General features: G+C 42.3%; 6 protein-coding genes across 10 annotated transcripts; all 6 read right to left on the bottom strand.

Moving 5' to 3' along the window:
- Window positions 1-3,766: 3,766 nt before the first annotated feature.
- Window positions 3,767-15,142, bottom strand: LOC143336632 (uncharacterized). Its single transcript, XM_076756897.1, has 26 exons — window positions 14,098-15,142; window positions 13,589-13,723; window positions 12,861-13,058; window positions 12,719-12,781; window positions 12,545-12,583; window positions 12,402-12,443; window positions 12,218-12,286; window positions 11,800-11,835; window positions 11,502-11,549; window positions 11,174-11,227; window positions 11,015-11,062; window positions 10,639-10,923; window positions 9,974-10,018; window positions 9,854-9,892; window positions 9,675-9,707; window positions 9,523-9,549; window positions 9,394-9,444; window positions 9,238-9,285; window positions 9,077-9,124; window positions 8,929-8,976; window positions 8,718-8,822; window positions 8,563-8,598; window positions 7,834-7,878; window positions 7,716-7,742; window positions 5,019-5,063; window positions 3,767-4,388 (listed from the first exon to the last, which is right to left on the bottom strand). The coding sequence occupies exons 1-26, from the start codon at window positions 15,140-15,142 to the stop codon at window positions 4,237-4,239; spliced, it is 2,811 nt and encodes a 936-aa protein (XP_076613012.1). The 3' UTR covers window positions 3,767-4,236.
- A 1,460-nt stretch (window positions 15,143-16,602) lies between these two features.
- LOC143336631 (triadin-like) lies at window positions 16,603-24,581 on the bottom strand. The gene is made up of 6 exons (XM_076756896.1): window positions 24,326-24,581; window positions 20,089-20,304; window positions 18,827-18,877; window positions 17,522-17,647; window positions 17,012-17,025; window positions 16,603-16,623 (listed from the first exon to the last, which is right to left on the bottom strand). The coding sequence occupies exons 1-6, from the start codon at window positions 24,342-24,344 to the stop codon at window positions 16,603-16,605; spliced, it is 447 nt and encodes a 148-aa protein (XP_076613011.1). The 5' UTR covers window positions 24,345-24,581.
- Window positions 24,582-25,893: 1,312 nt separating this feature from the next.
- Window positions 25,894-28,934, bottom strand: LOC143336466 (uncharacterized). The gene is made up of 6 exons (XM_076756664.1): window positions 28,759-28,934; window positions 28,612-28,637; window positions 27,830-28,021; window positions 27,311-27,513; window positions 27,169-27,205; window positions 25,894-26,979 (listed from the first exon to the last, which is right to left on the bottom strand). The coding sequence occupies exons 1-6, from the start codon at window positions 28,785-28,787 to the stop codon at window positions 26,867-26,869; spliced, it is 600 nt and encodes a 199-aa protein (XP_076612779.1). The 5' UTR covers window positions 28,788-28,934; the 3' UTR covers window positions 25,894-26,866.
- A 600-nt stretch (window positions 28,935-29,534) lies between these two features.
- On the bottom strand, window positions 29,535-34,120 carry LOC143335861 (uncharacterized). The gene is made up of 7 exons (XM_076755510.1): window positions 33,939-34,120; window positions 33,792-33,817; window positions 33,010-33,201; window positions 32,491-32,693; window positions 32,353-32,389; window positions 32,039-32,163; window positions 29,535-30,273 (listed from the first exon to the last, which is right to left on the bottom strand). The coding sequence occupies exons 1-6, from the start codon at window positions 33,965-33,967 to the stop codon at window positions 32,054-32,056; spliced, it is 597 nt and encodes a 198-aa protein (XP_076611625.1). The 5' UTR covers window positions 33,968-34,120; the 3' UTR covers window positions 29,535-30,273; window positions 32,039-32,053.
- Window positions 34,121-34,728: 608 nt separating this feature from the next.
- Window positions 34,729-47,694, bottom strand: LOC143335860 (uncharacterized). Of its 2 annotated transcripts, XM_076755508.1 has the most exons (15): window positions 47,551-47,694; window positions 47,404-47,429; window positions 46,622-46,813; window positions 45,253-45,455; window positions 45,041-45,056; window positions 44,453-44,644; window positions 42,668-42,870; window positions 42,456-42,471; window positions 41,868-42,059; window positions 40,083-40,285; window positions 39,871-39,886; window positions 39,283-39,474; window positions 37,498-37,700; window positions 35,966-35,981; window positions 34,729-35,265 (listed from the first exon to the last, which is right to left on the bottom strand). In XM_076755508.1, exons 1-15 carry the CDS (start codon window positions 47,577-47,579, stop codon window positions 35,168-35,170), a joined length of 1,797 nt encoding a protein of 598 aa, XP_076611623.1. In that variant the 5' UTR covers window positions 47,580-47,694; the 3' UTR covers window positions 34,729-35,167. The 2 variants fall into 2 exon arrangements, with proteins under 2 accessions (XP_076611623.1, XP_076611624.1); XM_076755509.1 differs by lacking the exon at window positions 35,966-35,981.
- A 630-nt stretch (window positions 47,695-48,324) lies between these two features.
- Window positions 48,325-55,718, bottom strand: LOC143336214 (uncharacterized). Of its 4 annotated transcripts, XM_076756203.1 has the most exons (11): window positions 55,547-55,718; window positions 55,265-55,293; window positions 54,549-54,740; window positions 53,096-53,298; window positions 52,894-52,909; window positions 52,477-52,546; window positions 52,195-52,223; window positions 51,479-51,670; window positions 49,793-49,995; window positions 49,581-49,596; window positions 48,330-48,880 (listed from the first exon to the last, which is right to left on the bottom strand). In XM_076756203.1, the coding sequence occupies exons 1-11, from the start codon at window positions 55,582-55,584 to the stop codon at window positions 48,783-48,785; spliced, it is 1,086 nt and encodes a 361-aa protein (XP_076612318.1). In that variant the 5' UTR covers window positions 55,585-55,718; the 3' UTR covers window positions 48,330-48,782. The 4 variants fall into 4 exon arrangements, with proteins under 4 accessions (XP_076612321.1, XP_076612319.1, XP_076612318.1 ...); XM_076756206.1 differs by lacking the exon at window positions 49,581-49,596 and having other exon boundaries at window positions 48,325-48,880; XM_076756202.1 differs by lacking the exon at window positions 55,547-55,718 and having other exon boundaries at window positions 55,265-55,415.
- Window positions 55,719-57,965: the final 2,247 nt, after the last annotated feature.

The following is a 57,965-nucleotide window of genomic DNA, read 5'->3' as shown; positions in this document are numbered from 1 at the left end:
ATGATTGGGTATGAAAGGGGCATCCTGGAAAGACTCAGTCGATCACAGAGGATGGAGCGAGTTCACCACTTTGTGAACACATGAAGGATGAAGGAGATGAACACATGAACTCAGACACACTTCAGGAAGCTGCTGTCAGTGAACAGTTTGATTATTGATGACAGATTGTGTCACAGACTGTTTTGGAATCAGGGTTTAATGTCTGATGGAGTCAGGCTGCATCATGTCGTTAAATCTCACACCTCTGCTTTATGATACATGCAGCAGGTTGGTTACAGCTGAAATGTCTCTGTATGAAGCCTATTTACAACTACTGCCCACAGACAGTCTGATAACACTGAACCAAACAGAAAATCCTGTGATTGAAACATTTTTCTGCACGTTAATTTACTTTGATCTGTTTCAGTCTGAGACCCGATGACGTCATCGAGCTCCAGAGAACAAAACTTAAAATAAAGTGTATCTACAGTGTGTTCACAGCATCGGACAGACTGCTGCTTCATGGGTATTTTACACTGGAGAGCGACGCTCGTGTGGAACTGAAGTACAACTCAAAAACGTGTTTGTGTCCTTTAAATTACACCGTCATGCAATGACATAAGAAATCATGAAACAAAACAAGAAGAACCAAACACCCTCAAATCAATACAGATGATTCAAAAACAACATTAATAATGAATCTGCTCTCATCCATGAAATGACACCACCTTTCATTTCTCACTGACTTTCAGTCTCGGAACATCGTGGGACCGTTGTTTGGTACGTAAACGTCAGCGAACTTAAAGCATCGTCTCTGCACCCTTCATGAAGTCCTATCAAAGCTTTAACTCGTTAACTCTGAAGCTGCAGGTATGAAAGTTAAACACACACAAACCCCCTGAACTCTCCTGACAGGAGGGTCGAAAACCAGCAAATCACTGTGAGAACAATGTTTACTGCCGGCTTCTTTCCATACGTCTGTATGTTTCCATGTTTAAAAACTGCTTTGTTTACATCAGCTTGCATATTGCTGCATTTATTCGTTCTGACTGACTTTACTGCCCCCAGCTGTTGATAATTGGAAAATAAGTGAAATTACAGAATATAATAGAGCATTTTTCACCTTTGTCATTTAAAACATTGCCTGTTTTTGAATTAAATATCTTAATTTTTAACCAAAACATCAGGTGGTGTGACAGGAAAGGCAAACATTTCCAAGGTAAGATTGTCCAAAGGCATTAGCTTTGATACATCGACCTAAGATAAGATAAGATAAGATAAAACTTTGGTTAACAGCTATCGAAGGTGTGAAGCTGAAGTAGATTTGTGTTGTGTGTCCTCCTCGGGGACGAGCTCCTCTAAACGTGGTGAAAACCTCCACAGGAAGCCTTTAATGGCAGTCAGGTTGGTTTTGTGGAGAGCTCTCGAACCTGATCAAAGTACTGACTTTAACAGCATTACTGTGAATAAAATACACAAAACTATCAAAAAACTGACCAACAAATCTGGGAATCCCATAATGAAAATGTCTCTTTGAGAACGAGCGGCTCAACAGATATGACGCGGCCTCTGTGTCGCTTCATCTACTGAAAAACTGAAGAAACATCCTCATCAACACATTTTTAAGTGCACTTTTAAAACTGTCACACAAACTTATCTAACTATATTTTGAACATGTAATCGCTGATGGAGTCGAGGAGAAAACAAGTATCCGACTCTTCCTGATCACATGAATTTTTGTGAAGGCTGTGAAACGTTTGCATGCGCTGAGATTAGATTTGATGAGATTAGATTCATCTTAAAGGCAGTTCACAGCTCCAGCTGCACGGTGTAATCACTGTCTGTTCGTATCGTTCATGCCGGGCCTGCAGACAGCACCCAGCAGACACCTACTGCTGCTTCTCCCCACTTAAAGCATGATTCGCCTGGAAACAAAAGGTTTTACACCTGAAGTTAACACCCACGCCAGGTGTGTTTTTAAATGCCGCTAATTAGGCTGCTGCTGTAAATGGCTGTCAGGTCTCGTTTGGCCACGTTTGGCACGAGGACTCGTATGTTTCTGAGGCCTGTCGAAAGCCCGGGGCTAGCTTACCCTCATTTCACAGTCGGACTTATTAACCCGGAGTTTACATCGAGCCTCAGGTTAAACATTCACACTCGAAAATCAGCAGCCATAGTTAACGTGCTCAGCGTGCTAACAGCTAACAACCAGCTGAGACTGGACTGCTTCTAACCCAGATTCCCACCAGTGATTTTAAAGGCACACTCAGAGTGAACATGAAGCACCTCCCCTCATAATTAGTGGCCACAAACAGCCGATGACAAAGCCTACAGGGGGAGCTGCTGCTGTCAGCACACTCCCACTCTGCTTCTCTGTTATTTCGTCCCCAGTTTGTCTTATTTTCCTCGTGTCTCTGCAGCTGCAGGAAACGTTTTCAGGTGCGTCTTCGGCTCAGTTTGCACTACTTTGGCTTTCTGTGCGTTTGCATCACCTCTGAAAAGCTGTGTGTTCAGTCTGAACACACCTTAAGTCTCACAATGTCAGTCTCTATGTCAAAAATGTTGGACTCATTGATCCTTTAACTGACAGTGTGTGTATTGATAAATCCGTGGTGCTGAAGCAGCAGATCACACCTGCAGACCAAACCACCTCTGGAAGGCGGTGTAGTTATTGGGTTAGAGGGTTACAGGGTTGGACTTAGGACCCCACATTACTGCCACACCTCAAACGATAAGAGGTTGTGCCGTACGCTGCACTACCTGTACCTCACAGGTGAGAGTGAACTTTAAAAACAAAGAGGAATTAACATGAGGACACCTGGTGGATTATCACCTGTTCAGGAGCTTCAAATACTACAGCAGGTCCTGGACTAATGTGGGTCTTATCCCAGGATTAAGCCTCGTGTGAAAACCCCGTTTGGTTTGAGGTTTTCACTCGGTAAGACATCAGCAAACGGCCGATAATGCTCAGCAACGGTTCTGCTCCAACAACAAGGCCTCAGGCTTTGCTGCTCCGGAACAAAACCAGAGCGAGTGAGGTAACTGAAGTATGACAACGATGATAAACATGATAAAAATGACATTTATCCACTGCGGCAGACATCACAGCGTCTCATGAGTTGGTCACATCGGAGTTGTCCTACAGACTTCCTGCCTCTGAACACGCTCATTAGTTCTTTTTCACTGTAAATTGTGTCTCAAACAGCTCAACTTTAACCTCTGAGCTTTAAAGGTTTACATGGGAAACAGAAACTAAAGGCCAAATATACATAAAAAACTAACAGTATTCAAGTATTCAGTGGCTGTGAGTATTAGATGAAGGGACAAAATACTGTAAACTTTAACGTCAAGCTCTCATTTTGCTCCGTTTGAAGTTCAGGACACTTTTAAATGAGTCACTTCTGCTACAGACAGACATTAAACGTGTCAGCGTCTGGGAATGAAAAACATCCAACAAGTCCACTTAACATGTCGACGTCTTTGAAACAAAAACCAGCCGTGCTCAGGAAGAAGTGTCTCATGGTTATTCATCGCTCGGCAACATTTAGCATGTTGATGAGACAGTGATCAGAGGCAGGGAGGCTGCTCGGATGAACTGTGGGAGCTCCTGGGATTTGACCTCCCAGCGTTTACATGCTAATGTGTCGCAAACGCAGCAAAGCAGCAAAACACGACTGGTCTCATTACGAAGGACACGGCCGATTTCAATCTGGAAAATAAAAGAGGATGCACGTTTGTCATCTTTCATATTCTCAAGTTTACTTTTAATAGCTCCTAGTAAAAAAAAAAAAGGATGAAATATGCAACAAGTCAGTTCAAGTGATGTTTAATCACATTCAAATCCAAAAATCTCTGTTTGATGCAAAATGCTGACGATGCTGAAACTGAAAAACAACATGCAAAAGTACGTTTGTGTCGTCCGGAATCACAAATATAACCATTATGTACATGATGCTGAGTTAAGAGTATTCACATAAATTCGTGCTTGTTTGGATGTTTGTGATTTTATATTAAATCAGAGCAGACGAGCAGACGAGTGAAGCATCAGCTGAGAGGGAAACAGGAAGCGTCAGAAACCCCAGGAGCTCGACCACAGAGAGGAAACACAAAAAGAAATTCAAGACAAAGTAGTTGTGTCCGTTCTGATCTGTCTGTGGTTTTCCTCAGAGTTTAAGGATTGCACAGATCTAAAGCGTCGCCCCCTGCTGGACTGGGGGGTGCAACGCTGTCAGAAAAGAGGCGACAGTTCAGGTTGTCCTATTGTCCCGACGTCCTCGCCGCTCTCTGCTGCTCCAGCATAGACTTGAGTGCAGGGGACATCATGGTGGGGGACATGGCGGGGGTGAAAGGTCGCAAGGGATAGTTTGCATTTTTACCAGGGACATAAATGCACTGGAAGTATCTCTGGCCTGTGAAGGCAGCGAGAGGAGACGGATGGATTCAGATAGAATTAAAACAGGGAAGGACGGGGAGTCCAAACTGAGCTCAAACTCTTTAGATTAACATACAGACATGGAGGAAGTACTCAGATCCTTTGCTTAAGTAGAAGTACTAACATCACACTGTGAAAATACTCCACTGCAAGTACATGTTCTGCAATCAAAACCCTAAGAGCAAGAATGTAAGTATATGAGCTCATTGAGCTCCTTTATATCCTGTTGGCTGCGTTAATCTACAGCAATGCATCAGATTCTAGAAGATCATCATGTGTTTGCAGCACGGCCGTCCTGTGAGAACCACGTATCTCCAAAACGTTTGACGAGCTCAGAAAAACAGGCTGTTTTCAGCTTTGTGACGATGATTTTCAGCTGATCCGAGAGACTTTTTAAAGACTTTAATGAGCTGAAGAAGACATGAAGGAACTCTTCATCCTTCAGTTCAGCACAAACATTCAACACAGCAGGAGATACGTGGTTTTCACTGGACAGAAAAACTGTAATCTGAAAAGTAAGAAGTAATTGAAGAGAACAAAGAAAGAAGAACGTCATGGTGAAATGTGGATTTTACACAGCAAAGTGCAGAAAAGCAGCGACTCTTACCTGGTTTCTTCTGTTCTGTCGTGTTGTCTTCAGTCTGAGGCTCCTCTGCAAGAAACAGGATGTGAAGTATATGAAGTACATGTACACACTGTTGGTATGTGAGAGAGACAGAAGTCAGAGGATGAGTGTGGACATGCAGGTCAGGTGGAAACATGCTGTGATCTTCTTTCTGTGCTGCTAAAGTTCTTGTTTTCTACTAATTGTCACGAACAAACAGAAAACATTTGAGTGTGGTTTTCCTGCATCGACGGCGTCCCTGTTCTGACGCTCTCCTGTGGCCTGAGTTCACCGGCAGCGCTCAGAGAGATGTTGGAAAACATGCAGAGATTAGCATTCTGTGCTAACATAAGTTTAGCAACCCTGGCTAGCCTCCACCGAATGGGAAAAAACATGCATGTTGTCAAACTGATGATGTTTTCTGAATTTGTATTTTGCATGTATTCTGCAAACCGACTGCACCTTTATTTATGATTTATATTTCCTTACACAAGTAGTCCAGTTTACTTTGACTTTAACTGTGACTTATGAACAAAATCTAAGCCGGCCCGTCATACGTTTTAATATGCGTTGAACAATAACAAAAGAATCGTATAAAAGTATAAAATAAATCACTGTTTATGCAGGCTTTTATGTGCAGGAAGTCATTTAGGGAAGCTGGGATCCTCCAAACATTTAGATTTTTAACAATAAGACACAATACGTGTTTGCTTTTGGTCCTCTAAGGAAAAAGTTTGGGCACCAATGAAAACTACACAAGGTTGTTAAACATGAAGATATCGGCCGAGAGAATTTCATCAAGCTTAAAACAGACTTGGGGGTCCATAAAGTCGTGAAATCCCAAAAAATAAAACACACTTGAATGATGGAACATCTGAAACAACCCAAATCCAACAAAGGCAGCAGAGTAAACTTTGAGGGTCTGTGATGACCCTGAGAAACAGAAGCTGCTTCAGACGTTAATGTTTGGAAAGTGTGAAGTCACTCAGGGCAGTGGGGGGGTGCTGAGACTCCACTGGATGACTCAATGAGAACAGAACACCAAAATCCCAATTTCATGGGCTTCAGTTCACGGATTTAATCAATCCAGCTAAGTATTATTGTTGCCGTATTCATCAAAGGCCGTAATCTCTTCCAGTGACTCGAGGCGGCTCGAAAGGACAGAAATCTCGTCTCAATCAGTTCATCTCATTAAACTCTAATCACTTATGTTCCTGACGTCATTAAAAGTCTGTTCATATTGAGTGAACCAGTGGAAAGATGGTGGAAATGAGCTGAATACCTCAAGCTGTACTGGAAGCTCTTTTTCCATCGTCTATGAACAACAAGCAAAACGCATCAAATGTTACTGCAAGCACGTGCACGCACACACACACACACACACACACACACTCACACACACACACGCACACACGCACACACACTTCATGAATCTGATTCTCAGCCATCCAGGTGACGAAGGTTTGATTGATTGAGTCTGAAACGTGTTCATCACACGTTCTCGGGAGGCGTCGTCTTGAAGCTCCTTCGCCCTCACAGGTGTTGTCACTTACCTGTCTCCTCAGAGCTGAGTGGGCGTGTACAAACCATGTTTCTGCTGCACCCTGTCATCGTCCGTATTAGTACATGAAGCTTAGTGGCGTTGCACACTTTGCCTCACCTGTGTGAGTGTGCAGGTACTGTCACACCTGTCGTGTTTACTGATATCAGTGAACCTTCTGCAGAACCTCACTGCTGTTTTTCCAGCAACATCTGCTGTGTCATCCAGCAGGATTAATGCGTCTGCACCTGAAACACTCAGCTCCTCCCACTCTCCCCGTCACCTGATCTCTACCTGCCGACACACCTGGCCATCATTCCCCTGATCAGCTCCTGAGCTCATGTACAGAAGACTTCAGTCCAGTTTTCTGCTGGATCGTCTGTTGTTCTTGTGTCTAAAGTCCGACGTCGAGAGTAGTACTACTGTAGTGTATTAGAAATATGACTGAAGTATCGAAAAGTCACTACAAGTACACTGTTACTGTTTGTACTTAATTCAACAAATGTTTGGCACTTTTTTTTATTAAATGTACTTCTGTCATGTCATGAAGTTTAAAAAGTTAAACATGAATGTACTAACTCTGCAATACTTATAGTGGTATTTCAAAGTACTTAAAAAGTGTACTTCATTTTAAGTGAATTATAAATTACTAAGTATACTTATTTTGAAGTCCTTTGTTTTATTAACGTGCGTAAGTGAAATTAGACTTCAGGTAATTTCCTGTATATTTTCATCAAACTGGTGATAAACAAATGTACTGCGAAGGTGTTTTGAGTGTTCATGATGAGTGATGATGATGATTTTCACTGTTGTACTTCAGTACACTTAGTTTGGAAAAACTTGTGCCAATTTAGCATCTTTTTACTCTTCAGGTTTACTCAGTATTACTCAGGTGGTACTCGAACACAGCACAGAGCACTTCCTGTTGGCTGTGTTTGGCTCTGAGGTGTCTTTGCGTCGTGAACTCGGCTGAATGGAGTTTCTGTCATGAAATTCCATCTTGAATGAACCTTAAGCTGCACGTTTCTGTGTCGGAGCGAGTGCAGCAGGTTAGCATCTCTTTGTCTCTGAAGCTTGGCCGCCGTCTTGTCCTCAGCCTAAACATGTTTTCTGTAACTCATGATGTTTGAGATGAATGACTTGAACGCTCTCATACTCACTGGGCTGTGCTGGTTTTTTCTCTTTATCTAAAATGAGAGACGGAAAGCAGAGAGAAAGTGATCAGTGTGGACGTCCACAGCACACAGCAGACTGGACCTTCTCATTCTGGATCCATACCTTCAGCCTCTTTGGCAGATTTCTTCTCGTCCCTCTCAGCTTTGCCTGCGAGAGCAGAGACAGCCCTATTACAGCCTGCCAAATAACTCTCCATAATTGTGCTGTAAATTTAATATTCTTGCCATGTTATTGCCCTCTCAGTGTAATACAGCTTGACACGTCCCTCATTAGAATTTTATCATGCATAAAACAGCCCATTTAATCTCATAATCTGCGACTGTGTTTCCAACAAGTGTGATTAGTCCTGAGAGACGTCTGCGGGACTTAACGTGTCCACGTTTGTTTGGACAGAAGTCCACGCTCTGCCTGCTCCTCCACTGTCTGCTTTGTCTTTGTGGGACATTAAGTGTCTGTTTCTGTCCTCCACAGCCAAACAACGCTTTGTGAAAACTGCTTGTGAATATCAGTGAAATCAAAGTGTTGTTTGGGTGAATCCAGCGAGGAGAGAAATACTCAGTGCAGCAGACGTTTGTGCTCTCATTGTGTTTTCAGTGCAGGGAGTTGAGTGGACGACTTGTTGTATTTCAGTTTTTAAAAAAAAAAAAAAAAAAGCATCCCATATTTCCTGCCTGTCTCTGAACTGTACGCTGAAACTTAAAGACAAACATCAAACAATGGTTAACTTCTGTGGCCACTGACATTAAAAAAACTGATGTTTTTATGTGCAGATTATGGATTTAACCACAAACATAAGCCTACATACATATCATGTGATGAACGCACTCTTACTTTTCTTCTCAGCCAATAATTTTGATCTTGTTTTAGCTGAAAATGAAAAGACATAAAGATTACGAGCTGCAGGTTTCGGTGTGAGAGTCCTGCTCGGCTCCACGGTGAATCAGTGCTGAAGGTGGATGTCTTCAGTTAATGAGCTGGTGCGTCACCTGGTTCAGGTCTGGCCTTTGCCTGAGAGGTCACGTTGGCCCTGCTGCCAGCCTCTGGTCTCACTCTCAGTCTGATCGGCTGTGGACGTGGTTCTGGATCTGGATCTGACATATCACATTTACAAATATCTCACGTGAACCAAATTCTGGTTTTGCATCTGCACACTCAGAACGATAACGAGCGTGAGGACTCGTGCACGCTCGCCGTTACCTCTCTTGGCTGCGGACGCTTTGGCTTTGCTCCGGACAGGTGACGTCTCTGAGAGGAGCAAAAACAATTAGTTTCCAATCATCTCTGGTGACACAGACATGAACGATGATCGACTTGTTGCAAATGAAACGTCAGCGTGTGCTGTCACCTGTCTTTTCAGAGGCTGCCTTCCTCTTGTGGCGCACGGCTGCAGGCTCTGACATAATGAGGAACGAGACGTGATTAGCCGCCTGAATAATTTGTTTTCTTACTGAAGTGCTGGCAGCTCCTGCACCTGACGGAGGGAGCTCCAGCCAAATGATGGTTTACCTTTCTTGGCAGCTGCAGCAGTCCTGGTTTTGTCTTTTGCAGCTGGCTCTGTGGAAACAAACGCACCACATGAACACGCTGGTACCTCTCAGTGCGCTCACGCCTCATGTCTCTGAGGAGCTGCATGTTTCCTGTTTTAAGCAGGACATTCGTTACCTTTCTTAGCCACTGCAGGACTTTTACTTTTCTCTTTTCTTGCAGGTGGTTCTGAAACAGAAAATACTTTTAGCACAAAATGTGAAATCAAACTGAATATTCCTGAGGAAAACCTCAAAGTTTATTCACCTGTCTTTGCTTTGCGTTCAGCAGCTTCTGGAACAGGTTGAATTAAGTGATTCATATCTTACTGAAGTGTGTAAATTCGTGTGTTTACAGAAAAACTTGCTGTCTGTATCATTTGTAACAAACCACATCGCTGAGCTGTAAACAGAAATTACCTTTCTTTGTCTTCTCTTTGCCCGCTGCAGGCTCTGAGGGGATAATTGCAGTGAAAAGGCCGTGCAGTTAATTTTCCATAATGAATGCAATGGTGTCGTTGTGCATCACTGTTAGAGGCTGCAGCTGCAGGATGTTACAGGAATTCTCCAGTTTTATTGATAAGTGAAGCATTCAGTACCTTTTTCTGAATCTGCAGCCTTGGCTTTCTTCTTTGCAGCTGGAAAATATCAGATATTAGTTTTGTTCACGCAGAAATTAAGAGAGAAATAAAGATTTATGTGAGTTTAAAAGTTTGTACCTTTCTTGATGGACGCAGCCTTCACTTCTGCCTCAACAGCCGCTTCTTTAACAGAGCAGAGTTTCATGAAATCAGTAATTAATCATCCAGTATGTGTTTAGAATGTAAATCAGAGTTTCACATGTTCATCTCAACAGTTCAAGTCAAAGTGGTTTAAACTGTGCGTTAAAGATATCGAAAAGGAAATACATCAAAAATAAAATGCAAATGAAAACATTTTAAAATAAATCATAAGCTTAAAGTTAACAGATTTGAAATGAGTCTTCTACTTTGGAGACGTTTGTTGTCCCTCAGCGATGCACAGCGGCGTATGTTGCTGGTGTTTGACGTTACCTTTATGATTATTAATATTATGTTCAACACTTGAAAGACTTTCCATCATTTTTTGCAGCGTTAAGTCATCTGCAAGCCTGTTTTATGATCATCTGCTGCCTTGCCTGCTAAAAATCTGCTCAACATTTCTAACATTTTTAAATGTAAAATCATTTTCCAAATATAAAATCAAGGTTTTGTACATCTTTGAGTGACTCAGGATTCCTCACACACACAGTTCAAAGCTTTGAATCTGCACGTCCTGTGAGGCTGATTACTGTCTCTGTGTTACAAATGTTTGGTTAAAGAAAGATGAGGATAAGGTCACTTAGTCGTCTACTGGCTCTCCTCACTCTGGACTGGAGCTTCAGCTGGAGTCTGGACCTCAGGCTGAGCAGGAGACTCTTGTTCTGTGGCCTCTGGTTGGACCGGTTCAGCCGGTGGAACTGGTTGGACCGGTTCAGCCACTGGGACCGGTTCCGGTTGAGGCTGCATCACCGGCTGCACTGGCGGCTGATACGGCTGATAGTGGGCGTAGAGCGGCTGCATCGCTGGCGGCGGTTGTTGCTGGTAGAGAGGCTGCTGAGGAGGAGCTCCGGGGTGGACGGGGTGAGCGGTCAGGACAGGAGCAGAAGGAGCTGTTCATACGTTCCAGCAGAGGAGACAGAAAACATGTCAACAGAGCAGCCACGGGCTGATGTCAGGTGACTTACGGTTGAGAGGACGTACCTGACATGGTGGGAGGAGGGTACGGGTTGTCTGTGATGATGTGATGAACTGGAAGATGAAGCAGGTCGACAGTTAGACAGAAGACATGTTTGAAGCAGGACGTCATAAAATCTGATTCCTTCTCCCTCTTTGATAACTTGAGTTCTTTCTGTCACTCACCGTACCAGCCGGGTGGAGACGGGCAGTAGACGGGTGCAGGTCTGCAGGGTCCAACTGAAACACACCAAAGCAAATCGTTCAAAAAGACTGTTTGCATTGAGTGCAGTAGATTTACTCTGCAGTTACTACATGAAAACGAAGTATTTTGATGCTCATACTTTCCTGTTTGAATGCAGGACTTTTAGATGTAACATGTATTTCTACACTGTAGTTACTACTGTTACTGAGTTCAAATATCTGAGTACTTCTTATATCTCTGATGTCGTACATGTACCTTTGTACAGGTAGCTACTCTAAAAACCTTTTTAACAAACAGCAGCTGTTCTACCTTCTTGTCCAGACTCTGTGACCTCCTCTTGCTTTTTGGTCTCTTTCTCTGTGGAAGAAAAATGATGATGATGATGAAAAACAGTGTCTCTCTCAGCTGCTGTTGTGCCCCTCTCTCCCTCTCTCTCTCTCTCTCTCTCTCTCTCTCTCTCCCTCTCTCTCTCTCTCTCTCTCTCTCTCTCTCTCTCCCTCTCTCTCTCTCTCTGTCTCTCTCTCTCTCTCTCTCTCTCTCTCTCTCTCTCTCTCTCTCTCTCTCTCTCTCTCTCTCTCATCTCACACCTGATGACTGATTCACTTACTTGTTTTGGAAGTCTTGGTCTTTTCCACTTTCTTGGCTTTTTATTGGAATTTAGAAGAGAAAACGTCTCGTTAATCAAAGTTGTGACAACGTTGTGATAGAAATGATGAAATACTGTTTATGCGCTGACGACTGACTCAACAGATCCAGATTTGTCCGCTTGCTGGGTTTTACTCGTGATCTTTGTGAAGCTTTCTTTGTAAATTTCTCACAGTTGAGGCTCAATTTAGAAGAATATTTGTTGGACAGTCAGATGAGAAGATTGATATCATTCTCATGTCTGTGCGATAAATCACTTAGCTTAGCATAAAGACTGGAAACAGAGGGAAAGCCAGCTGTTTTCCTCTGTTCCTTGATGCTAAGCTAAGCTAACAGCTGACCGGCCTTCGTAGATAAAGGGCCGCAGTGACTCTGAGTACCTCTGAGAATTGTGGGAATTCTTCTGATCCTCCTGATTTTTGGCTCCAGACTTGCGATTCTGGGAAGAGCTGAATGAAAACACACACACGGTTAAACTGATCACAGCACAAAGAGGACGAGGATGAACGATTGCATTCAGTTTTCAGGACAGAGGTTGTGTGAATATGGCACATTCCTTGTTACCTTTCCTTTTAGGCTTTTCGTCCGTCTTCACAGCTTCACGCTCTGAAAATAAGAATAAACAGTCCTTTGAAACCAGAGGAGTGTGATGAGACGTTTCATGGCTCTAACATAATTAAATTGAATGAAAAATCTGTTATCGGTACCTTTTCTCCTCCTGACCGCTGAAACCTTCCTCGGAGCCTCTGAAAACACAAACATCAGATCACAGACTTAAAACTGGAGAACTTCTGCTCTACAGATCTGAATCTTGCATCACTTGCATCAGGAAAGCCAGTCTGAACACACGGTGAATGTGAATGCAGCAGGGTGACACAAACCTTTCCTGTCTCGTGTCTTGGCTGCAGCCTCTTTGGTCTTTGCAGAGACGACGCAGGGACACGCTGAAGTCACAAAGCATGAAGTTTAACCTCCAGTGTCGGTAGGAGTGAAGAAACAGCTGTGATCATCCTCATCTCTCACCTGTCGCTGCGTCTTCCTCAGGTTCAGGCACGGGTTTGATCACATCCACCGTCGCCTTGTCCTCCTCGTCGTCATCTTCATCGTAATCCTCCTCTTTTTTGTCTTCAGGTTCGTCCACAGTTTTCTTCAGCTCGGCTGAAGTCGGCTCTTCGTCCTCTCCCTCGTCCTCCTCCTCGAGGGCAGCAGGCTGACTGGTGACTGAGGGTGAAAGCAGCAACTCTAACATTTCTATTCACCTGTAAGGAGGCTGCTTCCTGGACAGCACTCGAGGTTTTCTGCTTTAACTTGAGTATAAAAACAAAGTTAAAGGAGTGATTTTTTTTTGCCGCCATCCATCCGTCTGTGAATCCAGGGTTTTCTGTCTTGGTTGAACCTGAAACTGCAGCTGCAGAAAGACTGAACAGGAAACGTCAGAAACATCAGATTTAAACTGTTTGATTTGTTCTGTGTGAGACTTCAGGACATCATGACGTGCGTGAAACCGACCTCACATGAACGCCGCTGGATTCATTTTGTTCATTTGTTTCCACTTTTAACAAATATCTTTGAACTGTTTTGCAGCAGTTTTCTGATTCATGGCTTCATGATTCCTTTAAAACACTAAATATCAGACTTTACTTCAGCTGAAATGACGCCACACTCTGTAAATCTGACGGGTTTTAGAAGAAGAGAAGCATGACGTGTCTCACTGGGTGTCACAGGAGGAGTGATGGATGAGTGATGCTCACCAGTTTCTTCACCTTCATCCTCCTCAGACTCGTCTTCATCAGCAGCCTGTCTGACGTCGTCCTCCTCGTCCTCGTCCGTGTCTCCCTCAGCCTTTACTGCCTCCTCCTGGACAGTGAACGCTGCTGCACTGGCTGCTACAAACACAGAGTATCAGTGGAGTATTCAGAGTGTTTATACTTAAGTAAAAGTACTAACAGCAGACTGTAAAAGTACTTTGAAACAGGACTGAAATTTTATTTATTTTCTTCCGTAAATCAACAGAATAAAGTTGTGTGTTTTATTAAATTGATATAGAAAACATGATGAATATGTACAGAAAAGTTTTCCTATCATGTATTATTGGTTTGATATATCGTCAATATTGATTTAGAGGCTGAATTGAACTTTTTGTCTTTATTGTTTCACATAAAGATCATTTGAACTGTCAGCCAATCAGAAACCAGCGTTTCCTCTGGCAAGGAGACTGTAAAATAACTCAAAATGAGAAATCCATAATTCTGGACGATACCTGCTAACAAGACGTCATCATAATCTTCATCATCATCTTCCTCATCTTCATCATGCTCTTCGTCATCCTCGCCCGCTAAGGCCTCTGATGTGAGTTCTTCATCTTTTTTGGTGTAAACAAATGTTTCTGTGATCTGTTTCTCGTCGTCTCGATCGAATTCAAATGAGCTGCTTTCGATATCTTCATCATCTTCATCATCTTTATCATCTTCATCGGTCGTGTCATAGGAGATGTCGTCGCTGAACTCAGATTCTTCATCTGTTTTAAGAGCGATGTCATCCTCATCATCCTCATCCCCTAAGACTCCGCTGTCTGTGCTCTCTAAGGGAGGGACTTCATCTTCCTCCTCCTCCTCTTTATCATCATCATCATCATCATGGATGTCCTCTTCAATGACATCATCGGGTTTGCGATGATCGTCCTCGTCTTTGTCCAAGTCGAGGTCTTCATCTGTAAGGTCTTCCTCATCATCTTCATCGTCTGCAAAGTGTTCAGAGGAGGCGACGGAGATGTCCTCGTCTGATTGGTCCAGATCATCATCTTCATCCTCATCGGCAACTTTGGCGTCTTCTTCCAGGTGTTCGTCATCATCATCATCTTCGAGGTCAGGCAGAGGAGGAAGATCAAGCTCCAGGTCGTCATCGCTGTCATCTGCAATGACGTCATCGCTATCAGACGTTGTGACACCCTCAGCTAATCTGTCATCTTCATCGTCTTCATCATCAGTGGAAAGAGGTGCAGACTCACTGATGTCTGAGGTGTCAGTGAATGCATCGTCACTGGTATCATCTTCATCATGTTCTTCTTCGTCTTTTTCGTCATCTTCATCAGGCAGAGGGAGGTCTTCGTCGCTGTCTTTGACGTCAACAGGTGTGTCGGACTCAGGAGAGTCTTCATCCTCAGAAGTGGAGACAGGTTCAGGAGAAACTTCATCATCATCTTCATCAGCAGCATCTGCCTTCTCTTCCTCCTCCTCCTCCTCCTCCTCCTCCTCCTCCTCATCGTCATCTTGGTCAGCCTCTTCTTCGGCTGCTTCCTCTTTCATTTCATCTTCATCTTCATCAATCTCGGCAGCAGCTGCTTCCTCCTCATCCTCTCTTGGTCCTTCTTCCTCTCCCTCCTCCTCTCCTTCCTCCTCATACTCTTCCTCCTCCTCATACTCTTCCTCCTCGTCATAATACTCCTCTTCCTCGTCATAATACTCCCCTTCCTCATCATAATACTCCTCCTCCTCCTCCTCCTCCTCCTCTTCTCCGTCCTCTAGTTCTTCCTCCTCTTCTGCATACTCCTCCTCCTCCACCTCCTCCTCCTCCTCCTCCTCCTCAGCAGCCTCCACGCGGTCTCCCTCCTCTTCCTCCTCCTCTCCCATCTCCTCTTCCTCGACGACTTCGACCGCTGGTGGTTTGGTCTTTGCTTGCATACTTATAACTGTAAGAAACACGTTAATGTCACGGTGGTGACGTTTCTAAGCGTCAATCAAACCAGTCAAACACTGAACGAAGTCGCTCCAGCTGTGTCAGTAATCACCTCTGATGCTGCAATGGATGAATTCAGGAGGTTTGATTGGTCATAGATAACGTTCAGATGTATAGAACTGTCCCTGTACAATGATGGTAGAAAGGAGCAACTCCTCCTGAACGAGCAGTCTGTTACTCGTTAGTATTTATAGTGCTGGACGCAATTAAATGACTACTGAAGTAATGAAATGTAACAGCAGTGTAATTACAATGAAAATAATATAAAATGTATGTACAGTGTATTTTACAGCCTAGTTACAAAACTTAATGTTAACTTAAAGCAGCTTGAACTGATTTTTGGCCACTTGGAGGCAGCGCAACAAGCTTAAACACAACAATAAGTGTTAAGAGATAGATATGGAAGATCTACACGGAGCAGAAGCTTTAGAGACACCTGGCCACGAGAATCAGGTGATGTGGAAGAGGGCGCTAACACTTAGCGTGTGAAGTAGCTATGAAATCAGACGTATATGTTCTTATCTCAGTCTATCATCAAAAAGGTTTCCTGTTCTTCTCGTGTGTAAACAATCAAGAAGTACAAGTACGAACCTTTACTCCGGGACGGGAGAAATTCTCCTAAAACACAGAAAGAATAATCAAAATCAGCATCACGAGAAATGAAAACTGCAGATTTTACTGGTTCATATGTGTCACTGCTTGGATGCTTCAGTTTTAGTAGAACATCTGAGCAGAAGCGTTTGTCAGAGGAAGTTAGTGGTCGCCTTCTTATGAGAGCAGATATCAGGACACAAAACATCGGTTTGAGTCACAGGTAGTGATTTACTGTTGAGTTAATCAACACGTTCATCTAAAATCAGAAAATACCTTTGGCTCTCTTAATCTTCACCTCCACTTCCTCCTCCTCCTCCAACCATCTTGAATCTTTGAGATCGTTCATAGATCAAGTCAGCTTGAAACGGTCACATTAGTAACAATCAAGTCTCTGACAAGGTTGTGAACTACATCATGTTTGTCCTCCTACAGGCCCTCAGACACAGTTCATGTGTTCCTGAGAGGTTTTAACAGAACAGAGCAGTCACTCAACTACGTCCAAGGTAGAGGAGTCTTGGTGCCATATCAAGCTGAAGATGCACTAAAGCATTACTGTGCTATTATTATTAATTTTTTCAATCAAAGTTTAAACATCGTACACCTTCGGTAAAATAGACTTGAACTGTGGCGAGTCAGTAAATTTAACTTAATCTTGAGGAGAACATGTTGGCCAGACACTCAAACTCCCCAGAGAACAAAACACATCAAGAACAGCACATGTAAGCAGCATAAAGACGACATTCATAGCAGCGACGAAGGCTTTTTCATCTGTCTGTCTGCAGCAGGATGCGACAGGAAACAGGATACGTTCAAAAATGTAATCAATACAAACCTTTCTTTCTCACTGCGTATAGGTTTCCTGTGGAAGAGGACAGACAAGCGTCACCATTTCATGAGATAAACCAGCGTTAATCCAGCAGTGGAGAAGAAAGTGTGGCCACAGTGAGCCCAAAGCGACACCATCACCATGTTTGTTTAGTCCAACCAACAGTCCAAAGCTCCACATTATTACAAATACATTCAAATTATTAACAGTAATTCAAAGAAAAGCAGCAAATCAAACACCTGAGAAGATCAAACATCACATGATTTCGCCTTAAAAACGTCTTAAACGATCATCAGGATCCCTCGACTGATTAACGAATGGACTAATCGTCTCAGCTGTACCTTTATGTACCATTGGCTGGTTTAATCTACAACAAAACATCATATTTTATAAGCTTCACGTGTTTTGTGTGCAGAAATATGAATTTGCAAAGTAACTTGTAAGTAAAGCTGTTCAATACACACATTGCATAGGAGGGTTTTCACGCCTTTCACTATTGTTTTCTTTGCTGTGTGCATTGTGAGCGTACCTTCATCTTCTTCAGGAGCAACCAGGTTGGCAGCAAATTTTAAGACCATAGTGAAGACGTTCGTTGATTCCTCCACGACATCGTTCACCACCTTCATGGGGTCTGAGCCCATCTTGCTGAGGCCTCCTGGAGGAGCAGGGACACGAACACACCAGCTGATCAGTGTGACTGAAGCTGTTTTCCTGGCCAAACATGTCCAGGTCCAGTAAGAGCTTCTGAACTCTTACTCATACATTTCCTCAGTGCAAGCAAAGCTCTCATTCATTGCAGTGAGGAGATGTCCAAAAACTCTAGAGCGAAAGGTTAAACTGAGGTGGAGCTACAGGAGCTGGACTCAAACAGGAGTCGATCGATATCGTACCAGGAGGAAGAATCACCCACCGTCCAGTTTAACCGCTGCAAAAAGCCTCATACAAAAGCACTGAAACAACCACAGTGACCCTCTTTCATCAAGTTATTATTCAAGGGCTCTAATCTGCCTTGAAACGTATATCTAACACATCTTGACTTTTCTCATCAGATTTAAGGTTTAATGTGTCGTAGTCAACACAGTAAACAATTCTTCAGATGAAAGCATTTCAATAGAAACTTGTTTCCAAGGCGGTTGGATGAAAGAGGATCTGTGTTCATTTGGAATCAGGGCAGTTAAACAGAAGTGGATCCCAAACTGATGATCGTGAAGTAAGAAAACTAAATATTTGGGGTTTTTTTTTCCTTATTTAGACATTATGTAATGCACATAATCTCTGTATTCAATGCATTTTTCATGAATTAGTGTAAACCCACAGTGAATATTTTTGCATACTTCACAGTTTTCTGAGCCCTGAATGCAACCAGATTTACACAAAAAGCAAACAGGCAAAACAAAAAGAGAAAAATGTTTAAAATAATAATAATAATAAAAAAAAAAGATTGGCAGGAAAATGCATTTTCCAGGCAGAGATTCCAGATGAGACTGATTTCTTATTGGATAGGACATCTTCCAGGAGCGTGTTGCTAAATCAAGCCCACCTGAAGTCCTTTAAAAATATTCAAAACTTTTATTTTTCTTCCAGGTTGGAATCAAAATACCTGATAAACATGTTAAAAAAATGATGCACATCAGAAATATCTCATCCACAACTTAAACTACAGCATATCTGAACAGAATGTACGAGCTTCTTTACTCTGCAGACTTTGCTATGAAGTCCTTCCTAACATTGATAGCTAACATTAGCAGTCAATGTTAGGTAATTAGTGGTTTTTTTCAGCGACTTCACAAAAAGCTTCTGGTCTGAGGAGTTAGTAGCAGACAGGTTGTCTTGCCTCTACGGCCTGAATCCTTTAAAACCTTCCTGACGGCAGGAGGTGGACGACCTGGTTGGACGAGAGACACAGTGGCAATAAGCAAAGACATTTAGCACAGCTGTGAAGCAAAAACAGGAGAGGGGAAGGAGAGAAGGGGGGTGCTGCTTAATGAAGAATGTCTGTGTTCCTGCTGTGACGGCGTGATGATGGTAAGGCGGTGACATGCAGACGATGGTTAGAAACATGAATTCTAATTAACACTGTGGCAAAAAGGACAAAAGAGAAGTGGATTCCTGCTGAAATCAGTGCAGACATCGATTTGTTCTCATGTTCTTTTGAAATGTGAATATGAACAATATTCAATGAGAAATACTGTAATCTAGAGGAATGTATGCACTGCTAGGTTTCAGTTTTGCTGGGTTATTCTGGTTTCTCGCATGACTTTGCATTAATTAATAAGTCAGGAGGCAGTACAGGGTTAGATCATGGAGTAGAGTTAAACACATTAGAAACTAAAGCTGCAAGCAGCGCTGAACGGACCCTCACACCAGTGTACGACCTCGTCGGGTATTTTTGAGGTATTTTCTGTCTGTGAGGAGAAATGGAACCAACGCTTGCAACTTGGTTTTGTCGCTGTTACAGAGAAACATAGGAACAAGTAGAGTTAGTTCTTTATGTCAGAGCAGTTCAATGTCCTCCACAAATGACACGTCAAGATAAAATATACTAAAGTGAAGGGAAAGAAATATGCAAAAAAACAACATTAATGATAACACAGGATGGACGGCTGACTGTTGGCTGCTTCTTAAGTCTGTCAACAGGAAACAAGGCTTTCTGCTTCCATGATGATTGTGGTAATTAAATGCACTCCCAGAATCCACTTATGCTACACGATTATGGATAATTTGTCACATAATTCCTTACGTACTGTAAACTTGAGGCACATTTTAAGCTGTTTTTGCAACAACATGGGCCTGAAACCGGTCTGAGTGCCACTAACGAGCTGAATCTCACTCCAAATTGAGTACACCTGGCACCAAATGAGCCAGAGCCAGCCCACATGTGGGCCTCTGGTGCTGGAGCAGCACCCAGTGTGCCAACACCAATCTGCCTGACTCGGCTGGCTGAGTAAAAGCTGGCTGTACCCAGTATGAAAATGTATATTTATGAACTCCCAGGACTTTCTCAATTTCAGTCAACAAGCAAAAACATTCATCCGTAGCTCTTCTTCAGTGTGCAGGAGTGAATACACACCTGTATCAATGGACAGCACAGCAAACACCTCTCCATACCTGAAATGGTCTTGTAGTCCGTCAGATCAAACATGATGACAAAAACACAAGACCATGTAATGATGAGAGCCAGAACCAAGATCCAGGCCAGTGGGGAGCTGAAGGTTGAGTACAGGTCATCTGTGAAAGTTTTCTTGGAGCCTCGACCCAACACCTCTCCGTTTTTGCTGTCGATGACCATGGTGGTGGTGGTCGACGACCTCGCTGAGGAGCAAAGAAACGGTGGTCAGATACGGTGCGTGACACGCGGCCTCTGTAGAATAGTTTTTAATCCCATAATATTCCAGGAAAATCTACATATACGAAGTTGGTCCAATGGTACAATAAGCAGGACTTGATGTTTTTCCTGTCACTGATATTAAATTTAACTTAAGCTTAAGCTTAAATTTATTTATTTATATTAATTGCTCTTGCAGAGTTGAATGTGAATGGACACAGTCAGTGTTTCTTCCAGCATTTAGTGGTATTTTCCACCATCAGCCCACACATAAACAGAATAATTTAATTGTCCATCATTCATATTTTCACTCCATCCAACTTTTGCTTGATCTGTTGTTATTCTCAAATATTAAGACAAGACAGCAGCCATGTCACAGAAAACAAAGCAAGATGACACATAACTAGACAGTTTACACACCAGCGGGATTAAATTGATTGGCCCTGTGCTTAATCACTGGGCTAATCAATTAGCATATATCTAGTCTGTGCTATATGCCTCTCATGTAGCATATAGCATCCCCAGATGTTGAAGTTTGAAAAACCCAGAAAAACAGTGAATGATATCAAAACAACAAACAATCATCAGTCCATTATCTGTTAAAGAATCTGACGGTTACCCCGTGACTCAAATTATACACATGCTAGTTATGCTACATGTTAGCAGACATGTATTTAAGCTACATACCCTGAAGACATGGAGCAACATTAGCGTTTGTTTAGAGACATGGTGCTGTCCACCAAATGTCCAATATTTACTCATTTTAGCTCTGTTTTAGTCTCCACCAAGTCCAGAGGAAAGTGTCTGCTCTTTAGCTTAGCTGCCACATGCTCCACTTTCTTCACAAGCTAGCTGCTATCTTTGTCTGCCTCTTGTTTGGTGCTGTGCTCGCATTGTATCTTTGGACACAGATTTTCAATGGTGCATTTCATTTTTTGCTGTTTGTTGAATAAAGAAACATGTTAATAGATCAGTTTTATCATGTAAAATCAGTGACAGTGTAGCTGCTAAATTCACTGTGGGTGTTTTGGGAACGTTCAGGCCACCTGTTGACCCTCTTCAGCGCACTGTTGGCAGCTACTGTAGGTTACTCCATTACTGCTGACTCAAACAGCTTAGCAGCATTCTAAACACACAGACACACACACCTCTGTCCAACCTCATTACAGGTCAGTTCCGTAGATGAAACCTCCTGGTGGCTTCTGTAGGACGTTTGAGTGAATGTGACTAAATGTTCTGAAAAATGTGCTTTTTGTGCCAAACACCAAACTCAAACTTCTGCCCACAGTGAATGAATGGACGGCCTCTCCGCTATATGAGCCATTGCATGGTGGCCTGTGGAGGCTGATTTCAGTCTTTATATTTATTAAGACTTTGCAAAGTTCCTAAAATACACAAACTACACAAGAGCATTTATATTTCTGTACCCACTCATTGACAAATAGACTACAACTCTGATTGGAGGCTTCCCGGTTCCACCATCGTCTCCACTGAGGTATTTTTATGGTGCCCAGTACAACAGTACAGTTTCACAGTTTTCAACAGTAGTTTTTATGGTGCCCAGTACATTTGATATGGATCAAATGTTCAGTCCATACGATTTAAGGGACCTTCATGACTATTTTTACTGTCGGGTCAAATTATTGCTCCGTGGCCATCATCAAGGCAAAATCCACTCTCCCTTTTAATGATATGGCAATAAATCACTGAAACCTTGAAATCAAGGTTTGATTTTTCCACTGACCCTTTGATCTTTGCTCAGGTGCCACCATTGGGCCAAAATTCAAGCAACACTCTCAAGATTACACCCAGCATATCCATTTGGCCATGACTGGGCATTAAAACATTAATAACTTGTGACTTTGACGCCTCTGTTGACCACCACTTTCTAAACTCTAAATGGTTTGACCAACCATCCATGCACGATTCCTCCTTTTATGGCTGATCTGTCTCCACACTGTGGATGACATTTCTGTTGATACTCTCTCCGTGTATCCATGACAGCTGAGCTCAGGGCAGTCATTAGGAGCTAGCGGTTGCTCACTCAGTCAGAATACAGGGAAGTGTAGTCATAACATTTCCTTAATGAGTGCACAGAGCTGAACAAAGTGCAGCAGAGACCTTTATGATCTGCCTGGATGAGCGTGGCGGTGCTATTAATCAGGTTAGGAAGCTGCTGTTTCCATGTTTAAAACTAGCATGAGTGTTGTGCATCCACTGAAATGTTAATGTTGATACTGCAGACCGTCCACTTAGACAGTTTCAGATTCAATAATGAGTATGAGGGAATGGATTACACATCACCATGAACAAAAAGTGCAGACATTACATGCGTCATGATGGAATACAGTATAACTACCTCCATTTACAGTCACAAGTTTATGTTTGATCTGCTCTCTACCTCACAGACATCAATTCACTTCCCCAACTATGGACCATTTCCACAGCAAAAGCTAAATTGTAAATAATCCTGACTTGTATATTCACTTAACTGTAGTAACTCCCACAATTTCTGTCAAAAACTACACATATTTAGTCTATACATTGAATAGCCCTTGATATAAATAATGTAAAGGAAGGAGCATTGCAGTATCACCACATTTAAGAGATTTTAACTGGTTTGATTTTATTACCAAAAGACACCAAATGGTTCTCATGTGTAGTTTCATGTTCACGATATTCTGAGATAGGTATTCAGTAATAAATGTTATCTCCAACAGGGTGAAGAGCTTCTATGCTTTTATAGTCTAGTCACTCCATCCTCTGTGAACGGCTGAGCCTTTCCAGGATGCCCCTTTCATACCCAATCATGATCCTCTCACCTGTTACCGATCAGCCTGTTTACCTGTGGAATAACAGGTGTTTTTGGAGCGTTCCACATCTTTCAGTCTGTGAAACGTGTTTCTGCATCAGATTCAAAACAAGCAGATACTTACAGAAATCAATGAAGCTGATGAGGAAGAACATTAAATATATTGACTTTGTGCTGTTCTCAGGTCAGTTTCTGTCAGAGAGGATCAGCAGGTGATCACATTCTGTTTTATTCATGTTTTGCACATCATCCAAGCTTTCAACCAAACGTCACTGTCCTCATCACAGCTGGAGTTTGTTCAGTTGTCATTATCATTCTCAGTTTTCATCTCCAACTCGATCCACTGATGAAGACCCTGAGATGTGTTTGAAAGTTTAAGACAAGCTGATAAATGGAACGTGAGTTAATTAAGATAATTTTGTAAAACATAACTTTTAATCTTGAGAACTTCAGTTAGTACATGTATGTTGTGATCATAAGAAAGAAGTCTTATCTCAGGGAAAACCATCATCTCGTTACCTTCATTAAGGAACCTACACACCCACACAGGTGTTAGCTGGCAGGTTGATTAGCTCCCTCTTCAGGTAAACGATGGGCAGATCTAAGCTGAGATCCACAAACTCCTTTTACTTTTAAGAATATAGTGTTTTTCCAACCGTGATGTGTCAGAAGGTGTCTCATTCTAACAAGTGCGCCAAAATAAAGTGGAGGGTCGTACATTCTGCACACATCCTTTCAGCGAGAAGCCATTTAATTAACTAAATGCAAACACCTGCGTGTGTGTATGTGTTGATTAAGCAGTGATCTTCATGAGATGTCTTGATAACCAGCTTTAATAGCAACAGCAGCTGCTTTCTGCTTTCAACCCCTCATTCGTCTCATTTCGGTCTCCATGCACAAAGGAGAGTTTACACAGAAACAAGCTGATGTGATTACATCCACCGAGAGTGTTGATACTGACTGATCCTGCACAGCACTGTATATGTCACAGGGCTCTTAAAGCTGCATTACAAATAGCCGATACGTGATAGTGCCATATTTTTAGATCCCTCCAATCATGAAATTCCCCTACACACCAGACAGCACAACATCAGAGGGACTGTGTGCAAAACAAAACATGCAAAGCCCTGCAAGAGCTTCGTCTGTACATTATGACATTATGTTGAAACTGAACACTCGGTGTGATGATACTTTACCTTCAACTGCTTCAGTCATAGTTTCAAAATAAAAGCTCTGTTCCAACAGTAAGTCCCTTGTGCAGATTATGTTGCCATGAAAGCAAATATTTATAGTAGATCCTCGACTCCTCTGTGCGATTTAATCCCAGTGTTTAATTCCAATCAGGCAGCGTCATGTGAACGGCTGCTGCTGAGGACATGTGGAAAACCCAAACCGTCCGGCCACCACTGGTAACACTACACCTCTTTTTCCACCCTCATTACTTAAATCTGCATTTTCCTGTCTTGTTCCAGAAGTCAGAAACTTTTGATGGGTCCAGGTTATTGCGAGGTGGTCCAGAGAGCCGACTTCCGTCCCGGTGGATGAGGCTGGGGAGACAGACGGAGACCAAGTTTAGGTGGTCACTGTCTTTGCCCTTTGGCTGGTTGCAGATAGAGCAGCCTGCCCCTCCTCTGCCCACTCTGACAGAATTAGATCGACCACGGGGACTGACGGACGATGGAAGGGAAAAAGAGGAGAGAGTTTCATGGTAACTTTATCCCACCGGCCAGTGTTGCTGCTGAGTCACGTGATTACAGTGTGGACAGTAGTTTCACTCTAGAAATAAGTTGAATCTAACTCAGAATCTCTCAATCAGTCTTGTTTGAAGTGTCTTTGGATCAGTGTGAATAAAACTCTGAAAATAATTAGGTGCTGTTACATTCAAGCCGTGTTCCTGAGCCTCAGGCCCTGAGTTATTCTTAGCGCGGCTCGCTGCTGCTGGTATTCTGCTTCGCCTTTTTAGGCCAGAGGCGTGACCTTAACACCCGTCCCCCCAGCCCCCACAGCCCATGTTAACTAATCCCCCTCCTCCAGACCTCCACTGCACTGCAGAGCTGTCATCAAGTACGGAGAGAGAGGGAAGATCAGGATGGTGAAGTGTTGGCAATATACTCTAATACCCCTTTGACACTGGACCAAAAAGCCCACCAACATGTGGCTTTTGTCTTCAGTGGTAAAGCGTCCAATCAGCATTCATTCCCGAGTCAAGTGACTCTGCAGCAGTAATTCTGCCCATCAGCTGTGATGGAAACGTGACACCAACATGGACATGCTCATTTTCCGGCCGGATGATGACGTTGCATTGAGGTCTGGACGTTTGCGTGAAAATAACCTGTAAGATTATTTATTGTTTTAACAGTCAGATGGAACAAAATGCAATTTGTTCTTTGAATCGTCCAAGATGCGACACTGATAACGAGGAAGATAACGAGGTGAGAGCACTTGGCCTGTTTCCAGGGGAATCGTGCAGTTGGCAGTGAGTTGGAAAGAGAGACTGACGTAAACATGAAACATAACCACCGTAACGTTGCCACTGGCCTCCATGCTGCTTCCTGCTGTTTCCCTGTTTTCCAGCATGTTCTTGATTTCAAAAACAAAACAAACAAAAAAAAAAACAGGCAAACTCGTGTACTGACAATGAGAAGTTGTTTGTTTAAAGATGGAAACGTCTCATGCCATCATTGCACCACCACCGTTGTGCTACCGGCCGGCACTGGACCCTAAAACATCTTCACATACAAATGAAAAGGGATCTGAGCCAAAATGGCAGCTGAAACTTGGATCTTTATTTTTATGAGACCTTAACCTCATTTTTGACAGGAATCCATCACATTTGTTCATCAGCATTGAGCCACTTTTACAGAGAAAAACTACAGAAATTTATTATAATCACTGATGGCTATGAAGGGAAAACAAAGAGCACAAAGCAGCTTAGTTAACACAAACGTTTTGTAGATGGGATCACACATGACTCAAAACTCGTCAGACCAAAGCACAATTACTGCAGTTGTGAAAAACTTCAAGTCTATCTCAACACGACACTGACGTGCCCATTTGTGCACTGAACGGGTTAAAGGTTTCTGTCCACAGAGAAGCAACAGATGCCTTCTTAAAGCTGTTTCAGTGTTGTTTTCAGTGTCAGGGGATGGGGGACAAATCACAGCCCTTCTGAGTAAAAGTTTAGCTGAAGATAATTTGAGGCTTCAGCAGTGTGGGTGAGGTCAGTCGTGTGGATTTATTCAAACATTACAGAGTTTTTGGTGCCAGTTCACCTCTTTGTGTGACTGCCGATCCCTCCAAAGTCAGTCAAGTCTTTTAGATTTCGTGTTACTAAAACAATCCACATTATTCGTCTAACTCTGCATACTGAATATTACCTTCAGCTGGACTCACTTGGCCCAAACAGAGGGACTAATTACCGCAACCAAACTCCTTTTCAGTGCTCATTTGGGCAGATCATCACTGCTTTAAGACAGACTTGAAAAAATATCTTTAGGTCTCTTTTCAGCTTATGGCCTGTCTGCGCAGATCTGTTCTTCTTCATCACTTCATTGAGTCTCAGATAAAACATAAGCTCCACAAACATCTAAATCAGCCTTCACAACGTCTATAGTAATGACAATAATAACTATCCTACTGTTTTTACCTTTCTGCAGATGGTTAAACATATAATGCACAGCATTAGTCCCTTCAACAAGCATTTATTATGATAATACTGTCACCTGCTGTTATATTCCTTAGTGCTCTGTCGTGCTGCCGTCAGTCACAGCCTTCTCAGATCCTTTTGTCCAAAGGAACATCAAGACAGCGAGACCAACAACAGCAGGCAGCCTCCGCCAGTCACACAACCCTAAAGGAAGGAAGAACAGAGCAATTGATTTTGTTGACAGGTTACTATCTGCCGCCGCTCATCGAGAAAGTTATTACAAGTTATTATGTCGACCTATGACTCTGTTATTGTACACGTGGCCGAGTGAGCGGAGTTTAAAGACAGGCTGGAAAAAGCTGATCTGAAGGTCACGATTAGAGTCACACTTACATTTACACAGATTCCTGCAGGTTTGCCAGGAGAAGATCTGAAAGAAAGAAAGAAAGAAAGAAAGAAAGAAAGAAGAGTCACAACTGTTTGTAATAATGAAGCTACATCATGTGCATCATCTCAGAGTAAATCGAGTCATTACCCAGGAACCAGAAACTCCAAGAAACCTCTTGATCTCAGACCAGGCATGATCATTGCGTGAGCACGTCAGGAGATTGCCCTCATGGAACAGATAGTCCACAGTGAGGCGGACGTTCTGGTTGTTCACCTGTCTTCGGCTTTCGGCTACAACACAGTTAGGATTGAAGGTGTGATGCATCACCACCAGGATTATTGGTTTTCCATCTGTAAGCACACAGACAGCAATGACAAGATGAAACTTAGGAGTGGAGATTGTTTTGGTTTTCCCTCCATCGTAGCACATCGCACATGGGCGACCAAGCTGTGGCTCTTTTTCTTCATACATGTTGTGTTTGATGCTGAGCAGGAAGCCTATCAGAGCTTTAGAACAGCTGCCACCTGCATCTGGAAACTTGGTGTCTTCCTGGTAATCAATGATGTTGAATTTGTGGTTCTCACACCGCAGATTAGTCAAATTTCTCTGTACGCTTTCAGTAATCGGAGTGAAATTGGCCAAACAATGGCCGATGGCGTTTCCTACCTGGAACGGTCTCCAGGGCCTCGCCGATGTCCGTCCCAACTCGTGAAGCGACGGGACAGAAAAGCAGAAGGTAGTCACTTCTTTCAGGAGACTGCACTTCAGTTTGGCCGGACGACTTAAACTTTTCAACAATGGTGACATGAGCCCCTTGTGTGTTTCCCGCCAAGAAGATGAAGAACTTCTTCCATGACACTGAAGACAGAGAAGAATGTGTGAGTCCATCTTACCCTGTAAGATGCCGTAGTTTTGTCAAGTTTGGAGCCCATAGTTAATTCTTACTTCATAAGATAATTACAGCCACCAGACAGGATTTAATAAAAAACAAATCACCGAAATTTCATTTCCTTATGTGATGCTGTGCAGCACTGATAATGCAGAAACTGTCCAATGACAGTTTTGTTCTTTTACACTCATGGTTTGTTTGCAATACATCAAAGTGAACAAAAATGAATCAGAAGTAATCTGGGTATCATTTTCAATGTGTCCAGAGACCAAACGAGCCAGACTCCAGGTGAGACAGCGACCTCAGAGCAACAGACTGAATCTAGAATTCAGGAGTGAACATACTCAGAAACAACATCCTAATGTCACATGTTACTAAGGACGAGTCACTTTCTGATGCACATCCTGGTGTTTTCATAACATTCTGATAGTTACAATTATATCTGCATGAGCAGCTTGTAATGACTTCATGTATTTTATTGTCTTTATCACTGAAATACTGCAGTCTTGACAGAGCTGCACGTCATCAATCTATGACGTAAGTAGATTTGTTTTCTCACCAGTTGACTCTTCCTGCTCCACGTCTCTGAGGAAGAGATAAAGAAACACAGATGATCCTTTGCTCATTTATTTTCAACATCGTCTAACAGAAGCAAATAAGCCAAAGCAGGAAATACTCTGTACCCACACGACACCGTTCAAAATACCTCAGAGGGCTGTAAGTGCTCCGATGCATGGTGGAAGGTCAGCAGCTCACAGTCTCACAGGGATGATTTCAGCATACACGGACTGAAATAGTTTGAGAATTTCTTTGTTTTGTCTCTTGGATTTCTGTCCCACGTTCGGCTGGAAACCAGCTCCTCCCTGCGAGTGCAACACTTTCACTTTCACTTCAAAGCAGAAGTGAAAGTAAGGAGGAGCTGCAGAGCACATCAGCGTGACACTGCTGGTGCAATACTCTCTCACTGGCAGTTACTGTGTGTTTAGATTAGATACAGCCTTCACGTGTTGGATGGAGGGAGTCTGAGCACCGAGTGAGAGCAGGGTCAGCTTCAACCAGGCCATGTCTTCCTCATTATTCTTACTTACTCACAAGTGATTCATAATACACCAACACATTACTTTTTCATCTTTTACTGATGATTTCTTTGCAGTTATTTCATACTTTACCTTCTTTGTTGATGAGTTCATCATTAAGTCGGCTCTTGTATGACTGGTCGTTATCATAAAGTGCTCCACATTTTCTTGGCTTCATTGCTGTCTTCTGTCAAACCTGAGTCACCATGCAGCAGTTTTTTAAAGGAGACCTCACCATCGTCATCCTGACTGGACTCCCAGTCTCAGTCATATCGCCATCGTGCCACCACAGTTCTCCACAGTGAGGCTGGTAAAGACCTTCTCCTCATGTTAGGAGTACATCGCGTTTGTTCATCAGCAAAGCAGCAGAGACGAGCTCCACAAATATGATACAATCACTTCATTTGATTCATTCTTGTTTATTCTTTGTGATTAAAGCATAAAAGCTTGATATTTGAGTGAGCACAAAGCAGTGACAGTCATTACCTTCCAGAAATGGCTTGTCCTCATCAGAAACTTGATAATATCAGACCACACATGACTCTACGACAGACTTTACATTGAAATGTGTACATGCCACAAAAAGCACAGATACCGGGGTTGTGAAGTAACTTTGGACGTGACTCCGGCTTTCCGACATTCTCATAAAGGATTTTATCACTTACATTAACATCCAGTACAGTTAGGAGGAACAACTTCAGTAACCACAAACTTTTCGATTTTTTGAGACTGACGTATTCTCCAATCTCAGTGTTGAATAGTTCACAGTGAATATGGAATATAGTTTTTACATTACATGCCCAGCATTAGTTATAAGCTCCACAAAAATCTGTCTTATCCTTCACAATTACACTACAATAATAAGAGCACTAATCAGTTATTAGTATTAGTTATTATATATTTGTGGATGATTACATATGCATTAGATGGCACAATACTCTGCCCCTTCAGGAATCATTGATTGTTATAATACTTATAATACTGTCAGTCTGGGAGTATGTTGCTTTGAGTTTTCTAACACAGGCTTGTGACAGTCAGCACAGATCTTTGTTACTTTGGGATTAAATTGACGGCCAGAGTGATCACCAACACCACCACTCCTCCAATTACAACAGCTGCAAGCAGCAAATGACGGTTCCTCCAACCTAAACCAAAGAAAAACACAGGAATTAGTCATCTGATAATCCAAGATTTCTTTACAATCAGGGTTTTCGGTCATCAGTCCTGTCATATTTCTTGTTTTGACCTGGTGGACACAGCATAGACTCGGACCGACGTGTCTGTGCGTATTCGTCCAGTCCGCCAGTCGCTCGTACTCCCCAACGCTCATTTATGTAGTTTTGAGATTCACTGGCAAACAACCTGCTGTATTGTTTCCACATGAGAAGGTGTTGACTGGATACAATTTTACAACGATGTCGACTGCGCAAGCAACGCGATTGATCCACGATCAGACAGACTTCAGCCAATCTCCAGTTTAACCACACCATCACTGCAACTGTAACAAATGTGACAATACTCAAAATGTCTCAGAAGACTCAAAAATGTCCGTAACCTGTCCGTAACCTTTGAATCGTCCAAGATGCGACACTGATAACGAGGAAGATAACGAGGTGAGAGCACTTGGCCTGTTTCCAGGGGAATCGTGCAGTTGGCAGTGAGTTGGAAAGAGAGACTGACGTAAACGATATGAAACATAACCACCGTAACGTTGCCACTGGCCTCCATGCTGCTTCCTGCTGTTTCCCTGTTTTCCAGCATGTTCTTGATTTCAAAAACAAAACAAACAAAAAAAAAACCAAACAGGCAAACTCGTGTACTGACAATGAGAAGTTGTTTGTTTAAAGATGGAAACGTCTCATGCCATCATTGCACCACCACCGTTGTGCTACCGGCCGGCACTGGACCCTAAAACATCTTCACATTCAAATGAAAAGGGATCTGAGCCAAAATGGCAGCTGAAACTTGGATCTTTATTTTTATGAGACCTTAACCTCATTTTTGACAGGAATCCATCACATTTGTTCATCAGCATTGAGCCACTTTTACAGAGAAAAACTACAGAAATTCACTATAATCACTGATGGCTATGAAGGGAAAACAAAGAGCACAAAGCAGCTTAGTTAACACAAACGTTTTGTAGATGGGATCACACATGACTCAAAACTCGTCAGACCAAAGCACAATTACTGCAGTTGTGAAAAACTTCAAGTCTATCTCAACACGACACTGACGTGCCCATTTGTGCACTGAACGGGTTAAAGGTTTCTGTCCACAGAGAAGCAACAGATGCCTTCTTAAAGCTGTTTCAGTGTTGTTTTCAGTGTCAGGGGATGGGGGACAAATCACAGCCCTTCTGAGTAAAAGTTTAGCTGAAGATAATTTGAGGCTTCAGCAGTGTGGGTGAGGTCAGTCGTGTGGATTTATTCAAACATTACAGAGTTTTTGGTGCCAGTTCACCTCTTTGTGTGACTGCCGATCCCTCCAAAGTCAGTCAAGTCTTTTAGATTTCGTGTTACTAAAACAATCCACATTATTCGTCTAACTCTGCATACTGAATATTACCTTCAGCTGGACTCACTTGGCCCAAACAGAGGGACTAATTACCGCAACCAAACTCCTTTTCAGTGCTCATTTGGGCAGATCATCACTGCTTTAAGACAGACTTGAAAAAATATCTTTAGGTCTCTTTTCAGCTTATGGCCTGTCTGCGCAGATCTGTTCTTCTTCATCACTTCATTGAGTCTCAGATAAAACATAAGCTCCACAAACATCTAAATCAGCCTTCACAACGTCTATAGTAATGACAATAATAACTATCCTACTGTTTTTACCTTTCTGCAGATGGTTAAACATATAATGCACAGCATTAGTCCCTTCAACAAGCATTTATTATGATAATACTGTCACCTGCTGTTATATTCCTTAGTGTTCTGTCGTGCTGCCGTCAGTCACAGCCTTCTCAGATCCTTTTGTCCAAAGGAACATCGAGACAGCGAGAACAGCAGCAGGCAGCCTCCGCCAGTCACACAACCCTAAAGGAAGGAAGAACAGAGCAATTGATTTTGTTGACAGGTTACTATCTGCCGCCGCTCATCGAGAAAGTTATTACAAGTTATTATGTCGACCTATGACACTGTTATTGTACACATGGCCGAGTGAGCGGAGTTTAAAGACAGGCTGGAAAAAGCTGATCTGAAGGTCACGATTAGAGTCACACTTACATTTACACAGATTCCTGCAGGTTTGCCAGGAGAAGATCTGAAAGAAAGAAAGAAAGAAAGAAAGAAAGAAGAGTCACAACTGTTTGTAATAATGAAGCTACATCATGTGCATCATCTCAGAGTAAATCGAGTCATTACCCAGGAACCAGAAACTCCAAGAAACCTCTTGATCTCAGACCAGGCATGATCATTGCGTGAGCACGTCAGGAGTTTGCCCTCATGGAACAGATAGTCCACAGTGAGGCGGACGTTCTGGTTGTTCACCTGTCTTCGGCTTTCAGCTACAACACAGTTAGGATTGAAGGTGTGATGCATCACCACCAGGATTATTGGTTTTCCATCTGTAAGCACACAGACAACAATGACAAGATGAAACTTAGGAGTGGAGATTGTTTTGGTTTTCCCTCCATCGTAGCACATCGCACATGGGCGACCAAGCTGTGGCTCTTTTTCTTCATACATGTTGTGTTTGATGCTGAGCAGGAAGCCTATCAGAGCTTTAGAACAGCTGCCACCTGCATCTGGAAACTTGGTGTCTTCCTGGTAATCAATGATGTTGAATTTGTGGTTCTCACACCGCAGATTAGTCAAATTTCTCTGTACGCTTTCAGTAATCGGAGTGAAATTGGCCAAACAATGGCCGATGGCGTTTCCTACCTGGAACGGTCTCCAGGGCCTCGCCGATGTCCGTCCCAACTCGTGAAGCGACGGGACAGAAAAGCAGAAGGTAGTCACTTCTTTCAGGAGACTGCACTTCAGTTTGGCCGGAGGACTTAAGCTTTTCAACAATGGTGACATGAGCCCCTTGTGTGTTTCCCGCCAAGATGACGAAGAACTTCTTCCATGACACTGAAGACAGAGAAGAATGTGTGAGTCCATCTTACCCTGTAAGATGCCGTAGTTTTGTCAAGTTTGGAGCCCATAGTTAATTCTTACTTCATAAGATAATTACAGCCACCAGACAGGATTTAATAAAAAACAAATCACCTAAATTTCATTTCCTTATGTGATGCTGTGCAGCACTGATAATGCAGAAACTGTCCAATGACAGTTTTGTTCTTTTACACTCATGGTTTGTTTGCAATACATCAAAGTGAACAAAAATGAATCAGAAGTAATCTGGGTATCATTTTCAATGTGTCCAGAGACCAAACGAGCCAGACTCCAGGTGAGACAGCGACCTCAGAGCAACAGACTGAATCTAGAATTCAGGAGTGAACATACTCAGAAACAACATCCTAATGTCACATGTTATTAAGGACGAGTCACTTTCTGATGCACATCCTGGTGTTTTCATAACATTCTTATAGTTACAATTATATCTGCATGAGCAACTTGTAACGACTTCATGTACTTTATTGTCTTTATCACTGAAATACTGCAGTCTTGACAGAGCTGCACGTCATCAATCTATGACATAAGTAGATTTGTTTTCTCACCAGCTGACTCTTCCTGCTCCACGTCTCTGAGGAAGAGATAAAGAAACACAGATGATCCTTTGCTCATTTATTTTCAACATCGTCCAACAAAAGCAAATAAGCCAAAGCAGGAAATACTCTGTACCCACACGACACCGTTCAAAATACCTCAGAGGGCTGTAAGTGCTCCGATGCATGGTGGAAGGTCAGCAGCTCACAGTCTCACAGGGATGATTTCAGCATACACGGACTGAAATAGTTTGAGAATTTCTTTGTTTTGTCTCTTGGATTTCTGTCCCACGTTCGGCTGGAAACCAGCTCCTCCCTGCGAGTGCAGCACTTTCACTTTCACTTCAAAGCAGAAGTGAAAGTAAGGAGGAACTGCAGAGCACATCAGTGTGACACTGCTGGTGCAATACTCTCTCACTGGCAGTTACTGTGTGTTTAGATTAGATACAGCCTTCTCGTGTGGGATGGAGGGAGTCTGAGCACCGAGTGAGAGCAGGGTCAGCTTCAACCAGGCCATGTCTTCCTCATTATTCTTACTTACTCACAAGTGATTCATAATACACCAACACATTACTTTTTCATCTTTTACTGATGATTTGTTTGCAGTTATTTCATACTTTACCTTCTTTGTTGATGAGTTCATCATTAAGTCGGCTCTTGTATGACTGGTCGTTATCATAAAGTGCTCCACATTTTCTTGGCTTCATTGCTGTCTTCTGTCAAACCTGAGTCACCATGCAGCAGTTTTTAAAAGGAGACCTCACCATCGTCATCCTGACTGGACTCCCAGTCTCAGTCATATCGCCATCGTGCCACCACAGTTCTCCACAGTGAGGCTGGTAAAGACCTTCTCCTCATGTTAGGAGTACATCGCGTTTGTTCATCAGCAAAGCAGCAGAGACGAGCTCCACAAATATGATACAATCGCTTCATTTGATTCATTCTTGTTTATTCTTTGTGATTAAAGCATTCCAACATTCTCATAAAGGATTTTATCACTTACATTAACATCCAGCACAGTTAGGAGGAACAACTTCAGTAACCACAAACTTTTCGATTTTTTGAGACTGACGTATTCTCCAATCTCAGTGTTGAATAGTTCACAGTGAATATGGAATATATTTTTTACATTACATGCCCAGCATTAGTTATAAGCTCCACAAAAATCTGTCTTATCCTTCACAATTACACTACAATAATAAGAGCACTAATCAGTTATTAGTATTAGTTATTATATATTTGTGGATGATTACATATGCATTAGATGGCACAATACTCTGCCCCTTCAGGAATCATTGATTGTTATAATACTTATAATACTGTCAGTCTGGGAGTATGTTGCTTTGAGTTTTCTAACACGGGCTTGTGACAGTCAGCACAGATCTTTGTTACTTCTTTGGGATTAAATTGACGGCCAGAGTGATCACCAACACCACCACTCCTCCAAATACAACAGCTGCAAGCAGCAAATGACGGTTCCTCCAACCTAAACCAAAGAAAAACACAGGAATTAGTCATCTGATAATCCAAGATTTCTTTACAATCAGGGTTTTCGGTCATCAGTCCTGTCATTTTTCTTGTTTTAACCTGGTGGACACAGCATAGACTCGGACCGACGTGTCTGTGCATATTCGTCCAGTCCGCCAGTCGCTCGTACTCCCCAACGCTCATTTATGTAGTTTTGAAATTCACTGGCAAACAACCTGCTGTATTGTTTCCACATGAGAAGGTGTTGACTGGATACAATTTTACAATGATGTCGACTGCGCAAGCAACGCGATTGATCCACGATCAGACAGACTTCAGCCAATCTCCTGTTTAACCACACCATCACTGCAACTGTAACAAATGTGACAATACTCAAAATGTCTCAGAAGACTCAAAAATGTCCACTGACGCCATCACTGCACTGCAGTATATGTTACTTTGTTTTCACCTTCAAACCACTGGTCTACATAATGTATCTGAATGCTGTCCAGGTCTCTGACGGCATGTGATCCACTTCTTCATAGATTGAGGATTGTGGATTTTGTACCCAATCTGTTATACTGGAGTCCCACCAGTAAGGTATCACTACACAGCCAGTACGGACAGACCAACTCTTTTAATGTACACATGGCTATGTGAGTGAAGTCTAAAGACAGACTCATCTGAAATCTGAAGTTTACTGTTAACTTTGCACTTACTATTGCTTTGGGAGATCTGAAAAAAAGAAAGAAAGACAGACAGACAGACAGAAAGAAAGGTGAGGAACAACAGTTTGTAACTAGACAATTTCCCTGCGGGAAATTTTGAAAGGGCCACGGGGTCTACTGCCCGACCGCGTACATATACATTACATTATATGCCCATATGTCTGTTTATTTGTGTGTGGGAGCATGAGAGAGAAGTGCTCACAGAGGTACTGAGCCTCAGAGGTTGCCACAGCAACTTCAGAGCCCCTCCCAATCATGCTCTATGAGACACAGCTGCGCACGCACACACACGCCCCCTCTCAGCACTCAGGCACACATGCACTCAGAGAGAGAAAAAGAGACAGAGACAGAAGTGGCCGGGCTTAGAGGCTGCTAATTCAAATTCTGTAAGTCTCACACATTTTTCCAGCACATTGTGAGAGAGAGGACAAGTTTGTCTACAACTGTGGAAAAAATCATGCCTGTAGTGTGTAAACTGTGGCCGGGAGGAGCGTGGAAAGACAGAAAATCTGGACTTAAAAAAAGGCTCTCTGCCACTCTGACTACTTAGGCTCAGAGGTTGTCATGGCAACTTAAGCCGGTTGCCGTTGACGACAGGGGCAGACAGACTGGGGCAGACAGAAAAGCGGAGAAAACGAGCGATTTTCTGCCTCTGCACTCCTCTCACGTTTGGGCTTCTCCTGAGAGAACGGTAGCTCCTATCAGAAAAACAAAAACACCGTGGGCGCCTTGAGGACTTCCTGAACGATTTGGTGTAATTTTGTGTTTCTACAGCAAATATTGTGGACACAGTCGCGAGTTGAAAACGGGGCTCCTTTCTGCTTCTCTCCGAAAATCTTTGTATTGGAGTGCATGGAGAGCAGAGACAGACGTGGCCGCGCTTAGAGGCTGCTAATTCAAATTCTGTAAGTCTCACAGATTTTTCGAGCACATTGTGAGAGAGAGGACAAGTTTGTCTACAACTGTGGAAAAAATCACGCCTGTAGAGCGTAAACTGTGGCCGGGAGGAGCGTGGAAAGAGCAAAAATCTAGGCGTTTTTTTCGGCTCTCTCCCACTCTAGCGATGATGTCACCCACTCTAGCCTCTAACTGTCCGCGCAATACACACCCATTGAAATCTGAGAATTTCTCCAAAAACGCTCATGGTCATTGATGAGGGATTATTCAAAAACTACATGAGTTATCAAAACGTGGCTTAATACAGCAATAGACAAGACTTGTGTCTACAATTTAAAGTTTAAATGGAGTCTCTAGGTGAAAGTATGCCGGAGCAGTAGCCAGTAGAAAAAGTGCGACAATTTTTACGGCCTCCCATTCATTTCTTATGGAAAATTTATCGTCTACAGCTTTGCTGTAGGCAGTAGTGCTCGTGGCTTGCCCCGTGGCCCTAATAATGAAACGACATCATGTGCATCATCTCAGAGGTGGATCATAGTAATGATCCTTTATCCTCTAAAATCACAGCATCAGTTCACTCCACATTGATTGTGTGATTGTATTTGATGAGTAAATCTAGTCATTACCTCCGAACCAGAAACTCCGAGAAGCTTCTTGATCTCAGACCAGGCATGATCATTGCGTGAGCACGTCAGGAGTTTGCCCTCATGGAACAGATAGTCCACAGTGAGGCGGACGTTCTGGTTGTTCACCTGTCTTCGGCTTTCGGCTACAACACAGTTAGGATTGAAGGTGTGATGCATCACCACCAGGATTATTGGTTTTCCATCTGTAAGCACACAGACAGCAATGACAAGATGAAACTAAAGAGCAGAGATCTTTTGGTTTTTAGGATTCCAGAGACACTGTTGATACTGGCTGTTACACGACCTGCATGTTTTACAAACTCACCCCAAGAAAAACAGACACACCCAGAGCTGCGTATAATACAACCTGCAGTATGCTTGACTTAAATTAACAATTCCCATTACTCAACACAACATAATAATCTCATTCATTCAGAAAAGCACTTTTTTCTCAATTGAATGAATTACACTACGCTAATGTAGTTTTCTGCTTTGAGTTAAATTAAATTGAATTTGTGATGTTCATACTGCAGAAAAATGACAATTTAAAAAGTCAGTAGCAGCATCTGCTTCCAGAAACAGTGTCTGAATAGAAGTGGATAATCCACATACTGGATTACCGGAGCCTTTATTTACCTCAGCTGCAGAATGGAACAAGGCCTTTACTTCAAACTAACTTAGAAACAGGACTTTATTAATAATTACGTCTGTTCCATACAGTAAGTATAATTGGTCATATTTTAGTTAATTCACTGTTCATACAACTCATGATTTCCTGTATTACTTTCAAATTAAAAGCCCTCTGTTTCTTAACAAAGTATTTATTGTGAAACATTTGCAGGAATATATTGTGGAAAACTCACTGACTTGCAGGGTTCCCATATGGCACTTGAAATATAACTACTGCCATCTTGTGGTGCTTATATGAAGAATAAGAATAAGAAGAATCGGGGGGAGACATTCCCCTTTATTTGTCACACACACATGCGAGCACGGCACACGGAGGTGAAATTTGACTTCCGCCTTTAACCCATCCTGGTCGTCCCTCCTCCGCGGCAGACCAGGAGCGGTGGGCAGCCAGACCGGCGCCCGGGGACCCATTCTTCTGCATCACCATTGGTCAGGTGGTGATCTTCTTGCATGTTTTTTTAGTGGGGGTATATTTTTACGGAGGATACCCCAGGTGAACTCCACACAGAAAGGCCCTCCTCGAGCAGCAGGCACCGAAGCATGGTGGAGGACACACCCGGTGCCCGCAGCGAGATTCCAACCCGGGGCCTTCTTGCTGTGAGGCGACAGTGTTGCCACCGTGCCACATTTTGACTGGGAAATTAACACACATGCACCCACAGTGACTCAAATCAGGAAATGACACTTTAGATGACCCCAGAACAACAAGGTGTTGATTATGTAGATGATAGAGTGATTAAATAATAAGCAGCCAGTAAACCCGCCTTTTATTTGACTACGTTCTTTTTTTGTTTTGTTTTGTTTATTGTTTTGGTTTTTTTTGGAGGAAACATGTACTCCACAGAGAATATTTCTTGGTTAGAAAGTTTGTTAAGCTAATTCCTGTTTTGAGGCAGTATTCATCCTCCTTAGGCCTTGGCCACACTAGCAGGGGAACTGCTAAAAACAGGAATTTCAAGTCAGAACCAGTACAGAATCAAAGATATTGGTATGTTTTTTATACCAAAATAAAGAGCTTCCATGTGATTGGTTCAACTCTGTATACTTTTTAATCAGAGCGAAATTGGCCGAACAATGGTCGAAGGCGTTTCCTACCTGGAACGGTCTGCAGGGCCTCGCTGATGTCCGTCCCAACTCGTGAAGCGACGGGACAGAAAAGCAGACGGTAGTCACTTTTTTCAGCAGAGTCCACTTCAGTTTGGCCGGAGGACTTAAGCTTTTCAACAATGGTGACATGAGCCCCTTGTGTGTTTCCCGCCAAGATGACGAAGAACTTTTTCCATGACACTGAAGACAGAGAAGAACGTGTGAGTGCTCCAAACCCTGAAACATGCAACTGTAACAAATGTGACGATACTCAAAATGTCTCAGAAGACTCAAAAATGTCCACTGACGCCATCACTGCACTGCAGTACATGTTACTTTGTTTTCACCTTCAAACCACTGGTCTACATAATGTATCTGAATGCTGTCCAGGTCTCTGATGGCATGTGATCCACTTCTTCATAGATTGAGGATTGTGGATTTTGTACCCAATCTGTTATACTGGAGTCCCACCAGTAAGGTATCACTACACAGCCAGTACGGACAGACCAACTCTTTTAATGTACACATGGCTATGTGAGTGAAGTCTAAAGACAGACTCATCTGAAATCTGAAGTTTACTGTTAACTTTGCACTTACAATTGCTTTGGGAGATCTGAAAAAAAGAAAGAAAGACAGACAGACAGACAGAAAGAAAGGTGAGGAACAACAGTTTGTAATAATGAAACGACATCATGTGCATCATCTCAGAGGTGGATCATAGTAATGATCCTTTATCCTCTAAAATCACAGCATCAGTTCACTCCACATTGATTGTGTGATTGTATTTGATGAGTAAATCTAGTCATTACCTCCGAACCAGAAACTCCGAGAAGCTTCTCGATCTCAAACAAGGCAATATCATTGCGTGAGCACGTCAGGAGATTGCCCTCATGGAACAGATAGTCCACAGTGAGGCGGACGTTCTGGTTGTTCACCTGTCTTCGGCTTTCGGCTACAACACAGTTAGGATTGAAGGTGTGATGCATCACCACCAGGATTATTGGTTTTCCATCTGTAAGCACACAGACAGCAATGACAAGATGAAACTAAAGAGCAGAGATCTTTTGGTTTTTAGGATTCCAGAGACACTGTTGATACTGGCTGTTACACGACCTGTATGTTTTACAAACTCACCCCAAGAAAAACAGACACACCCAGAGCTGCGTATAATACAACCTGCAGTATGCTTGACTTAAAATAACAATTCCCATTACTCAACACAACATAATAATCTCATTCATTCAGAAAAGCACTTTTTTCTCAATTGAATGAATTACACTACGCTAATGTAGTTTTCTGCTTTGAGTTAAATTAAATTGAATTTGTGATGTTCATACTGCAGAAAAATGACAATTTAAAAAGTCAGTAGCAGCATCTGCTTCCAGAAACAGTGTCTGAATAGAAGTGGATAATCCACATACTGGATTACCGGAGCCTTTATTTACCTCAGCTGCAGAATGGAACAAGGCCTTTACTTCAAACTAACTTAGAAACAGGACTTTATTAATAATTACGTCTGTTCCATACAGTAAGTATAATTGGTCATATTTTAGTTAATTCACTGTTCATACAACTCATGATTTCCTGTATTACTTTCAAATTAAAAGCCCTCTGTTTCTTAACAAAGTATTTATTGTGAAACATTTGCAGGAATATATTGTGGAAAACTCACTGACTTGCAGGGTTCCCATATGGCACTTGAAATATAACTACTGCCATCTTGTGGTGCTTATATGAAGAATAAGAATAAGAAGAATCGGGGGGAGACATTCCCCTTTATTTGTCACACACACATGCGAGCACGGCACACGGAGGTGAAATTTGACTTCCGCCTTTAACCCATCCTGGTCGTCCCTCCTCCGCGGCAGACCAGGAGCGGTGGGCAGCCAGACCGGCGCCCGGGGACCCATTCTTCTGCATCACCATTGGTCAGGTGGTGATCTTCTTGCATGTTTTTTTAGTGGGGGTATATTTTTACGGAGGATACCCCAGGTGAACTCCACACAGAAAGGCCCTCCTCGAGCAGCAGGCACCGAAGCATGGTGGAGGACACACCCGGTGCCCGCAGCGAGATTCCAACCCGGGGCCTTCTTGCTGTGAGGCGACAGTGTTGCCACCGTGCCACATTTTGACTGGGAAATTAACACACATGCACCCACAGTGACTCAAATCAGGAAATGACACTTTAGATGACCCCAGAACAACAAGGTGTTGATTATGTAGATGATAGAGTGATTAAATAATAAGCAGCCAGTAAACCCGCCTTTTATTTGACTACGTTCTTTTTTTGTTTTGTTTTGTTTATTGTTTTGGTTTTTTTTGGAGGAAACATGTACTCCACAGAGAATATTTCTTGGTTAGAAAGTTTGTTAAGCTAATTCCTGTTTTGAGGCAGTATTCATCCTCCTTAGGCCTTGGCCACACTAGCAGGGGAACTGCTAAAAACAGGAATTTCAAGTCAGAACCAGTACAGAATCAAAGATATTGGTATGTTTTTTATACCAAAATAAAGAGCTTCCATGTGATTGGTTCAACTCTGTATACTTTTTAATCAGAGCGAAATTGGCCGAACAATGGTCGAAGGCGTTTCCTACCTGGAACGGTCTGCAGGGCCTCGCTGATGTCCGTCCCAACTCGTGAAGCGACGGGACAGAAAAGCAGACGGTAGTCACTTTTTTCAGCAGAGTCCACTTCAGTTTGGCCGGAGGACTTAAGCTTTTCAACAATGGTGACATGAGCCCCTTGTGTGTTTCCCGCCAAGATGACGAAGAACTTTTTCCATGACACTGAAGACAGAGAAGAACGTGTGAGTGCTCCAAACCCTGAAACATGCAACTGTAACAAATGTGACGATACTCAAAATGTCTCAGAAGACTCAAAAATGTCCACTGACGCCATCACTGCACTGCAGTATATGTTACTTTGTTTTCACCTTCAAACCACTGGTCTACATAATGTATCTGAATGCTGTCCAGGTCTCTGACGGCATGTGATCCACTTCTTCATAGATTGAGGATTGTGGATTTTGTACCCAATCTGTTATACTGGAGTCCCACCAGTAAGGTATCACTACACAGCCAGTACGGACAGACCAACTCTTTTAATGTACACATGGCTATGTGAGTGAAGTCTAAAGACAGACTCATCTGAAATCTGAAGTTTACTGTTAACTTTGCACTTACAATTGCTTTGGGAGATCTGAAAAAAAGAAAGAAAGACAGACAGACAGACAGAAAGAAAGGTGAGGAACAACAGTTTGTAATAATGAAACGACATCATGTGCATCATCTCAGAGGTGGATCATAGTAATGATCCTTTATCCTCTAAAATCACAGCATCAGTTCACTCCACATTGATTGTGTGATTGTATTTGATGAGTAAATCTAGTCATTACCTCCGAACCAGAAACTCCGAGAAGCTTCTCGATCTCAAACAAGGCAATATCATTGCGTGAGCACGTCAGGAGTTTGCCCTCATGGAACAGATAGTCCACAGTGAGGCGGACGTTCTGGTTGTTCACCTGTCTTCGGCTTTCGGCTACAACACAGTTAGGATTGAAGGTGTGATGCATCACCACCAGGATTATTGGTTTTCCATCTGTAAGCACACAGACAGCAATGACAAGATGAAACTAAAGAGCAGAGATCTTTTGGTTTTTAGGATTCCAGAGACACTGTTGATACTGGCTGTTACACGACCTGCATGTTTTACAAACTCACCCCAAGAAAAACAGACACACCCAGAGCTGCGTATAATACAACCTGCAGTATGCTTGACTTAAAATAACAATTCCCATTACTCAACACAACATAATAATCTCATTCATTCAGAAAAGCACTTTTTTCTCAATTGAATGAATTACACTACGCTAATGTAGTTTTCTGCTTTGAGTTAAATTAAATTGAATTTGTGATGTTCATACTGCAGAAAAATGACAATTTAAAAAGTCAGTAGCAGCATCTGCTTCCAGAAACAGTGTCTGAATAGAAGTGGATAATCCACATACTGGATTACCGGAGCCTTTATTTACCTCAGCTGCAGAATGGAACAAGGCCTTTACTTCAAACTAACTTAGAAACAGGACTTTATTAATAATTACGTCTGTTCCATACAGTAAGTATAATTGGTCATATTTTAGTTAATTCACTGTTCATACAACTCATGATTTCCTGTATTACTTTCAAATTAAAAGCCCTCTGTTTCTTAACAAAGTATTTATTGTGAAACATTTGCAGGAATATATTGTGGAAAACTCACTGACTTGCAGGGTTCCCATATGGCACTTGAAATATAACTACTGCCATCTTGTGGTGCTTATATGAAGAATAAGAATAAGAAGAATCGGGGGGAGACATTCCCCTTTATTTGTCACACACACATGCGAGCACGGCACACGGAGGTGAAATTTGACTTCCGCCTTTAACCCATCCTGGTCGTCCCTCCTCCGCGGCAGACCAGGAGCGGTGGGCAGCCAGACCGGCGCCCGGGGACCCATTCTTCTGCATCACCATTGGTCAGGTGGTGATCTTCTTGCATGTTTTTTTAGTGGGGGTATATTTTTACGGAGGATACCCCAGGTGAACTCCACACAGAAAGGCCCTCCTCGAGCAGCAGGCACCGAAGCATGGTGGAGGACACACCCGGTGCCCGCAGCGAGATTCCAACCCGGGGCCTTCTTGCTGTGAGGCGACAGTGTTGCCACCGTGCCACATTTTGACTGGGAAATTAACACACATGCACCCACAGTGACTCAAATCAGGAAATGACACTTTAGATGACCCCAGAACAACAAGGTGTTGATTATGTAGATGATAGAGTGATTAAATAATAAGCAGCCAGTAAACCCGCCTTTTATTTGACTACGTTCTTTTTTTGTTTTGTTTTGTTTATTGTTTTGGTTTTTTTTGGAGGAAACATGTACTCCACAGAGAATATTTCTTGGTTAGAAAGTTTGTTAAGCTAATTCCTGTTTTGAGGCAGTATTCATCCTCCTTAGGCCTTGGCCACACTAGCAGGGGAACTGCTAAAAACAGGAATTTCAAGTCAGAACCAGTACAGAATCAAAGATATTGGTATGTTTTTTATACCAAAATAAAGAGCTTCCATGTGATTGGTTCAACTCTGTATACTTTTTAATCAGAGCGAAATTGGCCGAACAATGGTCGAAGGCGTTTCCTACCTGGAACGGTCTGCAGGGCCTCGCTGATGTCCGTCCCAACTCGTGAAGCGACGGGACAGAAAAGCAGACGGTAGTCACTTTTTTCAGCAGAGTCCACTTCAGTTTGGCCGGAGGACTTAAGCTTTTCAACAATGGTGACATGAGCCCCTTGTGTGTTTCCCGCCAAGATGACGAAGAACTTTTTCCATGACACTGAAGACAGAGAAGAACGTGTGAGTGCTCCAAACCCTGAAACATGCAACTGTAACAAATGTGACGATACTCAAAATGTCTCAGAAGACTCAAAAATGTCCACTGACGCCATCACTGCACTGCAGTACATGTTACTTTGTTTTCACCTTCAAACCACTGGTCTACATAATGTATCTGAATGCTGTCCAGGTCTCTGACGGCATGTGATCCACTTCTTCATAGATTGAGGATTGTGGATTTTGTACCCAATCTGTTATACTGGAGTCCCACCAGTAAGGTATCACTACACAGCCAGTACGGACAGACCAACTCTTTTAATGTACACATGGCTATGTGAGTGAAGTCTAAAGACAGACTCATCTGAAATCTGAAGTTTACTGTTAACTTTGCACTTACAATTGCTTTGGGAGATCTGAAAAAAAGAAAGAAAGACAGACAGACAGACAGAAAGAAAGGTGAGGAACAACAGTTTGTAATAATGAAACGACATCATGTGCATCATCTCAGAGGTGGATCATAGTAATGATCCTTTATCCTCTAAAATCACAGCACCAGTTCACTCCACATTGATTGTGTGATTGTATTTGATGAGTAAATCTAGTCATTACCTCCGAACCAGAAACTCCGAGAAACCTCTCGATCTCAAACAAGGCAATATCATTGCGTGAGCACGTCAGGAGATTGCCCTCATGGAACAGATAGTCCACAGTGAGGCGGACGTTCTGGTTGTTCACCTGTCTTCGGCTTTCGGCTACAACACAGTTAGGATTGAAGGTGTGATGCATCACCACCAGGATTATTGGTTTTCCATCTGTAAGCACACAGACAGCAATGACAAGATGAAACTAAAGAGCAGAGATCTTTTGGTTTTTAGGATTCCAGAGACACTGTTGATACTGGCTGTTACACGACCTGCATGTTTTACAAACTCACCCCAAGAAAAACAGACACACCCAGAGCTGCGTATAATACAACCTGCAGTATGCTTGACTTAAAATAACAATTCCCATTACTCAACACAACATAATAATCTCATTCATTCAGAAAAGCACTTTTTTCTCAATTGAATGAATTACACTACGCTAATGTAGTTTTCTGCTTTGAGTTAAATTAAATTGAATTTGTGATGTTCATACTGCAGAAAAATGACAATTTAAAAAGTCAGTAGCAGCATCTGCTTCCAGAAACAGTGTCTGAATAGAAGTGGATAATCCACATACTGGATTACCGGAGCCTTTATTTACCTCAGCTGCAGAATGGAACAAGGCCTTTACTTCAAACTAACTTAGAAACAGGACTTTATTAATAATTACGTCTGTTCCATACAGTAAGTATAATTGGTCATATTTTAGTTAATTCACTGTTCATACAACTCATGATTTCCTGTATTACTTTCAAATTAAAAGCCCTCTGTTTCTTAACAAAGTATTTATTGTGAAACATTTGCAGGAATATATTGTGGAAAACTCACTGACTTGCAGGGTTCCCATATGGCACTTGAAATATAACTACTGCCATCTTGTGGTGCTTATATGTTACTACAAAATACATTTTGACTGGGAAATTAACACACATGCACCCACAGTGACTCAAATCAGGAAATGACACACAAGGTGTGATGCATCACCACCAGGATTATTGGTTTTCCCTCTGTAAGCACACAGACAGCAATGACAATATGAAACTTAGGAGTGGAGATTGTTTTGGTTTTCCCTCCATCGTAGCACATCGCACATGGGCGACCAAGCTGTGGCTCTTTTTCTTCATACACGTTGTGTTTGATGCTGAGCAGGAAGCGCACAGTTGGCCTATCAGAGCTTTAGAACAGCTGCCACCTGCATCTGGAAACTTTGTATCTTCCTGGTAATCAATGATGTTGAATTTGTGGTTCTCACACCGCAGATTAGTCAAATTTCTCTGTACGCTTTCAGTAATCGGAGTGAAATTGGCCAAACAATGGCCGATGGCGTTTCCTACCTGGAACGGTCTCCAGGGCCTCGCTGATGTCCGTCCCAACTCGTGAAGCGACGGGACAGAAAAGCAGAAGGTAGTCACTTCTTTCAGGAGACTGCACTTCAGTTTGGCCGGAGGACTTAAGCTTTTCAACAATGGTGACATGAGCCCCTTGTGTGTTTCCCGCCAAGAAGATGAAGAACTTCTTCCATGACACTGAAGACAGAGAAGAATGTGTGAGTCCATCTTACCCTGTAAGATGCCGTAGTTTTGTCAAGTTTGGAGCCCATAGTTAATTCTTACTTCATAAGATAATTACAGCCACCAGACAGGATTTAATAAAAAACAAATCACCGAAATTTCATTTCCTTATGTGATGCTGTGCAGCACTGATAATGCAGAAACTGTCCAATGACAGTTTTGTTCTTTTACACTCATGGTTTGTTTGCAATACATCAAAGTGAACAAAAATGAATCAGAAGTAATCTGGGTATCATTTTCAATGTGTCCAGAGACCAAACGAGCCAGACTCCAGGTGAGACAGCGACCTCAGAGCAACAGACTGAATCTAGAATTCAGGAGTGAACATACTCAGAAACAACATCCTAATGTCACATGTTATTAAGGACGAGTCACTTTCTGATGCACATCCTGGTGTTTTCATAACATTCTTATAGTTACAATTATATCTGCATGAGCAGCTTGTAACGACTTCATGTACTTTATTGTCTTTATCACTGAAATACTGCAGTCTTGACAGAGCTGCACGTCATCAATCTATGACATAAGTAGATTTGTTTTCTCACCAGTTGACTCTTCCTGCTCCACGTCTCTGAGGAAGAGATAAAGAAACACAGATGATCCTTTGCTCATTTATTTTCAACATCGTCCAACAAAAGCAAATAAGCCAAAGCAGGAAATACTCTGTACCCACACGACACCGTTCAAAATACCTCAGACGGCTGTAAGTGCTCCGATGCATGGTGGAAGGTCAGCAGCTCACAGTCTCACAGGGATGATTTCAGCATACACGGACTGAAATAGTTTGAGAATTTCTTTGTTTTGTCTCTTGGATTTCTGTCCCACGTTCGGCTGGAAACCAGCTCCTCCCTGCGAGTGCAACACTTTCACTTTCACTTCAAAGCAGAAGTGAAAGTAAGGAGGAGCTGCAGAGCACATCAGTGTGACACTGCTGGTGCAATACTCTCTCACTGGCAGTTACTGTGTGTTTAGATTAGAGATATAGCCTTCACGTGTTGGATGGAGGGAGTCTGAGCACCGAGTGAGAGCAGGGTCAGCTTCAACCAGGCCATGTCTTCCTCATTATTCTTACTTACTCACAAGAGAATTCATAATACACAAACACATTACTTTTTCATCTTTTACTGATGATTTGTTTGCAGTTATTTCATACTTTACCTTCTTTGTTGATGAGTTCATCATTAAGTCGGCTCTTATATGACTGGTCGTTATCATAAAGTGCTCCACATTTTCTTGGCTTCATTGCTGTCTTCTGTCAAACCTGAGTCACCATGCAGCAGTTTTTAAAAGGAGACCTCACCATCGTCATCCTGACTGGACTCCCAGTCTCAGTCATATCGCCATCGTGCCACCACAGTTCTCCACAGTGAGGCTGGTAAAGACCTTCTCCTCATGTTAGGAGTACATCGCGTTTGTTCATCAGCAAAGCAGCAGAGACGAGCTCCACAAATATGATACAATCGCTTCATTTGATTCATTCTTGTTTATTCTTTGTGATTAAAGCATTCCAACATTCTCATAAAGGATTTTATCACTTACATTAACATCCAGCACAGTTAGGAGGAACAACTTCAGTAACCACAAACTTTTCGATTTTTTGAGACTGACGTATTCTCCAATCTCAGTGTTGAATAGTTCACAGTGAATATGGAATATATTTTTTACATTACATGCCCAGCATTAGTTATAAGCTCCACAAAAATCTGTCTTATCCTTCACAATTACACTACAATAATAAGAGCACTAATCAGTTATTAGTATTAGTTATTATATATTTGTGGATGATTACATATGCATTAGATGGCACAATACTCTGCCCCTTCAGGAATCATTGATTGTTATAATACTTATAATACTGTCAGTCTGGGAGTATGTTGCTTTGAGTTTTCTAACACGGGCTTGTGACAGTCAGCACAGATCTTTGTTACTTCTTTGGGATTAAATTGACGGCCAGAGTGATCACCAACACCACCACTCCTCCAAATACAACAGCTGCAAGCAGCAAATGACGGTTCCTCCAACCTAAACCAAAGAAAAACACAGGAATTAGTCATCTGATAATCCAAGATTTCTTTACAATCAGGGTTTTCGGTCATCAGTCCTGTCATTTTTCTTGTTTTAACCTGGTGGACACAGCATAGACTCGGACCGACGTGTCTGTGCATATTCGTCCAGTCCGCCAGTCGCTCGTACTCCCCAACGCTCATTTATGTAGTTTTGAGATTCACTGGCAAACAACCTGCTGTATTGTTTCCACATGAGAAGGTGTTGACTGGATACAATTTTACAATGATGTCGACTGCGCAAGCAACGCGATTGATCCACGATCAGACAGACTTCAGCCAATCTCCTGTTTAACCACACCATCGCTGCAACTGTAACAAATGTGACGATACTCAAAATGTCTCAGAAGACTCAAAAATGTCCACTGACGCCATCACTGCACTGCAGTATATGTTACTTTGTTTTCACCTTCAAACCACTGGTCTACATAATGTATCTGAATGCTGTCCAGGTCTCTGATGGCATGTGATCCACTTCTTCATAGATTGAGGATTGTGGATTTTGTACCCAATCTGTTATACTGGAGTCCCACCAGTAAGGTATCACTACACAGCCAGTACGGACAGACCAACTCTTTTAATGTACACATGGCTATGTGAGTGAAGTCTAAAGACAGACTCATCTGAAATCTGAAGTTTACTGTTAACTTTGCACTTACAATTGCTTTGGGAGATCTGAAAAAAAGAAAGAAAGACAGACAGACAGACAGAAAGAAAGGTGAGGAACAACAGTTTGTAATAATGAAACGACATCATGTGCATCATCTCAGAGGTGGATCATAGTAATGATCCTTTATCCTCTAAAATCACAGCATCAGTTCACTCCACATTGATTGTGTGATTGTATTTGATGAGTAAATCTAGTCATTACCTCTGAACCAGAAACTCCGAGAAGCTTCTCGATCTCAAACAAGGCAATATCATTGCGTGAGCACGTCAGGAGATTGCCCTCATGGAACAGATAGTCCACAGTGAGGCGGACGTTCTGGTTGTTCACCTGTCTTCGGCTTTCGGCTACAACACAGTTAGGATTGAAGGTGTGATGCATCACCACCAGGATTATTGGTTTTCCATCTGTAAGCACACAGACAGCAATGACAAGATGAAACTAAAGAGCAGAGATCTTTTGGTTTTTAGGATTCCAGAGACACTGTTGATACTGGCTGTTACACGACCTGCATGTTTTACAAACTCACCCCAAGAAAAACAGACACACCCAGAGCTGCGTATAATACAACCTGCAGTATGCTTGACTTAAAATAACAATTCCCATTACTCAACACAACATAATAATCTCATTCATTCAGAAAAGCACTTTTTTCTCAATTGAATGAATTACACTACGCTAATGTAGTTTTCTGCTTTGAGTTAAATTAAATTGAATTTGTGATGTTCATACTGCAGAAAAATGACAATTTAAAAAGTCAGTAGCAGCATCTGCTTCCAGAAACAGTGTCTGAATAGAAGTGGATAATCCACATACTGGATTACCGGAGCCTTTATTTACCTCAGCTGCAGAATGGAACAAGGCCTTTACTTCAAACTAACTTAGAAACAGGACTTTATTAATAATTACGTCTGTTCCATACAGTAAGTATAATTGGTCATATTTTAGTTAATTCACTGTTCATACAACTCATGATTTCCTGTATTACTTTCAAATTAAAAGCCCTCTGTTTCTTAACAAAGTATTTATTGTGAAACATTTGCAGGAATATATTGTGGAAAACTCACTGCCTTGCAGGGTTCCCATATGGCACTTGAAATATAACTACTGCCATCTTGTGGTGCTTATATGAAGAATAAGAATAAGAAGAATCGGGGGGAGACATTCCCCTTTATTTGTCACACACACATGCGAGCACGGCACACGGAGGTGAAATTTGACTTCCGCCTTTAACCCATCCTGGTCGTCCCTCCTCCGCGGCAGACCAGGAGCGGTGGGCAGCCAGACCGGCGCCCGGGGACCCATTCTTCTGTCACCATTGGTCAGGTGGTGATCTTCTTGCATGTTTTTTTAGTGGGGGTATATTTTTACGGAGGATACCCCAGGTGAACTCCACACAGAAAGGCCCTCCTCGAGCAGCAGGCACCGAAGCATGGTGGAGGACACACCCGGTGCCCGCAGCGAGATTCCAACCCGGGGCCTTCTTGCTGTGAGGCGACAGTGTTGCCACCGTGCCACATTTTGACTGGGAAATTAACACACATGCACCCACAGTGACTCAAATCAGGAAATGACACTTTAGATGACCCCAGAACAACAAGGTGTTGATTATGTAGATGATAGAGTGATTAAATAATAAGCAGCCAGTAAACCCGCCTTTTATTTGACTATGTTTTTTTTTTGTTTTGTTTTGTTTATTGTTTTGGTTTTTTTTGGAGGAAACATGTACTCCACAGAGAATATTTCTTGGTTAGAAAGTTTGTTAAGCTAATTCCTGTTTTGAGGCAGTATTCATCCTCCTTAGGCCTTGGCCACACTAGCAGGGGAACTGCTAAAAACAGGAATTTCAAGTCAGAAATTGGCCGAACAATGGTCGAAGGCGTTTCCTACCTGGAACGGTCTGCAGGGCCTCGCCGATGTCCGTCCCAACTCGTGAAGCGACGGGACAGAAAAGCAGACGGTAGTCACTTTTTTCAGCAGAGTCCACTTCAGTTTGGCCGGAGGACTTAAGCTTTTCAACAATGGTGACATGAGCCCCTTGTGTGTTTCCCGCCAAGATGACGAAGAACTTTTTCCATGACACTAAAGACAGAGAAGAACGTGTGAGTCCTCCAAACCCTGAAACATGCAGTAGCTTTGATTTCATTTCTAGCCTCTTGACTCAATTCAACTCATCGTGTTTGTCCACAGTTTGTTAAAGCCGGCGTGACAGCTGTCAGTCAAACTCCGATGTGATTTTAGCATGAAATCAAAAGCTAAAATAGCACCGCTTTTATCTGCTGATCCTAGACGTGAGCAATTTGTATACTTATGCAAGAACTATCTGGCTCTTGAGCTGCTAAATCTTGCATTGTGCTCAGCAGCTAGTGGCTAACGGTGTCTGTCTATTGTTGAGTGCTGGACATGCAGCGTTCAGTGGGACTCAGCTGATAACTCTGTGAGAAACCCTCCCTCCCATAATACATCCTGTCAGGTGATCCGGTTATGACACAAAAGATATTAAGAGCAGCTTTGATTGTTATCTAATAGAATTACTAAATATTCTTATGTTGCCGTCTTGACAGAGCAGCACATGTTATCTGTTTATGAAACACTTGTCATCTCACCAGTTTCCACCACTTCCTGGTCCATCTTACTGAGGAAGAGATAAAGAAACAGACATGAACCTTTAGTCAACATAATTCAACAAAAAGAAATAAGGCTGAACAAGAAGGTGTGACTCACACACTGCTCACAGCTGCTCTGTACAAACCAGTACCCAGCCCACAAAATGCAGTAAGAAATACCTCAGAGGTCCGTAACCAGATCGTACTCTGATGCACGGCAGATAGTCAGCAGCTCACAGCCCCACAGGGATTAATGAAAAAAGATTTTACATGCCTACTTACGAAATCGACTGGTAGTTTGTCGGTTCTCTCTCTGGCATATCTGTCCCTCGGAGCAGAAATAACTGTGCAACTGTAACAAAAGTGACAATACTCAAAATGTCTCAGAAGACTCAAAAATGTCCACTGACGCCATCACTGCACTGCAGTACATGTTACTTTGTTTTCACCTTCAAACCACTGGTCTACATAATGTATCTGAATGCTGTCCAGGTCTCTGACGGCATGTGATCCACTTCTTCATAGATTGAGGATTGTGGATTTTGTACCCAATCTGTTATACTGGAGTCCCACCAGTAAGGTATCACTACACAGCCAGTACGGACAGACCAACTCTTTTAATGTACACATGACTATGTGAGTGAAGTCTAAAGACAGACTCATCTGAAATCTGAAGTTTACTGTTACCTTTACACTTACAATTGCTTTGGCAGATCTGAAAAAAAGAAAGAAAGAAAGACAAAGAAAGGTGAGGAACAACAGTTTGTAATAATGAAACTACATCATGTGCATCATCTCAGAGGTGGATCATAGTAATGATCCTTTATCCTCTAAAATCACAGCACCAGTTCACTCCACAATGATTGTGTGATTGTATTTGATGAGTAAATCTAGTCATTACCTCCGAACCAGAAACTTCGAGAAGCTTCTTGATCTCAAACAAGGCAATATCATTGCGTGAGCACGTCAGGAGATTGCCCTCATGGAACAGATAGTCCACAGTGAGGCGGACGTTCTGGTTGTTCACCTGTCTTCGGCTTTCGGCTACAACACAGTCAGGATTGAAGGTGTGATGCATCACCACCAGGATTATTGGTTTTCCATCTGTAAGCACACAGACAGCAATGACAAGATGAAACTAAAGAGCAGAGATCTTTTGGTTTTTAGGATTCCAGAAACACTGTTGATACTGGCTGTTACACGACCTGCATGTTTTACAAACTCACCCCAAGAAAAACAGACACACCCAGAGCTGCGTATAATACAACCTGCAGTATGCTTGACTTAAATTAACAATTCCCATTACTCAACACAACATAATAATCTCATTCATTCAGAAAAGCACTTTTTTTCTCAATTGAATGAATTACACTACGCTAATGTAGTTTTCTGCTTTGAGTTAAATTAAATTGAATTTGTGATGTTCATACTGCAGAAAAATGACAATTTAAAAAGTCAGTAGCAGCATCTGCTTCCAGAAACAGTGTCTGAATAGAAGTGGATAATCCACATACTGGATTACCGGAGCCTTTATTTACCTCAGCTGCAGAATGGAACAAGGCCTTTCCTTCAAACTGACTTGTATTAGAAACAGGCCTTTATTAATAATTACGTCTGTTCCATAAGTATAATTGGTCAGATTTTAGTTAATTCACTGTTCATACAACTCATGATTTCCTGTATTACTTTCAAATTAAAAGCCCTCTGTTTCTTAACAAAGTATTTATTGTGAAACATTTGCAGGAATATATTGTGGAAAACTCACTGACTTGCAGGGTTCCCATATGGCACTTGAAATATAACTACTGCCATCTTGTGGTGCTTATATGTTACTACAAAATACATTTTGACTGGGAAATTAATACACATGCACCCACAGTGACTCAAATCAGGAAATGACACTTTAGATGACCCCAGAACAACAAGGTGTTGATTATGTAGATTATATAGTGATTAAATAATAAGCAGCCAGTAAACTCGCCTTTTATTTGACTACGTTTTTTTGTTTTGTTTTGTTTATTGTTTTGTTTATTGTTTTTTGTTTTTGTTTTTGTTTTTTTGGAGGAAACGTGTACTCCACAGAGAATATTTCTTAGTTAGAAAGTTTGTTTGAGCCAGTCATCAAACATGGAAGCTAATTCCTGTTTTGAGGCAGTATTCATCCTCCTTAGGCCTTGGCCACACTAGCGGGAGAACTGCTAAAAACAGGAATTTCAAGTCAGAACCAGTACAGAAACAAAGATATTGGTATGTTTTTTATACCAAAATAAAGAGCTTCCATGTGATTGGTTCAACTCTGTATACTTTTTAATCAGAGCGAAATTGGCCGAACAATGGTCGAAGGCGTTTCCTACCTGGAACGGTCTGCAGGGCCTCGCCGATGTCCGTCCCAACTCGTGAAGCGACGGGACAGAAAAGCAGACGGTAGTCACTTTTTTCAGCAGAGTCCACTTCAGTTTGGCCGGAGGACTTAAGCTTTTCAACAATGGTGACATGAGCCCCTTGTGTGTTTCCCGCCAAGATGACGAAGAACTTTTTCCATGACACTAAAGACAGAGAAGAACGTGTGAGTCCTCCAAACCCTGAAACATGCAGTAGCTTTGATTTCATTTCTAGCCTCTTGACTCAATTCAACTCATCGTGTTTGTCCACAGTTTGTTAAAGCCGGCGTGACAGCTGTCAGTCAAACTCCGATGTGATTTTAGCATGAAATCAAAAGCTAAAATAGCACCGCTTTTATCTGCTGATCCTAGATGTGAGCAATTTGTATACTTATGCAAGAACTATCTGGCTCTTGAGCTGCTAAATCTTGCATTGTGCTCAGCAGCTAGTGGCTAACGGTGTCTGTCTATTGTTGGGGGCTGGACATGCAGCGTTCAGTGGGACTCAGCTGATAACTCTGTGAGAAACCCTCCCTCCCATAATACATCCTGTCAGGTGATCCGGTTATGACACAAAAGATATTAAGAGCAGCTTTGATTGTTATCTAATAGAATTACTAAATATTCTTATGTTGCCGTCTTGACAGAGCAGCACATGTTATCTGTTTATGAAACACTTGTCATCTCACCAGTTTCCACCACTTCCTGGTCCATCTTACTGAGGAAGAGATAAAGAAACAGACATGAACCTTTAGTCAACATAATTCAACAAAAAGAAATAAGGCTGAACAAGAAGGTGTGACTCACACACTGCTCACAGCTGCTCTGTACAAACCAGTACCCAGCCCACAAAATGCAGAAAGAAATACCTCAGAGGTCCGTAACCAGATCGTACTCTGATGCACGGCAGATAGTCAGCAGCTCACAGCCTCACAGGGATTAATGAAAAAAGATTTTACATGCCTACTTACGAAATCGACTGGTAGTTTGTCGGTTCTCTCTCTGGCATATCTGTCCCTCGGAGCAGAAATAACTGTGGCACCTCCCTGCGAGTGAAGCACTTTCACTTTTGCTTTGACATTTTTGCTGCATGTTCTCAAGTCCACCACTAGAGAGGAAGGAAGCAGTAACTGCAGAGCGTCTGTTCAGTGCTGGCACTCGCTGTGAGCAGCTCCCTCCGTAATCTGAAAACATGGGCAGTGGAGACAGTCTGATCACAGAGGGCAGATTCAGATTCTGCCAGGTTAGCCGTTCACCTGTTGCATATTATTCAAAATGATCTCATTCTAGGAGAAAGCTGAGCAACATCTGCTCACACTCCCAGAAATCCCACCTTTATGACCTGTACAATGTTTATGTCACAGTTAAAGGCGTCGTTGTGCAGAAGTGCTTTATATTGAGCGTTGTTTTTCATTTTTGTGTCCTTCCTAATGCTGTCCAGTGTCTATCACTAACTATGGCCTCAGTGCTCATACATGTAACTGTATTAACAAATCTATGTATTGAATATGAAAGTCAAAATAAAAGAAGCCTTGTGGCAGAACAGGTGTATTGGGTTGCATTACATCACATGTGTGCACCTAATAAAGTGGCCAAAGAGTGTGTATGCTGCATATTGTGGATAAATATTTAATTTCTGTCACATTTTCACTCAGGAGGCTGAATTCCGAAACAATACAGACTACGTGCATAAAGATAACGACGGATGAAGTCCACACTGCATGGACTCCTCACCTCCTCACACAGACAGGCTGCTGACAGGAGGACCCCCCCCCCCCCCCCCCCCCCCCGCTGACTGCTGCTGCCTTCACTGACCGCTCGTAAGCTTCTATGACTGAGTGAAGCCTGAAATGCTTCCTGTTGATGCATTCAGATATTTTGGTAAAAAATAAAAAAGAAGTCAGTTTTTAGGATTGAGAAGGAGGACCAAATGCACATCAGGCATGAAACTGATCAGCGAATTCATTAAAGCACTATGTGACTGCTGAAAGTAAATAAAAATGTGGAATTTCATACTTGAAATAATATGCCAGCTCTCTGGTCCCTAAACGCCACACCGAGCTCTGTGTCAGTGGGTTGGGTTTGTGGAATGATCAATACTGTCTTTAACACCAAACAAACACCACAGCAGCTCCTTCCTCGTCCCCCTTCTGTGTATCAGAGTGTTTGCATTACTCAGTGAGATCCTGCTGTGTTCAGTTGGAATTAACTGCTGTGCGCTCAGGATTCATGATGACTCATAACTGAGAAGCACTGAGAGAAAATTCATACTTTCCATGCTGCAATTATCACATTGTTAGGTCTGATTTGTCTGAGCTGAAGCCATCTCTGCTGGGTATTTCACTCAGTGACTGGAGCTTGTTAGAGCATGAGGGATATTACCTGGTGTTTAGGAAAAGGTCCATTGTGTCCAAATCTAGGTGACGCTGTGAATTCCTAAATCAATTTCAACATGTATATTGAATTAATACAAACGCCACCCACATACTCGATTCTGAACTAGGCCATGGAATTGTTAGTGCTCCGCTGCCTCACAGGTGTCATGTTTTGTCTATTTGTGTGCAATAAATCAGCTCTCACAGTGCAAATTTAAAGTGTGAAGTTCTTTCCAATGTTACAACGATGTATGAAAATGCTGAATAAGAAGTGACAGCTCCAGTAGAACCACAGCACACAATGCACAACATCTCCTTTTCACCCATCACGCAGTTAATCTGACCACGCCACAGGGTCTTATGGCCACAGAAAGTTTACATGCATATGCACGTAATTAATAAATTAAGCATTCGAAATTATTAAAAAAGTTGCAGACTCACTTATGTAGTCTATAATTTTACACATTATGCACATATTGTGTCAAGAGAGGCAACAATCCCACTTTGGTATGAGGCACCTTCCATTAAGGGTTTGTGAATTATACGGCTGCATTAATGGTGATATGATAAATAATTTACTAAAGCTTTACAGATCAGTTCTAAGCGACTGATAAAAACGCCCTTCACGTTGCCAAGCTGTGAAAAAGCCTATGACTGACCAGACACGCAGAACAAAGGGCTGCTGAGCAAATGTAGAAGATGTTCATAACAACGGCTTTTCATTGATCTGTGAACAGTGGTGGAATACGAATATTTACAGCGGTGTATACAAGTACACAAAGCATCGTATTGGTGTACTCCATTGAGGTGGAGCAAAAAAAAAAGAACTTTGCATACCGTGCTGAAATATACTTAAGTAATGTACTTAAGTACAAATTTGAGGTACTTGTACTTTACTTGAGTATCTGCATTTGATGCTATTTTACACGTGGTGGAAATATTGTACATTTTACTCCACTACATTTATCTGTGACTTTAATAAGGGATCTGAATACTTCTTCCAGCACTGTTAATA

This window comes from Chaetodon auriga, chromosome 18, assembly GCF_051107435.1.
Source record: "Chaetodon auriga isolate fChaAug3 chromosome 18, fChaAug3.hap1, whole genome shotgun sequence".
NCBI classification, from domain to species: domain Eukaryota; kingdom Metazoa; phylum Chordata; class Actinopteri; order Chaetodontiformes; family Chaetodontidae; genus Chaetodon; species Chaetodon auriga.
Note: the sequence above shows the minus strand (reverse complement) of the source record. Positions and strands in the feature narration are given on the sequence as shown.

Bases quoted from the DNA above. Each gene is read 5' to 3' on its own strand.
- LOC143336631 (XM_076756896.1), bottom strand. The intron at 18,878-20,088 runs GTTTGCTGTGCT...TCGTCCAACCAG, and splicing joins CATTTCAGGTATGGAGAGGT to GTCGTCCACCTCCTGCCGTC. The intron at 17,648-18,826 runs GCAAGACAACCT...CTGCTCCTCCAG, and splicing joins AAAGGATTCAGGCCGTAGAG to GAGGCCTCAGCAAGATGGGC.
- LOC143335861 (XM_076755510.1), bottom strand. From the start codon at position 33,967: ATGCATCGGAGCACTTACAGCCCTCTGAG. The intron at 32,694-33,009 runs GTAGGAAACGCC...GTGTGCTTACAG, and splicing joins GGCCCTGGAGACCGTTCCAG to ATGGAAAACCAATAATCCTG. The intron at 32,390-32,490 runs GTAATGACTCGA...TCTTTCTTTCAG, and splicing joins TTGGAGTTTCTGGTTCCTGG to ATCTTCTCCTGGCAAACCTG.
- LOC143335860 (XM_076755508.1), bottom strand. From the start codon at position 47,579: ATGCATCGGAGCACTTACAGCCGTCTGAG. The intron at 47,430-47,550 runs GTATTTTGAACG...TCTCTTCCTCAG, and splicing joins AGCACTTACAGCCGTCTGAG to AGACGTGGAGCAGGAAGAGT. The intron at 40,286-41,867 runs GTAGGAAACGCC...GTGTGCTTACAG, and splicing joins GGCCCTGCAGACCGTTCCAG to ATGGAAAACCAATAATCCTG.
- LOC143336214 (XM_076756202.1), bottom strand. From the start codon at position 55,337: ATGTTGACTAAAGGTTCATGTCTGTTTCTTTATCTCTTCCTCAGTAAG. The intron at 52,224-52,476 runs GTAAGTAGGCAT...TCTCTTCCTCAG, and splicing joins ACAAACTACCAGTCGATTTC to TAAGATGGACCAGGAAGTGG. The intron at 51,671-52,194 runs GTGAGATGACAA...CTCTGTCTTTAG, and splicing joins CCAGGAAGTGGTGGAAACTG to TGTCATGGAAAAAGTTCTTC.
- LOC143336632 (XM_076756897.1), bottom strand. From the start codon at position 15,142: ATGAAAGAGGAAGCAGCCGAAGAAGAGGCTGACCAAGATGACGATGAG. The intron at 12,287-12,401 runs GTAACAAGGAAT...GTTTTCATTCAG, and splicing joins CGAAAAGCCTAAAAGGAAAG to CTCTTCCCAGAATCGCAAGT. The intron at 9,708-9,853 runs GTACTGAATGCT...TTATCCCCTCAG, and splicing joins GGCTGCAGATTCAGAAAAAG to AGCCTGCAGCGGGCAAAGAG.
- LOC143336466 (XM_076756664.1), bottom strand. From the start codon at position 28,787: ATGCATCGGAGCACTTACAGCCCTCTGAG. The intron at 28,022-28,611 runs GTGAGAAAACAA...CTCTGTCTTCAG, and splicing joins GGAGCAGGAAGAGTCAACTG to TGTCATGGAAGAAGTTCTTC. The intron at 26,980-27,168 runs GTAAGTGTGACT...TCCTTCCTTTAG, and splicing joins CTGCAGGAATCTGTGTAAAT to GGTTGTGTGACTGGCGGAGG.